The 72,089-nt window shown below is 45.5% G+C and overlaps 3 protein-coding genes across 3 annotated transcripts; 2 read left to right on the top strand and 1 right to left on the bottom strand.

Annotated features, from left to right (window-relative positions):
- Nucleotides 1–43,055: 43,055 nt before the first annotated feature.
- On the bottom strand, nt 43,056–44,422 carry LOC125547162 (sal-like protein 3). Its single transcript, XM_048711153.1, has one exon. It carries the CDS (start codon nt 44,420–44,422, stop codon nt 43,889–43,891), a length of 534 nt encoding a protein of 177 aa, XP_048567110.1. The 3' UTR covers nt 43,056–43,888.
- A 4,409-nt stretch (nt 44,423–48,831) lies between these two features.
- LOC125549124 (F-box/FBD/LRR-repeat protein At1g13570-like) lies at nt 48,832–51,149 on the top strand. Its single transcript, XM_048712609.1, has 3 exons — nt 48,832–49,979; nt 50,158–50,292; nt 50,455–51,149. The coding sequence occupies exons 1-3, from the start codon at nt 48,930–48,932 to the stop codon at nt 50,845–50,847; spliced, it is 1,578 nt and encodes a 525-aa protein (XP_048568566.1). The 5' UTR covers nt 48,832–48,929; the 3' UTR covers nt 50,848–51,149.
- A 10,102-nt stretch (nt 51,150–61,251) lies between these two features.
- On the top strand, nt 61,252–63,576 carry LOC125547161 (F-box/LRR-repeat protein 13-like). Its single transcript, XM_048711152.1, has 3 exons — nt 61,252–62,378; nt 62,499–62,633; nt 63,078–63,576. Exons 1-3 carry the CDS (start codon nt 61,326–61,328, stop codon nt 63,501–63,503), a joined length of 1,614 nt encoding a protein of 537 aa, XP_048567109.1. The 5' UTR covers nt 61,252–61,325; the 3' UTR covers nt 63,504–63,576.
- Nucleotides 63,577–72,089: the final 8,513 nt, after the last annotated feature.

Raw genomic sequence — 72,089 nt, 5'->3', positions numbered from 1 at the left:
GCCGCCCCCTAGGGGAAACCCTAGGGCGCCTCCCCCTTCTCCCCTTGCCCCTATATATAGTGGAGGGGTGGGAGGGCAGCCGCACCTCTTCCCTGGCGCAGCCCTCTCCCTCCTCCAACACCTCTCCTCCTCCATAGTGCTTGGCGAAGCCCTGCCGGAGAACCACGAGCTCCATCACCACCATGCCGTCGTGCTGTCGGAGTTTTCCCTCAACTTCTCCTCTCCCCTTGCTGGATCAAGAAGGAGGAGACGTCCGGGCTGTACGTGTGTTGAACGCGGAGGTGCCGTCCGTTCGGCACTAGGATCATCGGTGATTTGGATCACGACGAGTACGACTCCATCAACCCCGTTCACTTGAACGCTTCCGCTTAGCGATCTACAAGGGTATGTAGATGCACTCTCCTTCCCTCGTTGCTAGATTACTCCATAGATTGATCTTGGTGATGCGTAGAAAATTTTGAATTTCTGCTACGTTCCCCAACAGTGGCATCATGAGCTAGGTCTATGCGTAGTTTCTATGCACGAGTAGAACACAAAGTAGTCGTGGGCGTTGATTTTGTTCAATATGCTTACCGTTACTAGTCCAATCTTGATTCGGCGGCATTGTGGTATGAAGCGGCCCGGACCGACCTTACACGTACTCTTACGTGAGACTGGTTCCACCGACTGACATGCACTAGTTGCATAAGGTGGCTAGCGGGTGTCTGTCTCTCCCACTTTAGTCGGATCGGATTCGATGAAAAGGGTCCTTATGAAGGGTAAATAGCAATTGGCATATCACGTTGTGGTTTTTGCGTAGGTAAGAAACGTTCTTGCTAGAAACCCATAGCAGCCACGTAAAACATGCAAACAACAATTAGAGGACGTCTAACTTGTTTTTGCAGGGTATGCTATGTGATGTGATATGGCCAAGAAGAATGTGATGAATGATATGTGATGTATGAGATTAATCATGTTCTTGTAATAGGAATCACGACTTGCATGTCGATGAGTATGACAACCGGCAGGAGCCATAGGAGTTGTCTTTATTTATTTATGACCTGCGTGTCAACATAAACATCATGTAATTACTTTACTTTATTGCTAAAGCGTTAGCCATAGTAGTAGAAGTAATAGATGACGTGACAACTTCAAGAAGACACGATGATGGAGATCATGGTGTCATGCCGGTGACAACGATGATCATGGAGCCCCGAAGATGGAGATCAAAAGGAGCAAAATGATATTGGCCATATCATCTCACTATTTGATTGCATGTGATGTTTATCATGTTTTACATCTTATTTGCTTAGAACGACGGTAGCTTAAATAAGATGATCTCTCGCTAAAATTTCAAGAAAGTGTTCCCCCTAACTGTGCACCGTTGCGAAGGTTCGTTGTTTCGAAGCACCACGTGATGATCGGGTGTGATAGATTCTAACGTTCGAATACAACGGGTGTAAGCCAGATTTACAGAGCAAAAACACTTAGGTTGACTTGACGAGCCTAGCATGTACAGACATGGCCTCGGAACATGGAAGACCGAAAGGTCGAGCATGAGTCATATAGAAGATACGATCAACATGAAGATGTTCACCGATGTTGACTAGTCCGTCTCATGTGATGATCGGACATGGCCTAGTTGACTCGGATCATGTAATCACTTAGATGACTAGAGGGATGTCTATCTGAGTGGGAGTTCATAAGATGAACTTAATTATCCTGAACATAGTCAAAAGGTCTTCACAAATTATGTCGTAGCTCGCGCTTCAGTTCTACTGTTTAGATATGTTCCTAGAGAAAATTTAGTTAAAAGTTGATAGTAGCAATTATGCGGACTAGGTACGTAAACTTAGGATTGTCCTCATTGCTTCATAGAAGGCTTATGTCCTTAATGCACCGCTCAGTGTGCTGAACCTCGAACGTCGTCTGTGGATGTTGCGAACATCTGACATACACATTTTGATAACTACGTGATAGTTCAATTAAACGGTTTAGAGTTGAGGCACCGAAGACGGTTTTGAAACGTTGCAAAACATATGAGATGTTTCGAGGGCTGAAATTGGGATTTCAGGCTCGTGCCCACGTCAAGAGGTATAAGACCTCCAACGATTTTCTTAGTCTGCAAACTAAGGGAGAAAAGCTCAATTGTTGAGCTTGTGCTCAGATTGTCTGAGTACAACAATCATTTGAATCGAGTGGGAGTTGATCTTCCAGATGAGATAGTGATTTTTCTCCGAAGTCATTACCACCAAGCTGCTAGAGCTTCGTGATGAACTATAATATATCGGGGACATATATGATGATCCTTGAGATATTCGCGATGTTTGACACCACAAAAGTAGAAATCAAGAAGGAGCATCAATTGTTGATGGTTGGTGAAACCACTAGTTTCAAGAAGGGCAAGGGCAAGAAGGGATACTTCATGAAACGGCAAATCAGCTGCTGCTCTAGTGAAGAAACCCAAAGTTGAACCCAAACCCGAGACTAAGTGCTTCTGTAATAAGGGGAACAGCCACTGGAGCAGAATTACCCTAGATACTTGGTAGATAAGAAGGCTGGCAAGGTCGATAGAAGTATATTGGATATACATTGTGTTAATGTGTACTTTACTAGTACTCCTAGTAGCACCATGGTATTAGATACCGGTTCGGTAGCTAAGTGTTAGTAAACTCGAAATAAAAGGCTACGGAGTAAACGGAGACTAGCTAAAGGTGAGCTGGCGATATGTGTTGGAAGTTTTTCCCAAGCTTGATGTGATCAAGCATCGCACGCTCCCTCTACCATCGAGATTGGTGTTTGCGTTGAGCATAGACATGATTGGATTATGTCTATCGCAATACAGTTATTCATTTAAGGAGAATAATGGTTACTCTGTTTATTTGAATAATACCTTCAATGGTCTTGCACCTAAAATGAATGGTTTATTGAATCTCGATCGTAGTGATACACATGTTCATGCCAAAAGATATAAGATAGTAATGATAGTACCACCTACTTGTGGCACTGCCACGTAAGTCATATCGGTATAAAACGCATGAAGAAGCTCCATGTTGATGGATCTTTGGGCTCACTCGTTTTTGAAAGTTTGAGACATGCGAACCATGTCTATTGGTGTATATGCATGAAGAAACTCCATGCAAATGGACCGTTTGGACTCACTTGATTTTGAATCACTTGAGACATGCAAATCATACCACATGGGCAAGATGACTGAAAGCCTCGTTTTCAGTAAAATGGAACTAGAAAGCAACTTGTTGGAAGTAATACATTTTGATGTGTGCAGTCCAATGAGTGCTGAGGCGTGTAGTGGATATCGTTATGTTCTTACTTCACAGATGATTTGAGTAGATGTTGAGTATATTTACTTGATGAATCACGAGTCTGAATTATTGAAAGGTTCAAGTAATTTCAGGGTGAAGTTGAAAGATCGTCGTGACAAGAGGATAAAATATCTATGATATGATCATAGAGATGAATATCTGAATTACGAGTTTGGCACAGAATTAAGACATTGTGGAAATTGTTTCACAACTAATACAGCCTGGAACACCATAGTGTGATGGTGTGTCCGAACATCATAACTGCACCCTATTGGATATGATGCATACCATGATGTCTCTTATCGAATTACCACGATAGTTTATGGGTTAGGCATTAGAGACAACCACATTCACTTTAAAAAGGGCACCCACGTAATTCCGATGAGATGACACCGTATGAACTATGGTTTAGAGAAACCTAAGCTGTCATTTCTTAAAAGTTTGGGGCTGCAACGCTTATGTGAAAAAGTTTCAAGCTGATAAGCTCGAACCCAAAGCGGATAAATGCATCTTCATAGGACACCCAAAAATAGTTGGGTATACCTCCTGTCTCAGATCCGAAAGCAATAAGGGATTGTTTCTAGAATCAGGTCCTTTCTCGAGGAAAAGTTTCTCTCGAAAGAATTGAGTGGGAGGATGGTGGAGACTTGATGAGGTTATTGAACCGTCTCTTCAACTAGTGTGTGGCAGGGCACAGGGAGTTGTTCCTATGGCACCTACACCAATTGAAGTAGAAGCTTATGATAGTGATCATGAAACTTCAGATCAAGTCACTACCAAACCTCGTGGGATGACAAGGATGCGTACTACTTCAGAGTGGTACGTAATCCTGTCTTGGAAGTCATGTTGCTAGACAACAATGAACCTACGAGCTATGGAGAAGCGATGGTGGGCCTAGATTCCAAAATGGCTCGAGGCCATATAATCCGAGAGAGGATCCATATATGAAAACAAAGTGTTGACTTTGGAAGAACTACTTGATGGTCATAAGGCTGTTAGGTACATATGGATTTTAAAAGGAAGACGGACAATGATGGTAAGTATCACCATTAAGAAAGCTCGACTTGTCGTTAACATGTTTTCCAACAAGTTTAAGGAGTTGACTACGATGAGACTTTCTCGCTCATAGCGATGCTAAGAGTCTGTTGGAATTGTATTAGCGATTACTGCATTATTTATGAAATCTTGCAGATAGGATGTCAAAACATTGTTTCCTCGATGATTTTCTTGAGGAAAGGTTGTATGTGATACAACCGGAAGGTTTTGTCAATCCTGAAAGATGCTAACAAGTATGCAAAGCTCCAGCAATCCTTCTAAGGACTGGAGTAAGCATCTCGGAGTTGGAATGTATGGTTTGATGAGATGATCAAAGTTTTGGGTGTATACAAAGTTTATGAGAAACTTGTATTTCCAAAGAAGTGAGTGGGAGCACTATAGAATTTCTGATGAGTATATGTAGTTGATCAAAAATGATGTAGAATTTCTGGAAAGCATATAGGGTTATTTGGAATGTGTTTTTCAATGGAAATCCTGGATTAAGCTACTTGAACATTGAGCATCAAGATCTATAAGGATAGATCAAAACGCTTAATGGTACTTTCAAATGAGCACATACCTTGACATGATCTTGAAGGTGTTCAAGATGGATCAGTCAAAGAAGGAGTTCTTGCCTGAGTTGTAAGGTATGAAGTTAAGACTTAAAGCTCGACGACGGCAGAAGAAAGAGGAAGGACGAAGGTCGTCCCCTATGCTTTTGTCATAGGCTCTATACGGTATGCCAGGCTGAGTACCGCACCTGATGTGTGCCTTGCCACATATCTGGCAAGAGGGTACAAAGGTAATCTAGGAGTAGATCACCAGATAGCAGTCTAAATTATCCTTAGAGGAATAAGGATATGTTTCTCGGTTATGGAGGTGATAAAGAGTTCGACATAAAGAGTTACGTCGATGCAAGCTTAACACCTATCCGGATAGCTCTGAGTAGAGATACCAGATACGTATAATGGAGCAACAATTTAGAATAGCTCCAAGTAGAACAGTTATTGGAATGGCTCCAAATGTAGCATAGTAGTTGCATCTACAAGATGACATAGAAATTTGTGAAGTACATACGGATCTAAATGCTGCAGACCCGTTGACTGAAACCTCTCTCACAAGCATAACATGATCAAACCCAGAACTCTTGGGTGTTAGTCACATGGGGATGTGACCTTGAGTGTTAATCACATATCGAAGTGAACTGGATTATTGACTCTAGTGCAAGTGGGAGGCTGTTGGAAATATGCCCTAGAGGCAATAATAAATTGGTTATTATTATATTTCCTTGTTCATGATAATCGTTTATTATCCATGCTAGAATTGTATTGATAGGAAACTCAGATACATGTGTGGATACATAGACAACACCATGTCCCTAGTAAGCCTCTAGTTGACTAGCTCGTTGATCAATAGATGGTTACGGTTTCCTGACCATGGACATTGGATGTCGTTGATAACGGGATCACATCATTAGGAGAATCATGTGATGGATAGGACCCAATCCTAAGCCTAGCACAAGATCATGTAGTTCGTATGCTAAAGCTTTTCTAATGTCAAGTATCATTTCCTTAGACCATGAGATTGTGGAACTCCCGGATACCGTAGGAGTGCTTTGGGTGTGCCAAATGTCACAACGTAACTGGGTGGCTATAAAGGTACACTACAGGTATCTCCGAAAGTGTCTGTTGGGTTGGCACGAATCGAGACTGGGATTTGTCACTCCGTGTAAACGGAGAGGTATCTCTGGGCCCACTCGGTAGGACATCATCATAATGTGCACAATGTGACCAAGGAGTTGATCATGGGATGATGTGTTACGGAACGAGTAAAGAGACTTGCCGGTAACGAGATTGAACAAGGTATCGGGATACCGACGATCGAATCTCGGGCAAGTACAATACCGCTGGACAAAGGGAATTGTATACGGGATTGATTGAATCCTCGACATCGTGGTTCATCCGATGAGATCGTCGTGGAACATGTGGGAGCCAACATGGGTATCCAGATCCCGCTGTTGGTTATTGGATGGAGAGTTGTCTCGGTCATGTCTGCATGGTTCCCGAACCCGTAGGGTCTACACACTTAAGGTTCGGTGACGCTAGAGTTGTTATGGGAAATAGTATGTGGTTACCGAAGGTATTTCGGAGTCCCGGATGAGATTCCGGATGTCACGAGGAGTTCTGGAATGGTCCGGCGGTGAAGATCGATATATTGGACGAAGGGTATTGGAGTCCGGAAGTGTTCCGGGGGTACCAGGCTATGGCCAGCATGACCGAAAGGTGTTTCGGGAGCCCCGGCAAGTGTTGGAGGGCCTCATGGGCCAAAGGGGAAGGGGCAAACCAGCCCACTAAGGGATGGTGCGCCCCCCACACCCTTTCCCACGTTACTTGGGGAGGTGGGGCGCCTCCACCTGGCTTGGGAGGCAAGCCTCCACCTGCTTGGCTTGGCGGCAAATCTCCCTAGGATTTTCCCTAGGGAGATCCAATCTTCCTGGCCGCCGCCCCTAGGGGAAACCCTAGGGCGCCTCCCCCTCTCCCCTTGACCCTATATATAGTGGAGGGGTGGGAGGGCAGCCGCACCTCTTCCCTGGCGCAGCCCTCCCTCCTCCTACACCTCCTCCTCCTCCATGGTGCTTGGCGAAGCCCTGCTGGAGAACCACGAGCTCTATCACCACCATGCCGTCGTGTTGTCGGAGTTTTCCCTCAACTTCTCCTCTTCCCTTGCTGGATCAAGAAGGAGGAGACGTCCCCGGGCTGTACGTGTGTTGAACGCGGAGGTGCCGTCCGTTCGGCACTAGGATCATCGGTGATTTGGATCACGACGAGTACGACTCCATCAACCCCGTTCACTTGAACGCTTCCGCTTAGCGATCTACAAGGGTATGTAGATGCACTCTCCTTCCCCTCGTTGCTAGATTACTCCATAGATTGATCTTGGTGATGCGTAGAAAATTTTGAATTTCTGCTACGTTCTCCATCAACTTAACCATAGGATTCTATAATTTTAAATTTCGGCGAAGCCCCTAGTGTTCGGAAAACCGAGTTCGGAGCGCTATCCACGCCTTGGCCGGACAAAGCCGACTCCTCGCTCTAAGCGGCATAAGTCTTTAGGGACTCAAAAAACCTCTCGAACAGCGACCAGTCTCTCGCTTCATCATGACAGTCAGTTTTAGCTTTCTCTACTGAGGTGCTTAGCCCAGCTCAACTGGGGCACAGTCGCAGTAGTTCTCCTAGTTCTACCTTAGCCGATAATACAGAATGTAAGGCACCAAAACATAGGAGCCGGGCAAACCCAACTATTGACCCAAGACATGATTCGGAGCCGATGCATATAATGCTATAAGTTCGGGGTGCCGCACATGTGAAAGTGTTCGGACTTCTCACACCATATTGAGGGGTACTTAAGCCCCTGGCGTATTGGCCGTACCAAAGTGTACGGGTGCAACATGTCATTAATGAACATATATTCGTAAAAAGATTAACGCAAAAAATAGACAAAGCTATGCCTTGTTTTTTAAAAAGGCTGCGATCAAAGCAGAACGATACAAATAGCGCAATAAGAAAAAGGTGGGACTATTTAACATGTCCTTTCCAAGGGCAGGCTGCGGAATAGTATGCGAAATAGGTATACTGCTCGTGATAGAGACCACCTAGGAGTTCCATAATGCAGCGTAGCTTTTCTGCTTCCCTGGTTCTTGCATCGTTTGTGCGGCAATCGTACTACCGGACAGGCCTTCCGAAGAATGTAGTCCTGAAAGAAAGAGAAAAATTAAAAATCGGAAGCCCCTAGTGCGGTTTAAACCGTGTTTTGGGCGTGTCGTGATAGTGCCCCTCTCTCTGGGCCCATGGTATTTCCAGAGCGTAGTTATGTATACGAAGTACTGGTTTTGCAGTGTCGCGAGGGCTGGGGTTGGGGCCGCATTGCTACGCCTGCTCGGAACGTGCCAGACGGTCTTGCTGTAGGTTACTCCGGGCGCGCTTGAAGGTGTCCGGACGTTTAGTAGCCGGACTGGAGAATTTCCTTGAAAGGCTGCTTTGCATTTCTGCTGCGAGAGCCGCCGTATGCTCCTCCATTCGGAGAGAGCGTTCGGTGTTTCCATTGACCGTAATGACGCCTTGAGGGCCTGGCATCTTGAGCTTAAGGTATGCGTAGTGCGGTACCGCATTGAACTTGGCAAATGCGGTTCGCCCGAGCAGTGTGTGATAGCCACTGCGGAACGGGACTATGTCGAAGATTGACTCCTCGCTTCGGAAATTACCCGGAGATCCGAAGACCACTTCAAGTGTAACTGAGCCTGTGCAGTTGGCCTCTACACCTGATATGACGCCTTTAAAGGTCGTTTTAGTGGGTTTAATCCTTGAAGGATCGATGCCCATTTTTCGCACTGTATCCTGATAAAGCAGGTTCAGGCAGCTGCCGCCGTCCATAAGGACTCTAGTGAGGTGAAATCCGTCAATAATTGGGTCTAGGACCAATGCGGCGAATCGCCATGACGGATGCTAGTGGGGTGGTCCCTTCGATTAAAGGTCATCGGGCAGGAGGACCATGGGTTGAACTTTGGGGCGACTGGCTCCATCACGTATACGTCCCTTAACGCGCGCTTCCGCTCCCTCTTGGGGATGTGGGTTGCGTATATCTGTAAGTGCATCTAGTGCCCCTTAGTGATTTTGGTGTATTGAAGACTTATAGGTTAAGGATCTAATGTGTTTATGAGTGTACACAGGTCTATAAGTCTATGAGGAGTTTGATATTTACAGAGAAAATTGACCACTAAAAATGAAGTTCTTCGACTCAAGACTTTGGTATTCTGAAGGCTTTCTGAAGACTTTGAAAGTGAAGAAATTGGTGTAACCTTGAAGACTTGGTATTCATTCGAGGAACATGAAGCGTGAAGACTTTTGTTTTCGTAGTTTCATTTTCTCTTTCTTGAGTCATAGGAAACACCGTACTGTTAAAGGGGGTCGAGGAAATACTAAGGAAAAATTTCCATGTGATGCTCAACTCAAAACCCTACACCTACCAATCCCTTCGAGTGAAGCCATTGGAAATCTCATACAGTTCAGTCAATTTGTTCAGTGACAGAGACACAGTTCTTCTGGTCACTGATGACTTTGTTCTGACTGAGGAGTTAGGAATTCGCCAGTGCGGATTGCCTACACAGTGAGGAACATGATAGCCCTGAGGAACTTGTACCTCAAATTTCCGACTGTTGCTGTGCTACGCGCCAGCTATTCCAAAATATCTTATCCATCCAACGGTCATATCATTGAAGGGCATTTATGTCTTATCATGTCGAGCTGCTCCCTAGGCTATAAATAGCCGCCCCCTACAACCACTAGTTGGTTGGCTGCTCCGCGAGAAACTGACACTTGTCATTTGAGAGCATCCCATCCTCCGAGGACTTTGAGCGAAAATCATCAAGTGAGGAAAATCCAAACCCAAACCCAAACACCTACAAACCCAAAGTGATTGAGCATCACTGAAGAGATTGATCCTGCGTGGATCCGACGCTTGTTACCTTTGAAGACTGTGCTACTTCCAGACGGTTAGGCATCATGGTCTAGAGCATCCAAGAGGAATTGTGGATCACCGAGTGACCGAGTTTGTGAAGGTTCGGATGTCACCTGAAGACTTACCACGAGTGATTGGGCGAGGATTATGTGTCCTTAGCTCAAGGAGAATACGATGAGGACTGTGTGTCCTCAGGTTTAAATACCTAGCCGCTCCAACCAGATGTACAACTGAGACAGCAGTTGGAACTGGTCTACCAAATCATTGTCTTCACCAAGCCAACTGGTTCTATTTCCTCAACACTCTCATTTCCTCATTACTATGTTGTGTGGTTGTTCATATCTGTGTTTGAAGACTTTGACTGAAGACTTTCTCAATTTCCTCAGTTCAATTTCTTCAGTCTGTTTGTCTTCATCCTGTGCTATCTTGTGTTTACGCTTTCTGTACTCTGTGTTTGTCTTCATTTCATCATGATGACCATGCTTGTATTCTGTTATGTTTACTTCTGAGTACTCATTCCGCTGCAAGTAGTTCTTCGCTAAGGAATTTCCTCACTAGCAAATTCCTCAATGAAGAATTTCATAAAAATCGCCTATTCCCCCCCCCCCCTAGTCGATATAACGCACTTTCAATTGGTATCAGAGCAAGGTACTCCCTTGTTCTGTGTGATTTTGGTTTAACCTCCTGGAGTTTTAGTTATGTCGACCGCAGGTATGATCAAGGTCTCTGTTGGGTGTCCTACCTTCGATGGGACGGACTACCCCTACTGGAAGAACAAAATGCGAATGCATCTTGAGGCAATTGATAACGATCTCTGGTACGTTGTGGAAAATGGTGTTCCCTCCATCTCACCCTCACTGAACGCTACCGATGTGAAGAGATTCAAGCAACTCGATTCCCAAGCGAAGAATATCATATGTGGCCATCTGAGTAAAGGACAGTATGGTAGAGTGAGTGCTTTGGAAACTGCTAAGCTTATCTGGGATAGGCTGTCCAAAGTCAATGAAGGAGTTTCAACTCAGCGTGACTCTCGAGTTGATGTTCTTCGAAATCTCTTCAACCGCTTCAAAAGACTCGACAATGAAAATGTTCAGCAAACGTTCGATCGCCTCACTGACATCTCAAATGAGCTTCAAGCACTTGGTGCCACTGACATCACCGACCATGAGGTGGTGAAGAAATTGCTGAGATCGCTTGATTCCTCATTTGATACTCTGGCATTGATGATACAAGAGCGTGCTAATTACAAGTCACTTGATCCCGCTGATATCCTCGAGAGGCTAAATACTCATGAGTTCCAGCTTGCTGAAAAGAGAGATCTCTATGGTTCGAGCTACGGCAGATCACGTGCACTGAAGGCCAAGGCAGTATCACAATCCGAAGATGAAGACTCTGGTAGTAGCCTTGGTGACCCTGAAGAACTGAGTCATGATCTAGCACTGCTTGTGAAGAAATTCCAGAAGTTCTCAAGACATGGTCGCTTTGGAAAACCCTCAAGGAGCAATGATTCCTCATCCAGTGACTACAAGAAGAGGTTTTGTCACAAGTGCAAGAAACCAGGACATTACATTCAAGATTGTCCTCAGTGGGAAAAGGAATCAAAGAAGAAGAAATACAAGGATTACAGTTCTGATGATGCGAAGAAAAAGAAGAAGTCATCAAAATCTTCATCGTCAAAATCCTCAAAGTCTTCATCTCACAAGAAGAGCAACTCTAAGAAGGCTCGGGCATTCATTGGCAAGGAAATGGACTCTGAAGCTAAATCTGAGGAACAAGAGGAAGAGGAGGCTTCTGAGGACTCTGAATCTGGTGCGGCGAGCCTAGCCCTCGCTACTGCATTCGTCAGCAAGTCTATCTTCAACTCTGAAGAAAATGACCTCACCAACAAGGCTGATGAAGGCAATGATGACTATGCTCCCACCTATTGCTTCATGGCAAAGGGTGCCAAGGTACCTAGATATACCTCCTCTGAGTCCAGTGAAGATGAATCAGATGACAATCTTAAGCCTAGCTACTCTAAACTTGCTAAGATTGCTGTAAAACAACAAAAGGCTTTTGAAAAGGTTCAAAACATGCTAGACAAAAGTGATGATATGTTGGGTGAAGAAATGGATCGCACTAAAGCCTTGACTGAAAATCTTCAGAGACTTCAGACCAGGTTTGACAACCTTCAAGGTCATCATAACACTCTCTTGTCTGATCATGAGAAGCTTTCTTATGAATTTCTTCAAAGAAAGCAAGATCTTGAGAAGCTAAGAGTGAGTTATGAAGATCTTCAGAAGGAGCGTGATTCATTACTTGCTCAACAAATCAGCGCTGCTCAGGAAGAATTTGTTCCTCCATGTTTGAAATGCATTGAACGAGAATCTGCTAATTCTTCACCTGAATGTTCAAATGCTTCTAATGTTACAAATTCTTCACCTGCCTCTGCTATCACTAATTCCTCATCTGAGGACATTGCTAGTATCACTGACGATGCAGGGCTGAAGGAATTGTACATGACAGGCATGTACAAAAGCCTCAAAGGGTATCAGACCCTTTGTGATGTGCTTAAAAGGCAGATCCTCAACAGGAACCCTAGGAAAGAGGGTATTGCCTTTGAGAGGAAACTCAATGCTGATGGTACATATTGGAAGCCTGAGCAGTACCCCAAAACCTCATGGGTTGCTGCAAAGGGACCTCCAGTTGATCCATCTAATTTATCTGGCTATACATGTGAATCTTCTCATTCTTCTGATGAGTCGTTTGACTCCAACTATAAACTGTTCAAAAATCAGGATGGTGAAGTATTTGCTAGATATGTTGGCACTGACTGCAGGAACGATTCCCCTATGAAGAAAATCTGGGTTCCCAAAAGGTGCCTTGAAAGTCTTCAGGTGAATGTCCTCATGACACCACCTGTGAAGAATAGGAACCCCAGATCAAATTCTTCATATGGACCAAATTCTTCATATGGATCCAAGTCCTCATACGGACCAAATTCCTCACATGGATCAAATTCCTTAAAAGGATCAAAGTCCTCATATGAACATCATTGTGCTAAAAACTCTGTTTGCAGGGAAGAGCCAAGGGCTGTGAATATGAGCATTATTCTTCTAATCATTATGTTCATAAGTCCTCGAAGAATTTCTCTGCTTATTCATATGCTTACTCTAACCCCTCTTATGTGAGACAAAATGGTTTGGCTACTATGCCACCATTCTCATATGGAGCTCACAGAGTGATGAACTCTTTGCCACCCCTTCAGATGTGGGTGGTGAAGAAAAAGAACTAATCTCTTCTGCAGGGTCAGGTCTCCAGACGTACTATAGCGTCTGAAGAATTTGCTGGGGACCTGACATATTGCCTGAATGGACGCAAGCTAATCATGAAGAAACGAATTTTCATTTCTCACGTCCTCACACTGCTTTATCTGTCTTATTGCTTGATGAAATTGATCTGATGAATTGTGATATCATATTCTTCACTGCTGAAGTATATGAGGTTCATAAGTTGCACTAATTCATCTGCAGGATGTTCACCCCAAAGCCACTGAGTGGGTCCTCGATAGTGGATGCACAAATCACATGACTGGTGACAAGAATCTATTGATTGAAGCTCCCTTATCGTCATCACATCTGAAGCATATCATCTTCGCTGACAAAAGCAAAAGTCGGGTATTGGGTCTAGGTAAGGTTGCTATCACAAAGGATCGACACATGGACAAAGTCATGCTTGTTGAGTCCTTAGGATACAACCTTATGTCTGTCTCAATGCTTTGTGATCTTGATATGGTTGTTGTCTTTGGCAAGTATCGTTGTGTTGTGTTTATGGAAGCTGACAAGTCCAAAGTCTTCGAAGGCTTTAGGAGAGGAGACTTGTATATTGTTGATTTCTCTGCAGATTCACAACCAGCCGTGTGCCTACTTGCAAAAGCTTCAGAAGGATGGATATGGCATCGACGACTGGGTCATGCAGGCATGAGGAATTTGCACACGCTTGCAAAGAAGAAGCATGTCATTGGCATTGAGAATGTCAAATTCCTCAAGGATCACTTATGCGGTGCCTGTGAAGCTGGAAAGATGACCAAGGCCAGGCATCCAGCGAAGACCATCATGACCACTACTCGTCCATTCGAATTGCTTCACATGGATCTCTTCGGTCCTAATCACTATTCCTCTGTTTCAAATGAAGCATCTCAATATGGCTTTGTTATTGTTGATGATTACTCTCGTTACACATGGGTACACCTTGTTTCTTAAAAACATGAAGTGCAGGAAGTCTTCAAACGATTTTCCTCGAGGGCTTCAACCAACTTTGGTGTGAAGATCAAGCACATCAGAAGTGACAATGGCACTGAGTTCAAGAATTCGGGTCTCGATGATTATCTTGATGAACTTGGTATTACTCATGAGTTATCTGCTCCTTATACTCCTCAATAGAATGGTGTCGTGGAGCGCAAGAACAGGACTCTTGTTGAGATGGCTCGCACTATGCTCGATGAGTACAAAACCCCTCGTCGTTTTTGGGTTGATGCAATTGATACTGCGTGCCACATCATCAACAGAGTATATCTTCACAAATTCTTAAAGAAGACTGCCTATGAACTCCTCACTGACAAGAAACCCAATGTGAGTTATTTCAAAGTCTTTGGTTATAAATGCTGGATTAGAGATCCTCACCATAACTCAAAATTTGCACCGAAAGCACATGAAGGTTTTATGCTTGGTTATGGAAAGGACTCGCACACCTACAGAGTCTTCAACAATGTTCTTCACAAGATTGTTGAAACTATAGATGTGCGGTTCAATGAAACTAATGGCTCGCAAAGAGAGCACCTACCTTCTATGTTAGATGAACCAGCACCTGAGGACTCTATCAAGCACAAGGCTATTGAAGATGTCATTCCTACTGAAGAATCAGCTGAAGAATTCATTCCAGAACATGAAGAACGTCTAGCTGATGCAGCTGAAGAAAATGCTGAGAAAATTGATACTGAAGAAAATGCTGATCAAATTCCTCAACGACAACCAGCTCATCCTCGCGTTGCAAAAGAAGTGCAAGTGGAGAAGATCATCGATGACATTAGAGCACCAGGTCCTCTCACACTCTCAAAAGCTTCAGATCTATCTAACTTTTGTGGGCACTTTGCTTTTGTCTCTATCATAGATCCCACTAAGGTAGATGAAGCATTTCTGGAGCCTGAGTGGATTCAGGCCATGCAATAAGAATTACATCAGTTCAAGCTCAACAACGTCTGGGAACTGGTCAATCGTCCAGATCCTCGCTAGCATAATATCATTGGCACAAAATGGATCTACCGCAACAAGCAAGATGAAAACGGTGTTGTGGTGAGGAATAAGGCATGTTTAGTAGCTCAAGGCTACACACAGGTTGAAGGAATTGATTTTGATGAAACTTTTTCACCTGTTGCTAGACTTGAGGCTATTCGCATATTACTTGCTTATGCTAACCATCATGATATCATCCTATATCAAATGGATGTGAAAAGTGCATTCCTCAATGGTAAGCTTGAGGAAGAAGTATATGTTGCTCAACCCCCAGGTTTTGAAGATCCAAAGCATCCTGACAAAGTCTTCAGACTCAATAAGCCCCTCTATGGCCTCAAGCAGGCCCCACGGGCATGGTATGATACTTTGAAGGAATTCTTCATGAAGAAAGGCTTCACACCCGGTTCACTCGATCCCACTCTCTTTACTAAATCTTATGATGGTGAACTGTTTGTGTGCCAAATATATGTTGATGATATCATCTTTGGCTGTACTGACCAACATTATAGTGATGAATTTGCCTATATGATGAGTGAAGAATATCAAATGTCTATGATGGGAGAGTTGAAATTCTTCTTAGGTCTTCAAATTCGTCAACAGCGCAATGGCATATTCATATCTCAGGAGAAATACCTCAAGGATGTCCTGAAGAAATTCGGCCTGCAAGATTGCAAAGGCATCAAAATTCCTATGCCCACAAATGGTCATCTATGCACTGATGAAAATGGTATTGACTTCGATCATAAGGTATACCGCTCCATGATTGGCTCTTTATTGTACTTATGTGCATCTAGGCCAGATATAATGCTTAGTGTTTGCATGTGTGCCCGATTTCAAGCTGCACCGAAGGAATCACACCATAAGGCTGTGAAGCATATTCTTCGATATCTAGCTCACACACCAACACTAGGATTATTGTATCCCAAGGGCTCGGATTTTGATCTCATTGGATATTTTGACTCTGACTATGCTGGTGATCGTGTGGACTGCGAGTCAACATCTGGTACATGTCATTTCCTCGGATGATCCTTGGTCTGTTGGTCCTCGAAGAAACAGAACTGCGTATCACTATCTACTGCTGAAGCTGAGTACATTGCTGCTGGTTCTTGTTGTGCTCAACTGCTATGGATGAAGCAAACACTCAAGGACTATGGCGTCAATGTGAAGAATGTGCCTCTCCTCTGTGACAATGAGAGTGCCATCAAAATTGCTCACAACCCAGTTCATCACTCGAAGACAAAGCACATTCAGATTCGTCATTATTTTCTTCGTGATCATGTGTTGAAGGGCGATATTTCTATTGAGCATGTGAAGACTGAAGAATAGCTAGCCGATATCTTCACAAAGCCCTTGGATGAGAAGAGATTTAGTAAGTTGCGGTGTGAGCTAAATATCTTAGAGTCTTCGAATGTACTTTGAAAAGGCACTCATCCTAACACTTATGCAAAATTGATGACTTAGATGTGCAACACATGAAGAAACGTTTTTCTTCAATCAATGAAGAATAACACTCTAAGTGTGAAGAAATTAATGAAGAATTTGATTCTCAGAACCCTACGACAATTGTACGCGGTGTCTGAAATCATCATTCTTATACGGTGGGTCACGCCACCACAAAAGTTGAAAATCTTCAATTTGAGTTTTTCCTCAGTTTCTGAAATTCCTCAGTTGTTCAAATTCTTTAACTTTGCAAAATCTTCACTTGTTCCGTTGTTTTTCTTCATTGGCTATATATATATATATATGAGTTTAAGTCCTCTACAACATTCACTTATGGCTATTTCTTCAAGTTGGTTTTTCTGCTAAGTGAATGTGATCGGACCCTTCCCCCTCTATGCTATAATCAATCCAATCTATTCACAAATTCTTCATGTGCGTTCTATTTGAAACTCGTTCAAAATCTTCATTGTGTCCTTGTCGGCTGAAGAAATTGTGAACGGAACGTTAAAACTAATCTTATCCAAATTTTCGATTTTGCCGCTCAAACCGTTCTGCATCCCACGATGCATTTATCTATTCACCCACGATCTTACACGATCTCCACCTCTCAGTACGTGGGTGACACATGTCGTGCGAAGGAGAAGGGTTAGGGGCACGTTCGTCCCAAATCTTCGGGCGAACAGTTTTTCACTGCCACTATAAATACCCCCTCATCCCTTCCTCACTTCCTTTACTCCACTCGATCTCACTCTCCCGCTCGAGCTTCCCAAACCCTTGCGCCGCCGCTACTCCATCGTCGCCGGTGAGGAAGAGCTTCACTGCCTCGACCTCGTCGCCGTCATACTCACGTCGACCGCGGAAATCTTCACCTCCGCCGCCGCCGTAGATGTCTTCCTCCGCCAAGTTAGGGCGTGGAAGATCTACACCGACGAGCTTCACTGTTTCACCTCGCTGTTCGTCGTGTTCTTCATTCAGGGTAATTAAAAGTTACTTTTACTTCCCTCTTTGATTCGAAATTTCTCTACAAAATCTTCAAAGGTGTTTTATTCTTCAAATCTTCACACACAAAACACCTCTCAAATCTTCTGTTCTTGATTCATTTCTCTAAGCATCATTTTTCTTCAAGATTCCTCAATTGTGTGGATCCTCGATCTATACAACTTTGGAACCTAAGACAAAGCACGCTTAGTGAAATTCTTCAAGACGCATCTGGTCAAATTCCTCAAACTTTTTTAAAAAAAACAACCTTCTGAGAACGCATGTGACCTCTCCAAATTCCTCGCAACTATACTCTGTTCACAAGTACACATGTCCGCTGCTGAATCACTAGGTTCTCATCAACTTAACTCATTTGCAGTGTTCCTCGAAGAAAAACTGCATACTTCTTCAGAGAATTCAATTGTTCGAATTCCTCAGCTGAAGAATATGGCAGATGGTAAGAAGCCACAGAAAGGAGGAAAGAAACCTGAGGTTATGACTGTGTTTGAAATCCCTGAGGACATTTACAAAGAGTACTGCACACCTGATGAAGCCAAGTTTGGCAAATAAAACAAAAATCAGTGCAAGGTGCGCATTCAGAGGATAGAACGGAGATGGGCACACGAATGGAGGGAATATAGATATGTGACCCCAAAGTACATGAAGAAATTCGCACTTAATCCTCCATGCCCAAGAGCCCCATTGGCACCTGGCCAAGTGGCTGATCCCACTAGCGTGAAACGCGGTGAGGACTTCCCTGAAGAATGGGCCAGGCGCCAAGCTAAGTTGGCAAGGCAAGCCAGAGAAGCAGTGAGGAAATTCAATGAAGATTCTGCTGCTGCTGCTGCTGCCACTAAGGCCTCCGTCAAGCCGAGGAAATCAATGGCAAAGAAGCCTGCTCGTAAGCCAAGTGCTTCACCAACAATGCCCTCACGACCAAGTTCCTCAGATGCGCCCTCACGGCCAGGAACTTCAAAATCTTCAAAACCAGTTCCTCAAGCTGCTCCTGCTCCTCCGAAATCCTCAGCACCTCCTCCAAAGTCCTCAGCTGCTCCGGCAATGTCCTCAGCACCTGCGCATCTAGCCTCGTGCCAAAGGACTGCAGGCATCTCTATTGCCTCTGGTGTCTCAGCAAGTTCCTCAGTTGCACCAAATTCTTCATCTGGCCCCACTCTGCAGAAGACCAAGACAACTGCTGGACGAGGTCCTCGGCCAAGTCCCAAGAAGAAGTAGGTCGCCTTCCAAGAGCCACCTGAAGATGATGAGGCTGATGATGATGAACTTGCAGAAATCATCAGAGATAGACAAGAAAGGGCCTCTAGAGCCAAAGGCACACCTGTGCCACTGCTTTTGGATCCTAGGGCGATCCTCGATTATATTGATCTTTGGCATAAGGACCCAAATACACCTATTCCTGACTTCAAGTTGACCCCTGGTCAAAATCATATGCTGACTCACTTCATTCAAGAGGAGAAGTGGAAGTATGACCAGGCTAGGCAGATCAAGAAGGCCCGCTACAAGAAAGAGAAGTTTCTGAAGACCAACATGGTCAAAATGTCAACTGATGAACTCATCAAAATCCAGTCTGACATCAAATCCCTCAGTGAAAAATTCAATTCATACTATGCTGACTGGAAAGGAGCCAAAGTCAGGTTTGTGAAACTGACTGAGAAGTTCACCAATGTTGCAGCCCTATCGCAACAAGAAGTTCCTCAAGCTGAAGCTTCTGCTCAGCCCACTAAAGAACATGCCAGCACCGCTGATGACTTTCAGGCTGCTAAAGAACATGCTAGTTCCAGGGCTGATGACTCCATTCCAGCCGCTAAAGAAATTGCCAAGGCATCCACTAGTGATGCGCCTGAAGAAACTGAAGAAATCAGGGCAACTGCATCAGTTGCGCCTGAGGGAATTCAAACAAATTCCTCAGCTCCACCTGCGCCTACACCAACTCCTATCCTTCCATCTGCATCAGATGTGAAGAAGACCAAGGCTGCAGAGCGAGCTATAGTGAAGAAAAGGAAAGCATCAAGTGCTTCAGAATCTTCAGCTCCAAAGAAGATGAAGCCCATGACCAGCTCTTTTGAAAATCCAATAGATGCTTTTCCGATTTCTACCATGCCATCAAAGGACCTTGTTCCTTTTGATGAAGAATATGAGATCCCAAGCGGATCTGATGAAGAAACTCAATTTGCTGCTTCGTCAGAGCAGATTGATGAGGAAATTGAAGTGGATGCGATCCCTTCGACCCCAGTGGTATCATCACCAATGCCTCAGTTTACTACTGAAGAGGCTGGTGTTGAAGAAATTGATGATGAAGATGTGGACATCAGAAGCACAACGCCAGTGATGAATGATGACTTTTGGGAAAGTCAGCATCCCAACTCTCCACTCTTCACCCCACTACAGCAAATCCCTCACTCCCCGACACCAACAGTTCAAATGGGCTCTGAAGAAACTCATCCCACCTCATCTGTCCGTGAAGACATTCCAGCCACTAGTGCTGAAGAAACTGCTGCTGCTGACAATGTGACTGCACCTGAGGAGGACCCAGACATTCCTCAGCCAGATGAACCTGAGATCGTGATTCCTGAGGTAGTGATGCAACTCACTAACACTCCTCTGCCCAAGCCAAAGGATCCGTTCTCAAGGAAGCAAAAGTTCAAGGCTGAAGACTTCTTTGGCAAGCACGTATTCTTCACAGATTACAATCCACATGACTCTGCTCGCATAAGGAAGAGGCATTTCTGGACTGCTAGTCAAGCCAACTTCTATTCCTCAATGCTATTCAACAAAGACAAAGTCTTCGATCATGCACATATTCCTCACGTGGACATGGAATCTCTGCCATGCTTCGAGCTAGTCCTCAGTGTTCTTCACGACGCTGGGTTGTTAAACTTCTGTACTGATATCTGTGATTGGAATGAAGAACTCATTCTTCAGTTCTACGCAACGCTGCACATCACAGGAGATTCTGAAGATGTGAATTCATGGGTGCTGGACTGGATGACAGAGAACACTCATTACAAGGCACCAGCGTCTGAATTGCTTCGTGCCCTACCACTCAGTCCTCCCCTTGAAGATGCACGTTGTATCTACAATGAACCTGAGCTCTCAAATCACTACATGCAAGTGCTGATGAAGCCTTTGAAGCCAGGGCAGGCCCCACGAACCAAATTTCTCGTCAAGGAATTAATGTATGTGCCTCGGAGCGTCTATCGCATTCTGTCGAAGACAATGAGTCCTATCAAAGGTCATGACTCAAATGATGAAGAAGTCGTTGGCATCATGAAGAATATGCTTTTCAACATCATTCATGGCGTTCCCGTCAACTTCCATGATTTCTTCATGAGGGCTCTGGCCAATATTGCAATGTCACCATTTGAGCTGAAACCTTATGCGCCCTAGATTATGAGATTCCTCAGGACAAGGTCTTCACTCAACTACAAAGCTGACACTCTGAACCACTGCAGCTACTTGCCTCCAATTGAAGTCCTCAAAAGGCCATTTTCCTCAGCTGAAGAAAAGGGCAAGGCAACTGCTGTGATAGATGAAGGCATTCGTCCATTGGATGGTCAATTTCGCAAGGTTGCATCCTATTCCACCAATGATGACTCTGCCACACATGACTCTGCCGCCAACAACAATGCCAAGCAAAATCCTCAAGCCACAGCACCTAGGGTGATGACTAATCGTGATTTACTCCTCAGTCTTCATCAGAAGGTTGATCGAAATCACAAATGGGTTAAGCGTCAGTTTGGTTCAATTATTCACAACATGACTTCAACACAGAATGCAGTGAAGAAAAACCACTACTACCTCCATGAAACCCTCAACCGCACCTGGGCTGTTCTGTCTCAAGTTTACAGCGCTGAAGATCTGAAGAAATGGGTCTCAAAGAAGAGTTTGACTGGTCTACACCTCCTCCGAAGAAATACAAGAAGGTCAAGGTTCCTTCTTTGGTGGCCAGCTCCTATTCTTCATCTCATGACACTGATGAACATGAAGACTTGGACGACACTGCGGCAGGCCCTACTTCAACAACCAACCCCGACCACGCTGGCGCTCCTTCATCAACTTGATTATCTTCAGGGGCGTTAGTCCTCAGTTTCGATCCTTTTGGTCATTCGATGACAAAGGGGGAGAAATCTGAGTTAGTCTTCAAGCGGGTCTACTATATGGGTGTTTTTTTGCTAAGTTGCAACTCTCGTTCTTCCGAAACTTTTATTGGATCGAGTTGTAAACTTAAACCCGATGGTGGTCTGATACTTCTGCTACGTTATTCTGCATGCTTATTCCTCGTTAATATTATTGCACGCATGCTGAATTACTTCAGTCACCATATTTCATCATGCATTTCAAATTCTTCATATTATATGTCAAATGCTTGTATGAATTACAAGATATAGGGGGAGATCTCCATGATTCAACTCTTCAAGTGTGCATTGCTTCAAAAGCAAATTCCTCACTATGCACATCTTCAGGGGGAGTTCTTCTCTATCTTGCAATCAAATTCCTCAATATCAGTATTTACACTTCATATATTTATCCTCGTTGAAAGCTTAACCTATATTGTCATCAATCACCAAAAGGGGGAGATTGTAAGTGCATCTAGTGCCCCTTAGTGATTTTGGTGTATTGAAGACTTCTAGGTTAAGGATCTAATGTGTTTATGAGTGTACACAGGTCTATAAGTCTATGAGGAGTTTGATATTTACAGAGAAAGTCGACCCCTAAAAATGAAGTTCTTTGACTGAAGACTTTGGTATTCTGAAGACTTTCTAAAGACTTTGAAAGTGAAGAAATTGGTGTAACCTTGAAGACTTGGTATTCATTCGAGGAACATGAAGCGTGAAGACTTTTGTTTTCGTAGTTTCATTTTCTCTTTCTTGAGTCATAGGAAACACCGTACTGTTAAAGGGGGTCGAGGAAATACTAAGGAAAAATTTCCATGTGATGCTCAACTCAAAACCCTACACCTACCAATCCCTTCGAGTGAAGCCATTGGAAATCTCATATAGTTTAGTCAATTTGTTCAGTGACAGAGATGCAGTTCTTCTGGTCACTGAGGACTTTGTTCTGACTGAGGAGTTAGGAATTCGCCAGTGCGGATTGCCTACACAGTGAGGAACATGATAGCCCTGAGGAACTTGTACCTCAAATTTCTGACCGTTGTTGTGCTACGCGCCAGCTATTCCAAAATATCTTATCCATCCAACGGTCATATCATTGAAGGGCATTTATGTCTTATCATGTCGGGCTGCTCCCTAGGCTATAAATAGCCGCCCCTACAACCACTAGCTGGTTGGCTGCTCCGCGAGAAACTGACACTTGTCATTTGAGAGCATCCCATCCTCCGAGGACTTTGAGTGAAAATCATCAAGTGAGGAAAATCCAAACCCAAACCCAAACTCCTACAAACCCAAAGTGATTGAGCATCACTGAAGAGATTGATCCTGCGTGGATCCGACGCTTGTTACCTTTGAAGACTGTGCTTCTTCCAGACGGTTTGGCGTCATGGTCTAGAGCATCCAAGAGGAATTGTGGATCGCCGAGTGACCGAGTTTGTGAAGGTTCGGAAGTCACCTGAAGACTTACCACGAGTGATTGGGTGTGGACTGTGTGTCCTTAGCTCAAGGAGAATACGGTGAGGACTATGTGTCCGGGACTGTGTGTCCTCAGGTTTAAATCCCTAGCCGCTCCAACCAGATGTACAACTGAGATAGCAGTTGGAACTGGTCTACCAAATCATTTTCTTCACCAAGCCAACTGGTTCTATTTCCTCAACACTCTCATTTCCTCATTACTGTGTTGTGTGGTTGTTCATATCTGTGTTTGAAGACTTTGACTGAAGGCTTTCTCAATTTCCTCAGTTCAATTTCTTCAGTCTCTTTGTCTTCATCCTGTGCTATCCTGTGTTTACGCTTTCTGTACTCTGTGTTTGTCTTCATTTCATCATGATGACCATGCTTGTATTCTGTTATGTTTACTTCTGAGTACTTATTCCGCTGCAAGTAGTTCTTCGCTAAGAAATTTCCTCGCTAGCAAATTCCTCAGTGAAGAATTTCATAAAAATCGCCTATTCACCCCCCCTAGTCGATATAACGCACTTTCAATATCATGTTTGCCGTCCGCACTTGTGGGGGAAAACCCTTCTGTCAGTGTTGTTCGGCGGCCGGGGCTCCTCCTCGTCATCGCTATGCAGCCCCTTGTCTCTATTTTCGGTATTTAACTTGCCTGCCTGCTTGAACACCCAACAATCCCTGTTGGTGTGATTGGCTGGCTTTTCGGGGGTGCCATGTATCTAGCACAAGCGGTCGAGTATTCGGTCCAAACTGGACGGGCCCTGAGTATTTCTTTAAATGGCTTTTTCCGCTGACCGGATTTATAGCCTCTGAATCCGGCATTAACTGCCGTATCCGCATTACTGTCGCTGTTAATGCGGCGCTTTTCCTTGTTGCGACGCGACCTGCCACTGTTGTCCTTGGTATCCGAATTACCAGGGTTTTTGGTCAAGTTATTGCTATGAGCCAGCCAGTTGTCTTCTCCTGCGCAAAAACGGGTCATAAGCGTCGTGAGTGCTGCCATAGATTTCGGCTTTTCCTGTCCAAGGTGCAGGGCAAGCCACTCGTCACGGATGTTGTGCTTGAAGGCTGCGAGGGCCTCTACGTCAGGACAGTCGACTATTTGATTTTTCTTTGTTAGGAACCGTGTCCAGAATTGCCTGGCCGATTCCTCTGGCTGCTGAATTATGTGGCTTAGGTCATCGGCGTCTGGTGGTCGCACATAAGTGCCCTGGAAATTGTCGAGGAATGCGGCTTCCAGGTCCTCCCAACAACCAATTGATTCTGCTGGCAAGCTGTTAAGCCAATGCCGAGCTGGTCCTTTAAGTTTGAGTGGGAGGTATTTAATGGCGTGTAGATCATCGCCGCGGGCCATGTGGATATGAAGGAGATAATCCTTGATCCATACCGCGGGATCTGTTGTGCCATCGTATGATTCAATGTTCACGGGTTTGAAACCCTCAGGGATTTGATGATCCATTACCTCATCTGTGAAGCATAGTGGGTGTGCGGCGCCTTTGTATTGGGCTATATCATGACGCAGCTCAAACGAGCTTTGTCTATTGTGTTCGGCCCGGCCGGATTTGTTATATCCGGAGTGATGATTGCCGTCACATGCCGTGGGGCGCCCGCGCGATCCGTAGATCGATCTTGTTTGCCTTGCCTTGTCCTCCAGTATATCTCACAGGTCTGGCGCATTTTCCCGTGCCTTGGTAGTTTTTGAGCGGCGCCGGGGTGTGGCTTGAGTGGAGGGCCGAGAGGCCTCTCTGTCGCGGCCACGAGGTGGTCGGTCGGCCGTATCATGCGCTGGTGATGTAGGTTTAGGTTCTTCCTCCTCTAATCGGGGTAGCAACCTACGCTTTGGGTAGCTCTTGGAGGGGCATTCGAGTTCATACTCTTCGGCCGCAAGGACTTCAGTCCATCTGTCTGCTAGCAAATCTTGATTAGCTCTAAGCTGTTGCTATTTTTTCTTGAGGCTGCTTGCCGTGGCCATAAGCCTGCGTTTGAAACGCTCTTGTTCGACGGGATCCTCCGGCACGTCAAATTCGTCGTCGTCGAGGCTTGCCTCGTCTTCGGAGGGAGGCATGTAATTATCGTCCTCGACCTCCCTATCTGCCGCTCTCTCATGAGGGCTGGCTTCCCCATCCTCCTGTGCTGAATCTTGCTGGAGGAGGTTTTCTTCGGCACTGTCCGGAGTGTTATTATCTCCTATGCCGGAATCACCATTTTTGCTGTGGCGGGATTTATAGCGGCGCCGCTGACGCTGGCGCTTAGGCTGTTTCTTGGAGGGGTCATCCTCCGCTGTTCCATCGCCATCTCCTTCTTTTGGGGTGTCCACCATGTATATGTCATACGACGAGGTGGCTTTCCAGTGCCCTGTAGGTGCTGGTTCTTCATCGTCTCCTGCATCGGCGTCCATATACCGTCGATATCTTCGGAGTCGAAGTTGAGCATGTCGGTTAAATCATCGACAGTGGCTACAAAGTGGGTGGTGGGTGGGCTTTGAATTTCTTCGTCATCCGTATCCCAACCTTGCTAACCGTAATACGTCCAGGGCTCTCCTGATAGAGAGAGAGAGACTTTAGTGACTTCAGAATATCGCCAAAGGGTGAGTGCTGAAAGATGTCCGCAGCGGTGAACTCCATGATCGGCGCCCACTCGGATCCGATCGGCCGAGGCGCGGAGAGCTCGGAGTCCGGAGAGGAGTCCGTCTCCTTGGAGTCACGAGCCTTGCAGAGGACAGGGCTGGTGTTCGGCTCAATCACCGTAGAGATTGCAGCCCCCGAGGCGGTGTCCAACCATCCATCCTCGATCGGCGCAATTGGCTCCGAATTAAGGATCGGAGCTGAAGCGGGTGCGGCCTCCAGGGCACTGTTCGGCGGCAGAGCTAGATCATGCCCATTGTGACAGTGCGGCGCGCTCGGCTGTGGCTCGAATCCGTCGAAGATCAAGTCCCCGCGGATGTCAGCCGTGTAGTTTAAACTTCCAAATCTGACCAGATGGCCAAGCAAATTAGCCCGCAGTGCGAAGCCGCCGAAGATGAAGATCTGTCCGGGGAGAAAAGCCTCATCCTGGACTGCATCGCCGTTGATGATCGGAGGAGCCATCGGGCCTAAAAGTGACGACACGGAGGAACTCTCAATGAAAGCACCAATGTCGGTGTCAAAACCGGCGGATCTCGGGTAGGGGGTCCCGAACTGTGCGTCTAGGCGGATGGTAACAGGAGACAAGGGACATGATGTTTTTACCCAGGTTCGGGCCCTCTCGATGGATGTAAATACCTACTCCTGCTTGATTAATATTGATGATATGGGTAGTACAAGAGTAGATCTACCACGAGATCAAGGAGGCTAAACCCTAGAAGCTAGCCTATGGTATGATTGTTGTGTTGGTCCTACGGACTAAACCCTCCGGTTTATATAGACACCGAAGGGGGCTAGGGTTACACAGAGTCGGTTACAATGGTAGGAGATCTACATATCCGTATCGCCAAGCTTGCCTTCCACGCCAAGGAAAGTCCCTTCCGGACACGGGACGAAGTCTTCAATCTTGTATCTTCATAGTCCACGAGTCCGGCTGAAGGTATAGTCCGGCCATCCGGACACCCCATAATCCGGGACTCCCTCACCCTTCGTCTCTCTGGTCCACCTGGTCACACTGGCTGCCATGCGCTTCGCCGACAAGCACCTCACGCCCTTCATGGCACGCAGCGCCGCGGACGATCTCCTCGGCCGGTACGAGCTCCTGACCTCGCGCGGTGGCCTCATCGTGCTCCTCCGCCGCCGCCTGCTACCTCTTGAGCTTGCGTTGGATTTCCCTGAAGAGGAAAGGATGATACAGCAGAGTAGCGTAAGTATTCCCCTCAGTTTTTGAGAACCAAGGTATCAATCCACTAGGAGGCCACACGCAAGTCCCTCATACCTACACAACACAAAGAGCTCAACGCAACCAACGCGATTAAGGGTTGTCAATCCCTTCACGGTCACTTACGAAAGTGAGATCTGATAGATAATATGTTTGGTATTTTTGATATAGAGATGCAAAGTAAAAAGTAAAAGGCAAAGTAAAAAAGCAAAGCAAGATTAAAGTAATGGAGATTGATATGATGAGAATAGACCCGGGGCCATAGGTTTCACTAGTGGCTTCTCTCAAGAGCATAAGTATTCTACGGTGGGTGAACAAATTACTGTTGAGCAATTGACAGAATTGAGCATCGTTATGAGAATATCTAGGCATGATCATGTATATAGGCATCACGTCCGTGACAAGTAGATCGAAACGATTCTGCATCTACTACTATTACTCCACTCATCGACCGCTATCCAGCATGCATCTAGAGTATTAAGTTAAAAACAGAGTAACGCTTTAAGCAAGATGACATGATGTAGAGAGATAAATTCCTGCAATATGAAATAAACCCCATCTTGTTATCCTCGATGGCAACAATACAATATGTGCCTTGCTGCCCCTTCTGTCACTGGGAAAGGACACCGCAAGATCGAACCCAAAGCTAAGCACTTCTCCCATGTCAAGAACTATCAATCTAGTTGGCCAAACCAAACGGATAATTCGAAGAGACTTGCAAAGATAACCAATCATACATAAAAGAATTCAGAGAAGATTCAAATATTGTTCATAGATAGACTTGATCATAAACCCACAATTCATCGGTCTCAACAAACACACCGCAAAAAGAAGAAGATTACATCGAATAGATCTCCACAAGAGAGGGGGAGAACATTGTATTGAGATCCAAAAAGAGAGAAGAAGCCATCTAGCTAATAACTATGGACCCGAAGGTCTGAGGTAAACTACTCACACTTCATCGGAGAGGCTATGATGTTGTAGAAGCCCTCCGTGATGACGGCCCTCTCCGGCGGAGCTCCGGAACATGCCCCAAGATGGGATCTCGTGGATACAAAAAGTTGCGGCGGTGGAATTAAGTTTTTGGCTCCTCATCTGTTCGTTTGGGGGTACGTGGATATATATAGGAGGAAGAAGTACGTCGGTGGAGCTTCGAGGGGCCCACGAGGCAGGGGGGCGCGCCCTAGGGGGCGGGGCGCGCCCCCCACCCTCGTGACCGCCTCTTCGATGCCTTGGCGTAGGGTCCAAGTCTCCTGGGTCTTATCCGGTGAGAAAATCACGTTCCAAAAAGGATTTTTCTATTTGGACTCCGTTTGATATTCCGTTTCTTCGAAACACTAAAATAGGCAAAAACACAGCAATTCTGGGCTGGGCCTTCGGTTAATAGGTTAGTCCCAAAAATAATATAAAAGTGGAAAATAAAGCCCAATATAGTCCAAAACAGTAGATAATATAGCATGGAGCAATCAAAAATTATAGATACGTTGGAGACGTATCACCGCCATGTCCACGAGCACAGAGACTCCAATCTGTGCGTGTACAACCCTATGACCGGCGACCGCGCCTTCCTCTCCGCACCGCCAAGTATCTCCTTTGACAGGGCTTGTATTGGAGGCTGGTGCTACCCGTGCGCCCTACTCACTGCCGCAGATGGCATAAGCTGCTCCTCTTTCTTGTTGTTACTCAGCAACCAGGGATGGTCATCCTGGCACAAAGGAAGATACTATCTGAGAGTCCAGACCGCTGCACCGTCCGATGCCGACGCCGGCAACGTCACCTGGGGGCCTGTCACTGAATACTTTGGCGCCCCGTTAGGGAATCACCACGACGAGCTCCATGACTCAGTTGTGCTCCCTGGCGGCTGTAAGAATATTGGGAAGCATTAAAACCTTTGCTCGGGCCGCACTTATATTTATATGGGCAATGCCATGGCTTACAAGAAGAAAACGATCGATAGATCGATCGGTAAAGAGTTGAAACGAGTTGGAACAGAAGAAGAGATAGAGAGGAGATACAAGTTTAAACAGGAGAAGTTCTTTCTCTATACAAGTCTATCTGTATACAAATATTCCAACACTCCCCCTCAATCTAAACCTATGCAATTCCAAGGTTGAGATTGAACTTGAACTCATCCAGCCTCCTCATAGTGAGAGGTTTTGTAAAGCCATCAGCCAGTTGATCACCAGTGGGTATAAACTTTATGTCAAGAAGTTTGCGAGCTACTCTTTCTCTGACGAAGTGGAAATCAACCTCAATATGTTTAGTGCATGCATGAAAAACAGGATTAGCTGAAAGATAGGTTGCACCAATATTATCACACCATAATCTTGCAGCTTGTGGAGTCTTAATTCCAAGCTCATAAAGCAAAGTTTGAATCCACATGACTTCAGCCGTGGCATTTGCTAGAGCCTTATACTCTGCTTCAGTACTTGACCTTGAAACTGTAGTATGTTTCCTTGCACTCCATGATATAAGATTTGTTCCCAGAAAAATAGCAAATCCACCTGTAGACCTCCTATCATCAGGACATCCTGCCCAATCTGCATCTGAGTAAGCAGTCACAAGCATAGATGAAGACTTGACAATTCTAAGTCCAAATCCTTCTGAGAACTTTAGATACCTCACAATTCTTTTAACTGCAGTCCAATGAGTAGTAGTAGGTGCATGCAAATATTGACACACTTTGTTTACAAAGTAAGAAATATCAGGACGTGTAAGAGTCAAATATTGTAATGCACCCACAACACTTCTGTAGTTTGTTGCATCCTCGGGTCCAAGTGCTTCTCCACTATCAACTATGAGTTTCTCTGAAGTTGAGATTGGTGTACTTACAGGTTTGCAGTTTTCCAACCCTACTCTCCTGAGTATGTCACGAGCATATTTCTCCTGTGAAAGAAGTATACCATCTTTTATCTGTTTGACCTCTATGCCAAGGAAATAATGAAGATCTCCTAGATCCTTAAGAGCAAACTCCATCTTTAAATCCTTAAGCAAACAAGTGGTAGCATTTGAACTTGAACTAGCAACAATAATGTCATCAACATATACTAGAATATAGATAATGACATTTCCTTTTTGATAGAAAAACAATGAGGTATCTTCCTTAGATGGTGTAAACCCAAGTTGTTGTAACTGAGTGCTCAATCTTGAGTACCAGGCTCTTGGGGCCTGTTTCAAACCATATAAAGCCTTATCTAACTTGCAAACAAAATGAGGTGAGCTTTTGTTCTCATAACCTGGTGGTTGCCGCATAAAAACCTCTTCTTCCAGAACACCATGAAGAAACGTGTTCTGAACATCTAGCTGCCTCAAGCTCCAACCCTTGGAAACCGCAATAGATAGCACAAGTCAGATAGTAGCTGCTTTAACAACAGGACTAAAAGTATCATCATAATCAATACCAAATCTCTTCTTGAAACCTTTCGCAACTAACCTTGCCTTATATCTGTCTATGCTTCCATCCGATTTTCTCTTGATTTTGTATACCCACTTGCAATCTATGACATTTATGCCCTTTGTTGGTGGTACTAGATGCTAAGTTTTGTTTTTCATAAGTGCTTCATATTCAACATCCATGGCTTTTTTCCATTCCTTACTAGCAAGCGCATCATGCAAATGAGTTGGTTCACCCATACTAGTGAGAAAGGCACGTTTAATTTATCATACCTTATAGTGCCATCAGTGTATTCCTTCTTCTTAACAATACCGGACCGAGATCTCGTGTGTCGAAGTGGAATACCTGGCGCATTAGAATCCTCAGCAGAATTCGCAACCACAGAAGATCCGGCCGGATCTGCCGTACCAGACCGATCTGGATCTGCTGCGCCAGATCGCTCCAGATCCGAGGCGACACGGATCTCCCTCGCGACCAGTGCTCCAGTGGAACCGCGCCGCGTGTCGCCCTCGCTGGTTGTCTCCTCGGACGCGTGGGGCGAGACGTTGGTGCTGGGCCCCGCGCCTACCGCCTGGTCGGCAGCCAGCCCATCAGCCGCGCGCGTGGCGCTCGGGGAGCCGCACTGGCCCATGCTGGCTCGGCTAGAAGGGCCCACGCTGCCTAGGTTGTCACCGGCTGGCGCATGCGACACGGAGGGAATCGCCTAGGATCACGCGCCCAGTCTGATGCGAGAATTTTCCTCGGATCCTGTTCTGCTGCTGCCCAAATCCTCCTGGGATCCCGTGACAACTTTGGCTGCATCCCTTTGCATGAAATCACGCCCTGAAGCTGCACTTTTATCATCAAAAATCATATTTTCTTTAGGATTAGTCACATGATCAGCACTATTTAACTCACCCCCGTGATCTGGACTAGACATATACTCCGGAAGAAGTGCAATTTCTGCACGAAGTAGAGCTCCAGCATTTGGATGAAGTTTTTCAAAAGGGAATATTCTTTCATCAAATATAACATCACGAGAAATATAGATTCGTCCATTAGAAATTTCAAGACACGTGTATCCTTTGTGAAGGTTACTATAACCGAGAAACACACATCGAGTAGAACGAAACTCAAGTTTGTGATGATTATATGGACGAAGATTAGGGTAACAAGCACACCCGAAAATTCTCAAAGAGTTATAGTCTGGTTTTGATGAAACAATTTTTCCAAAGGAGTAATATGTCCAATCACTTTGCTAGGAAGACGATTTACAAGATAAGTGGCAGCAATAAAGGCTTCATCCCAATATTTTAAGGGCATGGATGCATGAGCTAGAAGGGATAGACCTACTTCGACAATGTGGCGATGTTTACGCTCGGCGGAGCCATTCTGCTGATGAGCATGAGGGCAAGAGACATGATGACTAATACCAATGTCACGAAAGAAAGAGTTGAGTTTCTCATACTCTCCTCCCTAGTCATTTTGGACTGCAATAATCTTTCTGTTAAATTGACGCTAAACAAGTTTCTGAAATTCTTGGAAGATGGAAAGAACTTCAAATTTAAACTTAAGCAAATATATATCCAAGTGAACTTGCTAAAGTCATCAATAAAACTAACATAATATTTTTTTTCTTCCAAAAGAATCTCTTGCATGACCCCATACATCACTAAAAATAAGTTCCAATGGAGCACGAGACACACTATTTGACTTAGGATAATGAAGTTGGTGACTCTTTGCACACTGACAAGCATCACAAACAGACACAATACTTTGACTAGATGACAATGGAAGATTGCCTTTATTCACTACGTGCTTGACTATGACGGAAGAAGGATGTCCTAATCTTTGATGCCATCTTGCCAAGGAGGGCTTGATGATGGAGTAGACTTGATGACGACGCTTTCGACTAAGTGCTCCGGATGTGATGGGATACAAGCCTCCAATGCATCTACCATGGTGAACGAGCTCCCTCGTTGCCCGATCCTTGACGAAATGTGACACCCCAAAATTTTTCCCTTGTTTTATTGATTAAAAATTTTGCCAGGAAATTTAAAAAAAAAGATTATTTTCTGGCTTTTCCTTTGATTTCAGAGCCATTATTTCCTTCATTATTATGGAGTTTTTACCTCAAGTGAAAAACTTTCCAAATAGATTATTGGGCTTGTTTACCTTTTCAAGAAAAATATTTCTATTATCAGTGGGATTTACTTGCATAATTATTTCTCTCTGAGCTTTATTCCTGAAAATGATTTTTCATTTTGTTTAGGAGCTCTTTTTGAACTACAACCACTTGATAAATTTATTTAAAATTTTCACCAAAAATTGGAGATGTCATGTGATGTTTTTAAATCACTTTTATGCAAAAATATATTTCATTCATTCAATATTTTGAGCTCTACACCAAGTTTTCAAATCTGGTCCAGTGGGAAATTTTGCACTACAACCTAATTAATTATTTCTTTAAAGCTTCCACCAAAATTATGGGATGTTCATAGGAGTATATTGTGCAACTTTATGCAAAAACCCTTTTATGTTATTTGAAAATTTTGAGTGAATCAACCTCTTTTACTTTCTGGTCCAGTTTGACTTTTTCTACTGCATCCCTATTAAATTTTTGCTCTAGTGACCATGATCTTTCTCCTGCTTATAGCCCATCTTACAAGACCCTTAAGTCCAGAAGAGTGGACCCATTGGAAGATTTTTGGTTCATGAAACAATGCCATTTACCTTCTGCCCAAAACTGAAGTTTTGCAAAAACTTGCACTAACAAGTTTCTGCTTTTGGCAAACTAACCTCACCTCCCTCTTCTTCATCCAAAGAGGCATTGATCTGGAGATTTTGGCCACTCCAAATATTGCCTAGATGCCATTGGCATTCTGTCAAACACCTCGGGTGCATGGACAGCTTTGCCATGATTTTGTCTTTGCACTGTGACCTTGCACCTCTGGGCAAACCAACATGTCTACTAAGTTCCTAGCTAACCCTAACCGAGGCCTGCTAATCCCCAGCCTCTCCTATGCCCTCTAGCACACGCTGGCATTTCAGCAAACACATAGTGTGCGTGCACTGGGCGCGCCCAGGGCGTGCGTTTTGCACGCGCGTGCGCCCGAGCCGCCGCGTCGCGCCCCTGGCCCTTGCTCGCCCGCAGAGCCGCGCCTGACCTCATCCGCTCGCTAGAACCATCCAAGCCCCACCTGGCGCCCTACACCGCCGCCGTCAGGTCGGCCACGGCGGCTAGCGGCCGGCCACAGTGCGCCTCTGCCACGGACGGCGCCGCCCGAGCCACCCCGGCTCGCCAGCTGCCCCTGGAGCCGCTCAAGCTTATCCGCAAGCTTGTCCGCAAGCACTCGTCGCCGCCACGTCCCTCTACTACTATAGAAAGGCGGTCGCCGGCGATCTTATCAACGGCCACCGTCGGGATCGACCACGATCGCCTATTTAAGGACCCCCGAGCTCGTCCAGGCCTCAAGCAACCTCTCTCACTCCCTCACTGATCCTTCCGTAGTAGTAGAAAGGCCAGAGAGGTCGTCTTCCTCATCTCCGGCAACCACAGCCGCCGCCACTCTCCCGACCATTCCGGCGCCACCAGAGCCTCCCCCTCTCCACTCTCTTCACCAGAAGCCCTCTCTTCCTCCCGTGAACCCATCCCCCTACTCGACTTTGATCGGGAGCCACCGAAGACAAAAACCCACTCTGCCCGACGGCCACCGTCGGTTGCGGAGCTCGCCGCCGACGACTCCGGCCACCCCAGAGACCATAGCGACCACCAAAAGGACCGCCTCGAGCCCCTGAGCCCGCGGATGACTTTGGTTTCTCGAACGGTGCCGCCGTTCGCCGGCGAGCATCACCGGAGTCCCGCCTTCGCTCGGGCAGAGGAAGAGGAGGGAGAGGCGACTGGTCAAACCTGACCAGTGGGCCCCCTGGACCCACTGTCAGTGACCCACGCGCCCGTCCATGCTGGATAAGTGAAGGCGTAAAATCCCCGAGTACGTCTCCCCGGCTTCGAAAGCGTATTCCTCTTCGAAACGTTTTCATTTCTGTTTCATTTTTAAAAAACAGATATTTGACTAAACTTTGACTGGCTATAACTTTTTAAATATAAATCCAAATGACTTGATTCTTTTTCTATTGTTTCCCAAATATTGTCTAGTTTATTTTCATATTTATTTCAAAATTTTCCAAACAACTTTTTGTACTGTTTTTAAAGTATGTGTTAATTCAAATTTATTTAAAAATAGGATTTGTTGGAGAGAGGAGAAAACTTTCAAAAGTTTTGGAGAGCACCTCACCTCTCCACACCTTGAAGGCAAGCATTCTGACCCCGGGCATAATATTGTCGTGTGTTGTTTAATACGGTTACAACACCCCTCATTTCGAAGCTTTCGTTATTTTGTGTGATGATATGAACATACTCATAAGTGCATATTGATGATTCCGTACTATTTGAAATGGACACGTGGTGATAGTAATCACCATCGTATGCCTTTCATGCATACCGGAAGGAAACCGGGAAAGCCTCTGTCTTGGATAGACACGATGCTTGTCTCCAGTTCCTCGCCGATGCGGTTGCGTCCGGTATGGCATGATGAGGTATGATGAGCGGTGATTCTGTCTGTTGGATTGAAATATATTTGCTATACTAATCATGCAGGGAATGCCTAAACCTCCCGAGTCGACCATAGATCGAGTCTTGTTCCGATAACCCCCGATACTTGTTTCGTACTACCACTTGTCCCTACCATGGGTAGGGTACGGTTCAGTAAGTTGTCAACCCCTTTCCTAGCACACACCGTACAGAGAGGCCATGGTGGAAGATACCGGCTGCATCCGGTAGGCATGCCACCTGATCCGGGGGCATGGGTGTTTCGGTTGTAGCCGAAGGGGTAGCTCCCCTAGTTTGCGCGCGGTATAAATTTTGTGATCCCATGCTAGTCGAGGTTGTAGCCTCCCCACTTAGAGTTTTGCTTAATAGGTGTCAAGGGTGATTCCAGACACCGGTAAGTTAGGCTGGTGTGTGCGGTTAGGTGTGTTTTCGAACGAAAGACCGTGGACGGAATTAGTCCCGATGGACTAAAGGAAATCCGTTGCTAGTGGGTAAAGAGTACACCCTCTGCAGAGATTAAATCTATTCGAATAGTCATGTCCATGGTTAAGGACTACAGTCTGGGATGGGTCAAGTGTCGGTCTAGTGTCGGTCTTCGGAGGAGAAACTACTAAACCAGAACATTGATTATGACTTGTGATATATGATGGTTATGATTATTATTATTGTGGACTAACCATTTGCATTAATTGGAATTAATGAATATCCCTGGGACGGTTCTACCTCCTGGATATTCACTGTGATTATGTTTATATATATAAGCCCTTTATGTGGTGTCGCTCAGACGCCCGACTGTGGCATGCTTGTTATTCCAATTACTTATAAGCCATTTATGTGGTGTCGCTCAGACGCCCGACTGTGGCATGCTTGTTATTTCAATTACTTATAAGCCCTTTATGTGGTGTCGCTTAGACGCCCGACTGTGGCATGCTAGTTATTTCAATTACTTATAAGCCCTTTATGTGGTGTCGCTCAGACGCCCGACCGTGGCATGCTTGTTATTTCAATTATTTATAAGACCTTTATGTGGTGTCGCTCAGACGCCCGACCGAGGCATTCTATTTCTACTCTCTAATTGCATTATTCATGTGTATTGTGAATAACTTGCTTGCGTGCATCATGGATTTTATTTTTGTGACTGACGTTGTGATCATAGAATATTTTGGGCATGTTATGCCTGTGTTCATAATGTTTGCGAGTACATTCAAAGTACTCACTGGCTTGTCCCTGGCTATTGTCTTGGCCAGATTTCTTGCGTGGAAAGGAGCGTTGCGATGACAGCCCCGGAACCTATGCAATGGTGATAGCAGCCTCGCGAAGATAGGAGTTATCCTGGTCAGCTGTTCCTGTGGGAAATGGAGTCCCATAGACACTGATGACCCGCAAACCGCTTCCGCCATCAACCACTAGAAACCAATTGTTGTACCCATAGGCCAGAATGGTCCTGTACTGCATATTTTGTATTTTGCTTGGAGTTTCTGTAACAAGTTGGTGCCTCATCAGCTAACAGTAATCCTGGGGCTGGTGAGCACAAGGGCCGCTTTTGGGAAATTAATATCCCAAAAACCCGGTCCTGACATGAAAAAATATGTTGGATGAGTTTCAAAAAAGACATTATTATCGGCAGATAAACGAGACATAGATGCTAGGTTTTTGTCGGCTTGTGGAACATGAAGGACATCTTTTAGAACAAGATCACGTTTAAGAGTAGGGGAATTAATATATGCTTGACCAATGTGACAAATATCCATACCTCCACCGCTTGCGGTGTGAATTTGATCGTTGCCGAAGTATCTCTCCCTCATGGAGAGTTTTTCAAGCTCGTTGGTGACATGATCAGTGGCCCCCGAGTCGGCGTACCAGACAGTGCCATCTCCTCCTTGCTCTTTGATTGCAGCGGCGACATGACGAGCGTCACGAACAAAGTCTTCATCGTAACGATGCCAACAGTCCATGACCTCATGGCCCGGTTTCTTGCACAATTGGCACCGAACACGGTTGCTTGAGGAAGGACCAGAGGAGGTGTGATTGTTGTGGAAGCCACCCCGTCCAGAACGGGCAGGAGCGTTGGTGTTGGTGTAGCCGCTCCCGCCTGGTCGTGCACCTAATCTGCTGCCGCGGCCGCGCCCGCCACCACCGCTGCTGTTGCTGCGGTTCCTCCCCTGATGATCATGCCCACGGCCAGTACCACGGCCACGCAAGGCGGCATTAGCTGAAGACTGGCGCACGTTCATCCCATGGAGAACATTGAGGCGTGCGTCAAAACTGAGAAGCTGGGTTTACAGCTCCTAGACGAACACGGGTTCAACCCGCGCAGCAAGAGCCGACACGACCGGGTTGTAGTCGAGGTCGAGGCCGGCCAGAACTTGGGAGACGATCTCGCCTCTGGACATGGTGGCTCCAGTGCAGGCGATCTCATCCGTGAGCATCTTGATCTTGGCTAAATACTCTATCATGGACATGTTGCCCTTCTTGAGATTTGTGAGTTCCATCCAAGTATTGATCGCTTGTGCTTCGGTTTGAGCAGCAAACATAGCTTCGATCGCCGCCCACACCTCCGTCGGTGTATGAAGAGTAACCACCTGTGCAAGAATCTCGCGAGACAGAGAACCCATCAAAAAGCCCTGAACCTGTTGCTGCTGTGCATACCAGAGAACTCAGGCGAAGTTGGCGATCTGCTCCTCCTTCTCATCCTTGGTGATGGTGAGGGTTTCCGGTGGCGCCTGGCTTGCCGGATCAAGGTGGAGGCCCATCTGTGCGCCTTTAATTTGAGTCAGCACGATGGCCTTCCACATGAGGTAGTTGTTCCTCATAAGCTTCTCCTGGGGGGTGATCCAAGGGACGTGGTAAAGGATGCGGTGGAGGAGGAGGAAGGGGCGAAGGTGGAGGTGGACGCAAGGGACGTGGCGAGAGCACCCATGGTGCTGGAGGTGGTGGAGGCAGTAGTCATGGCGATAGGTTGAAGAACGGCTTGTCTAGATGCGATCTCCTTTTGATCTTAGGAAGAAGTCGCTCTGATTACCATGTAAGAATATTGGGAAAGCGTTAAACCCTTTGCTCGGGCCGCACTTATATTTATATGGGCAATGTCGTGGCTTACAAGAAGAAAACGATCGATAGATCGATCGGTAAAGAGTTGAAACGAGTTGGAACAGAAGAAGAGATAGAGAGGAGATACAAGTTTAAATAAGAGAAGTTCTCTCTCTATACAACTCTATCTTTATACAAATATTCCAACAGCGGCGTCATCCACTGGCTCCGAAATGGCCGCCGGGTCCTCACGTATGACGTCCCCATGGGGAAGCTAGGCATGGTGGAGCTCCCAGCCATGCCCGCCAGTAACAACAAACCACTCCAGCGTCACCTGAGGATGTCACCGGACCGGAGGCTACGGTACCTCATGACTGAGGTGTTCATGATCACCATGTGGATACAATTACCTGGTGGCCATGGTTGGGAGCGGGAGGCTGTGATCGACATGGATGAGAAGCTGCGGTTGTTCGAACCCAACGTCCCTCTTGGCGGTGCCATGATTCAGTTCGAGCGCTCGGGGGAGAGGAACAATGCGGTGATGTTGTCGATACATCACCAACGCCAGGTGCTCATAGTCCTTGACTTAGAGACCAAGGAAATACGTAGGCAAGGCCTGAATCCCTCCTTGCTATTCGAGGTTGACTTGTCCCAGAGGTTAAAAGCCATGAAAATCTTTTCCTAGGCAGAATTATCAAGGCAAGAGAAGAGGCAAATGCATTGTAAACGATGGATTGACTCTTTCCCCAATAAATAAATCATCAAGCTTTGGGTGGTATATGTCTACCCAATATTTGAAATGTTCTTCTTCTTTTTTGCAATTCGTGTATTTGATTATATGGCCCTACCAATTAAATTTGTACTGATTACTGAACCATCATATTATTTGTGTTTCTTGAAAGTTGCAAATTAAATTATCAAATTGCGAAGGTATGGTGGCACTTTTCTTGTCATTGGTTCTAAAATCTTAACTTATATGTTCCTCACATGGACTTGACCACAAACCTTGGAAGTAAAAGGCGTGAAGAAATTAAAAAAAGTCTATTAGTCATTATTAGTAGTTGCATAATTACGAATGCTACTACCAAAATGGATAGGTTGAGCAGTTGTTCGGACCTTTATACCTAAAAAGGAAGCAACAACCACTACAGGAAAATCCTGGTTTCCCGTGTGTTATCCTATAAGCCGAGTGCTTTTTTTCGGGCACCCGGCTTATGCTCCTCTAAGCCGAGTATCAAGAGAAAAACACCCGGTAACTACGACGAACTCGGCTTATGCTGCCATCATGTTACTTTAGTAAACTGAGAGCCTCGTATAAACACACGGCTTATACATAAACCGAGTGTTTTCTCACTGGCACTCGGCTTATAGCATATAAGCCAATCGAGTGTAAACCGTGTCATATAAGCCAGGAGTTTGACTCGGCTTATATATAAACCGAGTTTTGGGTACACGGCTTTAAATAATTTTTCCTGTAGTGAGCTATGATGTTACAAATTTGATGAGTTAAAAAAAATAGGGTAAGGGCTAGAGATGCTCTTACCCATTGAGGTGGGGGATAATAGTTGAAGTGTAGTTCATAATTATTTAATGCTTACAGTTTATAAGGTCACCTAGGGCCCACATTTTCATAACCGTTCAAAGGCTACCATTTCATGATCGTTCCAATACCAATAATTATATAGCTGATCCAAGGCTAGTCATTCGAGTTGAAGTTCTGTAATATTCTTAGAACAGTTTGGTTAGAGATTGAAGGCTTCCAGTCCCCTGGTAAAACTGAGAACAACTTTGTACACATGGGGAAAATGTTGGCATGTTGGTCTTCCGATAAATCGTACACTCTACTCACCGCTGAACTAAGTAAATCTATGTTGCTGCCAATTACAAAAAAAGGTAGGTTACTATAGTAAGCACTTCTATACTCTGATTCTGGATATTGTTGCCATGCGTGGTACCATTCGAAGATCCTAGTAACTGTATTGAACTCACATGGCTATGCTCGGTACCATTTACACAGCTACACTGAACCCTAAACATTGGGCCGTCCTTCTGGATGTTGAACTGGACTGAACCAGAGTACTCTTTGTTTTCAGCGAGCATATATAGGATGAACTGTATGTAGAAGACTTTCAGTTATTAGATCAAAGTGACCACCTCTAAAGTTTTAGATAGATCATTATTTTACAAAGTTCAGAGAAAGATATACAACATAAACAGAGGTTCAGTTAGTATGATGGCAATACATGCCACAAATCGAAATACAAAAAGTTGCCTATCATGGAGCCTCCTCACTGGTTCTTTGATCAAATTGCATATTTACATGAGATGTCTAAACTATTTGCCATTAACTGGTAAGAGATCATAAATTCAAGAGCAGAAAATGTGAGAAAGAAAAACCTTTAGTAAACAGTATACATCAACAAAGCACAGAAGCGGTGTTTGAGTAATATTATGCGAAAGATGCAGATATTAACTCTGGTTCATAAAATTGCTGGATTAGTCACAGCCGATCGGCTGATAACCTGAGCGTTGGCCAAGTTCGCCCGGCATAGACTTGAAGGAGATTCCGAGCAGACATCAATCCTGTTAACTGTGTTGATTAGTATGCAACCAAGCAGATCATACTACTACAAATAAAACTGATCGTTATTAATAATAAGATTAAGGTGGCTGATGTAGCACAATACTTGTAATCAATACTGCTGTTGGAACTGCTAGCTGTCGATGTTGCAGCTGACCTGAGACGTCCTGGAACTTGGAGTGAGCTAGAGTTGCAGTGATCTACTACGACAAGTGAGTTGGACACTCCAGTCCAGGGGACAAGCAAAAGAGATGCTAATGCTAACTCTAGAGAAAGAGAAAAAAGATTATTACTGAGATATAAAAGATAGTACCAAGCAGTACATCTATACTTTTAGAAAACTGAATTCAAATGCACCATTGTGCATCAGCACTACTGAAGCTGCGGTGTGGAGTGGAGGAGGCATGCAGGCAGGCAGGCAGGCAGGCAGGCAGGCAGGCAGGCAGGCTACACTCAAGATTCATCAATCCTGCTGCCCCAGTTACATCAATAGCAGCACACCGATCGATCTCACTAATTTCAGATAGATACAGAGGGGGAAGCGCTTTTCTGAAATTGCGCAATGAACCAATACAATGATAACACGCATCGGAATACAGCAGAGGCCCCATCAAATACCCACAACAGCAGGCCCAAGCACAGCACAGATCACAACAGCGATCCCACTGTCATGCTCAGGCTATGAGGAAAAAATCAACTGAAACTTTCAAGTAATATCTCAGCGGACTGCGGAATAGCAAGACTGTTTAGCCAGAACAGGCCAGGCCCATGGCCGCTGTGTAATTTTATGAGTGAGCTTGTGTTCAGTAAGAAAATTTGGTTGAATATGAAGCAAGTTTGGAGTACGTTTCTTCGATGTTGTTCCTGTTTTCTTAAGCTTACCCACATATCTGTCCAGTTGCAGTAATCTGTAATACTACTATACAAAAGGAACATGTAAAAAGTTTGTGAAAATCAAAACTGATGACTATAATTGTGGTAATTAATTAATACTATTTTGAGCTGAACCCAATCTAATGCATAGCAAATTATTTCATGCTAACAACTGCACAATATAATGAAATTGCAGTTGCCAGTTGGACAAACCAGAAAGACCATACTAGCTAGTCACTGACAGGATTTCTAGATAGCCCTGTTCACAATTGACTTGCAAGATAAACCGAAAAACAAGCTGAATACTATAAAACATACCTTCAACTGAACACATCGACTTAGAAAGTTAAAAACTCGGTACTAACTAATTCTGTTACTCCCACCAGCATCCAGCCGCGTAAGAATTCCAGAATTTGGTACAAACAACCTCATCGTGCAGAAAACACGCCACAGCTTGCCATGAGAAATTCATGTCCAAGTAGTCTTGCAACACAAAGTCAAGCTAGTTACCAGTACTCTTGCAACACAAGAGGCTCATCATTGTGCTACTAATTAACTTATAGAGATCCTTTCTGCTTTGTCGTAGTACTCGAGGTCAAAAGGGTCAGCACATCCAAAATCAGAAGCTAGCGGGTGGCTGTAAGCAGGACCTCCCCCGGCAGTGAGCGTGGTCTTGAAGAGCTGTAGTTTGCAAGTCTTGCTCTTCCATTTCGCACTGGCCAGAGGCTTCAGCTTGGCATTCACATTATCCCCCGAGGAGAAACACTCAATGGCCACCACAACCACCATCTGCTCCAGCACGCGACCTCTCTCCACGATAAACTTGAGGAAAGCAACCTCGCTTTTTGACCCTCGGAACTCGTAGAAGAACACCTTCTTCATGCCCTCCACGACACATTTGATGGGGCCGCCCTCCTGCCAGAACTTGAGATTGACCTTGCCGGTGGACTTTTCAGACACGCGGACGGACTGCAGATGAAATCAATCAGCGCGTACATAACACATATAGTCGAGGTATCTTATCTATGAGGACAAATCATGCAGCAGCAGGAGGCAGTTATAACTTATATCATTGATTTGATTCACAGTTCTGACCATACTAGATATAACATGGCCACTATTATTGCAAATCCAGCAAGTGTACTTAAGCTAACCAATTTTACCTGGACATGGAGCGTCTCCAGGTTAGGGAAGCCTCTGAGAAAACCAGATACTTTCTTGACAGCATCACGGACACCAAAGTGCAACTCTATGGCCAAAATTTGGACACTAGGGACGATGTTCTTGCTCCCAGCCTGCAATGCACCCAAGGATTGAGAATTTGAGATCATACATTGGCAATATTAATCAACGTTTTTGATCGCGGGCTATTTGATTTAGCGGCAGCGTTTTCCAGCAGCTACAGCCGCTATAGCGGGCTATAGCGGCAGCTAAGCCATTTAGCGGCAGGTAGTACATGTGCATATTTAGTAGAATTATAGTGCATATTCAGCAGTAAAACAGAGTATTTTCATCAGGATTTTCAGCAGGAAAACAGAGTACATAACTATATATTCAGTTATTTACTAGTTCACAAACATGGGAAATTAAATCAAACATGCATCAATTCATCGGTCCACAACACATTGGAATCAAACAAGCATCAGAATTCAGTAGTCACAACAAAGTATCACCAATTCACCAGTCACTTGAATTCAAATTCTTAGGTTCATAACAAACAATAAAGGTCAAGGTCTGCACCTGGCCAGCAATCCATGATACTACGTCCACTACATGCATCATGAAATGTTCACCATTCAATAGTTTTTCAAAAGAACATGTAGCAGAATGGACAGCATAAAGAAGTTCATGGACAAATTGACAGTCTCACAAGTCAGAACCAGAGCTCATGTCATTGTTGTCGTTGTCGTCGTCACTTTCTGAAGCAGAGGATTAATTGACACAGCACAGCTACAAAGCAAATTAAATTAGTAGGATGTACTACCACGATGACGGTGTTGGTAATCCCCAACTCTTGCTCTCCTGGCAGAAGGTATCCCAGCATACGCAGGTTAGGTGTACGTCCAATCTTGATCCTGGAAGAGTGCTTCTTGACGCAGAGGCTGGGGGTAGTGATCTCCCACTGGAAGATCCTCTCTAGGCGAGGTGCATCCACCACGTCGATGTACTCCAAGTAGGTGAAGCCCAGCTGAACGCACCGCAGGCTCTGGCTGACGAGGCGGAGGCGCACTCCGCTCTGGCTTGCCATCAGGACGAGGATCTCCAGGACAGGGCTTCTTTCAAGCATGAATGCGAGATCACGGTCCTCCATGGCATACAAGCACAGGCCGAGCTCCCTGAGATTGGGGAAGCTGGCGCCGCGCGGCACGGCGGCGGTCTCCGGGAGCCTCCACACGCCGAGGTAGAGGCGGGTGAGGGGGGCGCAGCTGAAGAGCGTGGCGGGGAGGCGCAGGTCTATCTATCGGCCAGGGGCGGTTGACAAAGACGAGGTCTTGGACCCCCTTGGCGGCGAGGATGTCGAGCCAGCGCACAATCTCGCCCCGGTGCTCGTCCATGGTGGTGCGGGTGAGGTGGACGCAGCGGAAGGGCCCCCGGTGCTCCGCAAGGACGCGGGACACCGTGGCGGTGACGGCGCGGGGAGAGGGGGCGCCGATGACGAGCTGCCCGCGCGCGCCGCCGCCCGGGAGCAGGTGGCTGTCGACGAGAGCGAGCGCGACGCGAGGGCGGCGGTGCGCGCGGCGTCCTTGGCGGGGACGCGGGAGAGGATTTCGCCGAGGACCGCGTCGGGGAGGCGGCTGATGCGGTCGACGCCGTCGGGGGCCCAGGACGCGGCGGCGAGCGCGCGGGCGGCGGCGGGGGAGACGGACGGGGCTGGGAGGAAATCGTAGAAGGTGTAGAGCGGCGGATTTGAGCCAACATCGAGCGTCTCGGGGTCTTCGCCGGCGGCGAGAATATCACTCCTCCTAGTGTTGAGGGTCACTTGCGGGTCCATGGCCGCCGGTGGACGGGAACAGGGGTGACGGCGAGGGTTTTGATTTGGGCAAATTTGATAATTTGCCACCCCTTTACCTTCCCCTTTCATAATTTGCCCCTCCCCAAAATGACAGGTGAGGCCCGGGCCCGCCCGTCACTGAGACAATGGATGGTAAATTGTGAAAGGGGGAAGTAAGGGGTGGCAAATTATCAAATCGCCCTTTGATTTGGGGAGGAGAGGAGTGAGGAACCGAATGATTGGGGAACGGAGGCGTCCATTTTTCCCCTCTGTTGTGGTGGTGTCCGCTTGGGCCAAATGTCTCCTGGGCCATGAAACAGCATTTTTCACTTTGAACGACTTATCTTCTAAAAATAAAGGATTCTTAAAAAAAATCTTCTAAAAATAAAAATGGTGATCCAATCTCTAAGGCTTATTGTGCAGTTCCCCACGGTCAGTCACCGTCTCACCTATTGGTGTGCTCCCTAATAGCATCTACAACCCGACATACCATATCCGCTCCAAACATATCCGGGCAGTCTGCCCGGACAAAAAACCGCTATCCGATCGGATCGGGCAAGTCCAGCCCAAACATCTCGGCTGACCGGCAACCCCCATACCTAGTTTACATGTTGGGTGGATATAAAGGCGTGTGGCTTCCGTACACGGACTACTTCACACTGGACCCAACATACCGTGAATGTTTCTTTCGGCGTCGCTTTCCAGATGAGCACATGTTTGTTCTTGCGTGTACTGACTCTCGTGGAGAAGGTTGATGACAACTTCAAGTTGATGAAGAATTGTTGCGGCCAACTTTTCTTCTATCCTCTGCAGAAATGCACAATAATTCTTAGGATGCTTGCTTATAAGAAGGTCGTAGATGTCATTGATACATAAATCATAATGGGAGAGACCACATGCTTGAACACCACGGTGCAATTTGCAAGCACCATGGTGAAGGTGTTTGGACCAGAGTTCCTGACAGAACCAACTATGGAGGACACAGAAAAATTGTTGGCAACTGGAGCATCAAGAGGATTCCCAGGTATGCTCGGTCAGTTGATTGCATGCACTAGAGATGGAAGAACTGCCCCAAAGGTTTGTGTGGGCAGTAATAAGGTCACACAAAAAGACCACCATCATACTTAAAGTTGTGGCACTGAAGGACTTATGAATTTGACATGCTTTCATTCGCATGTCGGGTTCTAACAATAACATCAATGTACTTCAATGATCTTCTTTGTGTTTGCCTTCGTTTGCGATGAACTTTTCCCTAGACTTTTTTTTTCTGTGATCGGTTCTTTGAAACTGCTATGTATTTACCTATGTGTTGATTGCCATGATAGCAACAGATTTATCTCTTGTATGCTTGTATGCTCACCTGTTTAGTTTTGTCTCTACTTAGTTGTTCCTCTATCATATATCATGTTAGATTTATCTCTATTGAGTCGCTAGTTGTTTCTCTAAGTCATTTACTTTTGCAGTTATATTCCTGTCTAGTTTCTGCCTTAGAGATAATTTCACTGCGCTTCTTCAAGAAAATTGCTTTTATCCAAGAAACTTTTTAAAATCTCCTATTCACACACCCCCTAGTCATTTTTTTTATCCTTCAATCACCTATTCTAAACACAACCTTATTCGCATCATCAGATGTAAAGGGAGTCGACAACATATTATTCATATCTTTTGCATACCCTTTGGAGAAATTTTATCTAACACCTTTTGATATGTTTGATTAACTTTAGAGGAGAATAAATTAGCAAAGTAATCAAGAATCATAGGATTCATGAGGTATGTACCTTCCATCCAATCACCATCAACATTTTTAACCTCATAACAGGATTTCGTTTACTGCAAGCCGACACGAATGCATGAAAAAAGAGGTATGTCGTCCAGCCATTTGCCCTGACCCTCTGTGTCTAATGAAACTCCTCCTGGCACCAATATTTGCTCAATGATATAGGAAGGATTCTTCCTCTGCTCATTACTGTCATCGGTCATTGGTCTTGACATAATGTGGTCCAATTCCCGCTACGCCCGCATTAGCCTCTTTTTTAGGTTTCTTTAAATTTTGTTGTCCCCCTCATGCAACTTTTGCATTCATATGAACTAGGCGGTTGTCCACGTCTGTTGCTAGTGCATGTGCCATGACATCCTGTCAAGCCTCATGTACAACATCATTTAATTTCTCCTCTTGCAACCAATGGACTTCAAACCTCTTAACTGGTTTGAGTATTCGGTTTAGTTAATTTTCTTGATCAGTAACTTAAAGCAAATGTTTGTAGTCTAACTCAATGGAAAATTAGCTAGAACAACATCATTCATCACTTGTCTCCACTGCACAGTCCGTTCACGTATATTTCCTCGTTCCAATGTAAATGGTTCACCCTCATACCCAAGATCGTGTAGATCAGATACATCCATTGCATATCTAAAAGCATTCATATACCTTATGGGTATGGGTTTTCCTCCTTCCTTCTCATGATTATAAAAGGATTTCACTGGAATCACCAATAAGGACTCCAAGTTAGGTTATATTGGTAATGCAAAGCTCGTATTGGCCCCATATTTTGTATAGTCAGCCTCCACACTTGTTTATTCCCTTCTTCAATCTTCACATCAATGTAGTTTGGGTGTGAGAACAACTGACTTTTTTTACTTGTTTCCTCTAGAGCACTAAAACTCCCACTCTCCTTTCATCACTAGGGTTCGTCGAATTCAGGACCATCTCTAGATGCTTACTAACAATCAACCAGATAATCATTGAGGTGAGTCTCCAACAAAAGTAACAAATCGGGGTACGCTTATGGAGGTCTAGGAGCGCGTGAAATACCAGTTCATTACCCACGACACAATAGTTCCAGGCTATGATCGTCATTGCTCCTGTAGTCCTCCTCGAAGGAGGTTGTCATTCACTTTCCATGTTTAGATAATTCTGAGATATCAACTGCTCCTTCATCAACTCCCTTGTGCCTCTTTTGTTCATATTCTTTTTGGGCGTTAACGAAGGGTTGAAAGCACTTATATGCTCCCATAGAACCGGTCAAAAAAATTCCCACTCTTGATGTTCCGTAAACTATGACTAAGCACCTTCTAAGTTTTGAGTATGTTCAGAACCATAACCGAAGTTTAAAGGCAAATGCTCCCTTGCTGATGGTGGGATATTTTGCATAATTATATCATTTGACATACTACTGCTATTTCTTGTTTGTTTATTTCACCATACTAGAATTCCATGTTGTGTGCTTTAGGTATTAGTTCATTCAGGTTTGGAGGTTCCCTTTGGTTAGACATGGCATTCCAATGCCAGATGCCCGGTGTGCTGCCACCCCTTCCTTCTTTGTTCTCTCCATAACCATCATTCTTTGTGTAGGGATCTTCTACAAAAACCTCTTCTGAAAGGAGATGAAATCGCCCCACAAATTTCAACATGTCATGCTCTCATGCTCAACTGTCTTCATACCAATGACCTAACAATCCACAGTTGGCACAGAAACTCGGGAGTTCCTCATATTTGAGTTGGTACAAATCCTTCTTACCAGCCCCAGTAATCGACACAAATCTTTCCAACTTTTTATGCACATAAAGTCTAGCTTTTACTTGAACAAAGCCCCCAACATATCCAGCCGAGAGTTGGATATGGACTTCTAGGATCTTACACATCTTCCGGCACATACCCTTGATCGCCACCTTGTTGAACTAAATACCTGGTAGCTTCAAGGCCCTTGCCCACACTTCAATCTTATCAGAGCTAGTGTTTAGGATTTGTGAAACCATCTTACTCCTCTATTATCACAGCCTGATTTCAGAATAGCCAGGGGCCATTAAGCATCGCCGTGTTCGAGTCCCCCAAGCACCTGAATTGTATGGTGAACAAATTTTCCTCGATCACACGCCAAAGAACCTCTTTTGCGGGATTCATGTCTGAGTATGGAGCAGATGGACTAAAAACCTTACTTTTGTGGACTTTAACTAAATCTTCCAAGACAATTCATCTCCATCATCCTCATGGAGATTGAGGTGTTTCAAGAGGTCATCAACATTCTCCTTATGTCGACGTAGACCGCTTGGGTCTCATGATTCCGCGATGATCTTCACATTGCAGATATGCGCGAGGAATCCTACTGCGAACCCAAGGACAGTCACATGAGAGGGGTGGACGAGATCATGGTCGGGAGAAGGTCAGCACTTTCAGCGGCTACCGCCGCCGGAGGAAGGCAAAATTGTAGGTTTTTCGCTAGAGGATGTCTATTTAGGTAAATTCAATTTAAATAGACTCGAGAATGGATTGACCACTTATTTAAGAGGAAGTCGTTCGAACTGAAAAGAAGTTATTTGATGGGCCCAAGAGATACGTGCTTCCTTCCGACATTTGGCCCAACATCTCGCCAGCGACAGACATGCCCAAACCTAGCTAACCAGCTCACCACTCCAGTCCTCATACAGAGAGCGCCGCCTCTGTTCCCCACTACTCCCCTAACCCAAACCCTCGCCGTCACCTCCATCCGCTCCCCTTCCACCGGCGGCCATGGACGACCCCCAGGTGCTCATCGGCGTCTACAGGAGCGTCTCCATGAGCGAAATGTGCGATAGCATGAAGCACAAGGGCGACGACCCTGAGACGCTGGATCTCGGCACAAACATGCCGCTTCTCGTGTACGGCTCCCTCCCGCTTCCCGCCGCCGTGTTGGTCCACGACGGCGTCGACCGCATCAGCCGCCTCCCCGACGTCGTCCTCGTCAACATCCTCTCCCGCCTCCCCGCCAAGGACACCGCGCGCACCGCCGCCCTCGCCTCGCGCTGGCGCCCCCTCTGGCGCACGGCGCCCCTCGCTCTTGTCGACAGCCACCTGCTTCCGGACGGCGGCGCGTCCGGGCCGTTCACCATCCGCGACCCCTCTCCCCGCGCCGTCACTGCCGCGGTGTCCCACATCCTCGCGGCGCACCTGGGGCCTTTCCGCTGCGTTCACCTCACCCGAACCATAATGCAGGAGCACCGGGCCGAGATGGCGCGCTGGCTCGACATCCTCGTCGCCAAGGGGGTCCAAGAACTCGTCTTTGTCAACCGCCCTTGGCCGATTGACCTGCGCCTCCCCGCCACGCTCTTCGGCTGCGCCTCCCTCACCCGCCTCTATCTTGGCCTTTGGAGACTCCCGGACACGGCCGCCGTACCGCGCGGCGCCAGATTCCCCAACCTCCGTGAGCTCGGCCTCTGCATGACTGTCATGGAGGACCGTGATCTGGCATTCATGCTTGAAAGAAGCCCCGTCCTGGAGTTCCTCGTCCTCATGGGAAGCCAGACCGGAGTGCGCCTCCGCCTCGTCGGCCAGAGACTGCGGTGCGTTCAGCTGGGCCATGCCTTATTGGAGTACATCGACGTGGTGGATGCCCCTAGCCTGGAGAGGCTCTTCTTTTGGGAAATTGGCAAGCTCAAGTCCTTCAGGAAGAGGAACGACGACAACCACTCCACCATGAACGGCTCTTCCGGGATCAAGATTGGGCGTGCACCTAACCTGCGTGTGCTGGGATACCTTCAGCCAGGAGAGCAAGAGTTGGGGATTAGCAACACCATCGTCGTGGTATGTAGCTCGCTTGTGTATACATACCTGCTATGTCAATATATGATCTGAATTAGTTTCTCTATAGTATGTCGGTCCTTGGGCTAATTTAATTGGCCGTGCACCTAATCTCGGTGTGCTGTGTCTATTTGTAATGCCAATATATGATGGTATGACTTGGTTTCTCTGTCCATTTCAGGCTGGTAGCAAGGAGAACATTCTCCCTAGTGTCCAGATTTTGTCGATGGAGGTGCAGTTTGGTGTCCGCAATGCTGTCAAGAAAGTGCCCGGCTTTCTCCGCTGTTTCCCCAACCTAGAGATGCTCCATGTTTATGTAAAATTGGTTAACTTACCTACTTAGAGTTGTTGCATTGGCAATTTTGCAATACTATCTTGTACTAGCATGGTCGGAACTATGAATCAGATTAATCATATGACTATTGGCCTGCTTATAGATAAGATACCTGAACTATGTATGCTACCATTTCATCTGCAGTCCCCTCCCATATCTGAAGAGTCCACTGGCAAGGTCAATCTCAAGTTCTGGCAGGAGGGCGGTCCCATCAAATGCATCGTGCAGAGCATGAAGAAGGTGTTCTTCTACGAGTTCCATGGGTTGAGAAGCGAGCTTGCTTTCCTCAAGTTCATCGCAGAGACCGGTCGGGTGCTGGAGCATATGGTGGTTCTGGTGGCCAAAGAATGCTTCTCCTCTGGAGATGATAATGTGAGGGCCAAGCTGAAGCCTCTAGCAAGCGTGAAATGGAACAACAAGGCTTGCCAAGTACAGCTCTTCAAGAGCGGGCGCACTAACCCGGGAGGTCCTGTTTACAGCAACAAGATAGCTCCCGACTTTGGGTTTGCTGACCCTTTTGACCTCCTCGGGCACTAGTAGAAAGCAGAAAGGATCTCTGTAAGTTAGTTAACATCACCTTGCTTACAGCCTAGTTTTTTCCTAGCTAGACTTGGTGTTGTTGGATCTGGCAGCAACCAAAAAACCGCATTTCTCTTGGCAAGCTGTGGTATGCTTTCTCAATGTGGTTGATTTCTGGGGTCTTCAACTAAAAAACCAGCATTACTATTGGCATGCTTTCTGTATGTGGTGTTACATGATGAGGTTGTTAGTGCCAAGTCAAGTATTATGTGGCTGGATTGCTGGTGGGAGAAACCTATTGAATTGGATAGAATGTTTGTACCAATAATTTTTCATTTTACCTTGCAGTCATTTTGTGTACCCTGCAGTCAAATGCGTGCAGGGCTTCTAGTACTCTAGTACTCCCTCCATTCCAAAAGAAGTGTCGTGGTTTTAGTTCAGAATGGAGGGAGTAGTATATATGGTCTTTCTGGTTTGTCCAACTGCAACTTTAAATTCTGCTGTGAAGTTGTTGTAGTTGGCATGAATTACCTTGGTAATGCATCAGCCATTTGGGGGAATGCGTCGTTGCACAGGCTCGCAATGCGGCAGTGAGTTAGGACTATCTGTGGTATGCTTTCTGGATGTGGTATGGCATGATGAGGTTGTTTGTGCCCAAGTCAAGTGAGTCTTATGTGGCTGGATTGCTGGCGGGAGTAACGGATCGAATTGGATAAGATGTTTGTACCAATTATTTCCGTCTACTCTGTTCCGTCTTCAACTTAATTTTTCTTTTTTACATTGCAGTCAATTGTGTGCAGGGCTATCTAGTACTCTAGTAGTAGCATATATGGTCTTGCTGGTTTGTCCAACTGCAACTTTCACTTGTGCTGTGAAGTTGTTGTAGTTAGCATGAATTACCTTGGTCTGCATCAGCCGTTGGGGGAATGCGTCGTTGCACAGGCTTGCAGCGCGGAGGTGAGTTAGGAGTGCTCTGGAGGACGTTATCGCGCACGGTTTGTTTGTTAAGACTGTTTAGGTATGCATAGTGAAAGATGAGCTCAGCTGTGCTGGCAGAGAGGATCAGAGGGGGCAGGAGTTGCTGCTTGCAAATGCTTTTTTCCTCGTCAAACAATTGTTGCAAGTGATTTTTGCTGTAATAGCTTCGTGGTGGAATCAAAATGGTTTAGGTAAGAGCGCGATGCAACTCTTTGCTGTGAATGTACTTCAAAGTTCAAATTACAATTGAGGCTTTGTTCTGCGTTTGTGTTTTGATCTGATATGCTTCAGCGTGATCACCTCCATGGCGTCCTTCCAAGCTGCTACCCTAAACTCTTATAAGGGGTTGCTGCTTATAAGTGATTATATTTACTGAATAGCAGGCATTTTCGGCATGCACTGAACACAGCAAGAGCGGAGCATGAGTTCACTGTTGAGACTTTTTACGGTGCATCGTACTACTCAACATATTGGGTAGTATTTAGTTGATCCAACGGCCAGTATGGATTAATCAAATTTTCGTTCAAGGATATATTGGTAATTCCCAACCCGAGGTAGATCTGTTATTTCCTAATTTAGTCCGAAATATTAATCTAACTAATTAAGTTAATCTCATCTCATCCGACGCAGCACCGTTCGTCTGCTACTCGCGACACCACGCCGCCGTAAAATCTAAATGCATGCATGCGCCGGCGTGAGGACCTCCGCTATACCTACGCCGCTGCAGCCACTACATAAACACAAAATAACTATTTGGTGTGGCTCACGGCGCGCTAGCCACTATGATTTTCATTTGATGAGCAGCAACGGCAAAGCGGCGGACGGTGCGATGGCGAGCGAGGCGGCACGGGCGTGCGACGGCCGCTTGCGGCGGTGGGCGCCTCGCGTGCGTACGTGCATTAAGAGAGCAAACAGTGATCTGATTGTTGGGTACGTGCGTGACGCGATTGTGTAATCTGGCCGGCGGCGAGTCTACTAGTGATGTTAGCTTTTCTACGTCGCTGTGTCCTGTGTACGTGGGTTACATGCCAGCTTGGGGCACGAACCTAGGCCGTCAGCTTCGCTCCGTCGTCGCCCGAAGCATATCGCAGAAAAATACATGGCGGCGTGGACGGGCCAAGAGATGATGGGAGGAAAGGTTGGTCATGGCGGGGAAGAAACCTGCCTGCGTGATTGATATATAGTTCCAAAAATGCCCCCAACGAGTAAATATACTACCAAAAACTGGTGTAGTATAGGCTAATCTGGGCCCTAGAAGCCAAAGAAATGAACGGCCCAGGTTGATTTGATGAACCGTAAAATGTCTTTAAAGGAAAGGCATACCTCATTGCCCATTACATGGAAGAACACGCATGTTTTCAGAAGAATAATACGGGCATGGGGACGACCCGTCAGGTGTTCCACCCGGGACGAAATCACTCTCTTCAAACGCCTCCATTGCCGAGATTGTGCACTAGGCTTGGGCGCTGCCGCCGCGGCCTCCTCTCCGAATCAGCCAAGCCAGTTCCAGATTTACGCTGATCAAGCCTAAGGGCAATCCGCAACCTTCAACAAGGTTTACTACTCTCTCTTTTCATTTTTATAAAACCTTGAAGACATTTCAGACAATGTACAAAACAACCCATTTTGAGTTGTCTGAAATGACTTACAAAAGTGAATGGAGGGAGTAGCACGATCAAGAAGGATAGGGAAGCATGAACGCATCGTACCTAGCTCTGCCAACTATGATAGCGGGGGATCCAGGATTCATGGAAGCCGGTCGAGGATGGAGTAGGTGCAGAAAGAGACTCATATGCCATTTTGATGAATGATAACAGCCATTAAAATTCTATTTAGGTTCGAACAAGAACTAAAGCTTTCTTTTAAGTATGGAGTTTTATAGAATTTCTTTATATAAATTATTTAACTCCATTTAAAATGTGTATATTAGCCTGTGTATATTAGCCTTGGTTTTATTCCATCATCACCATATGTCATGTTTGTACCAAGGCTAATATACACATTTTAAATGGAGTTAAACATGACTAAAGCTTGTCCTAGCATCATGTTGGCCCTACACTCTTGTCGTAGCTATTCTTCTAGAGATAATTATGTTAAACATGGCTAAAGGCAAAAGGTGGAAGGCCATGTCAGAGAACATTGTGGGTTGTTCCACTTAAGACATTACTAGGACCCGAGTTCTTGTTATCTTGATTGAAGACTGTCCGCGCTAAGAACGCATGAGGTCACTGGTAGAAAAAGGGTCAAATGTGAAGCACATTAGTGCCGGTTTGAATTTAAGCCGGCACTAATGTGACCATTAGTACCGGTTCCAACGGCTAGGTGGGCGGGCATCATTAGTACCGGTTCGTGGGTAACCTTTAGTACCGGTTCATGCCACGAACCGGTACTAATGAGGCTATGTCAGGCTATGTCAGTCTGGGGTCCCCACGAAGACCTTTAGTACCGGTTCATGCCATGAACCGGTACTAGAGTTTCTTTGTAAACTGATTTTTAGTCCCACCTCGCCAAGAGAGAGGCAGTATGAGCGGTTTATAAGCCGTGAGTGCACAGACAATGACGAAGAGTTGCAATGCTCAGCTACATGTTGATTAGCTTCAAGCCTTGCGGAATAGCATAGATTGCACTGAGCTATGTGCAGTCTACACTATTCCGAATGGCTTGAAGCAAATTAACCAGCATTGCACCTCTTTTTTATTTTTAATAACTTATTTGAACTACGGACTTCTTTTGTGTTCAGTATGCAGCATTCAAAGCAACATCATCAATTTCCAACATGTTCTGACATCATTTTTTGTTTTTCGGTCATTTACCTAATTGTTTAGAGAGCTAAATGATCATGAAATTGAAAATCACTACAAAATGAATCCTGAAAATGTTGAAACTTGGTATCATCATATCACCCGCATAGCATGCGCGAAAGATAGAGAGGGTCACGGCAAAAACTGGACGCACTTCGTGTACAAACTGGACAAACTCTTCAGAGTATCAGGGTTTCGGACGAGAACTCATCTGTTACATGGGCACTTCAATGTTTTTTAAACTTATTTGAACTCCGGACTTCTTTTGAGTTTAGTATGCAGCATTCAAAGCGACGTCATCAATTTTCAACATGTTCTGACATCATTTTTTGTTTTTCGCCTAATTGTTTAGAGAGCTAAATGACCGTGAAATTTAAAATCACTACAAAATGAATCCTGAAAATGTTGAAACTTGGCATGGTATCATCATTCACCCGCATAGCATGCGCGAAAGAGTAGAGAGGGTCACGGCAAAAACTGGACGCACTTCGTGTACAAACTGGACAAACTCTTCGAGTATCAGGGTTTCGGACGAGAACTCATCTGTTACACGGCCACTTCAATGTTTTTTAAACTTATTTGAACTCCGGACTTCTTTTATGTTCAGTATACAGCATTCAAAGCGACGTCATCAATTTCCAACATGTTCTGACATCTGTTCTGACATCATTTGTTGTTTTTCGGTCATTTACCTAATTGTTCAGTATGCAGCATTCAATTTCCAAAAAAAATAAATAGAAGAAAAGAAATAATGCAGAAAATAAAAAAACTATACAAAAAAATACTCAAAAATAAATAGAAGAAAATAAATAATGCAGAAAAGAAAAAACTATATAAAAAACTACTCAAAAATAAATAGAAGAAAATAAATAATGCAGAAAAGAAAAAACTATATAAAAAATTTGTTGGCGCGCTGCCCAGTGGGCCTGCCAGACCTAGGGTGTGCAAATGCAGGCCCAGAAGGGCCAGCAGGCTCACAGGGCAGCGCGTCCTAATTAATTAGGCCCAGAAGCCTGCTATATAGAGGAGTTCGAAGAGGTAGCCGCGGCTGGATTTATAAACCAGTGCGGCTGCCCTTCGCCCGGCGAGGTGAGACTAAACTTTGGGGTGGCAGCGCGAGGCCTTTAGTACCGGTTGGTGGCTCCAACCGGTACTAAAGACCACCCTTTAGTACCGGTTGGAACCACCAACCGGTACTAAAGGCCTGCTATTCCCGCCTCTTGGCCTGGCCAAAGTTGGCCTTTAGTACCAGTTGGTGGCTCCAACCGGTACTAAAGGCCTCTCCTATATATACAACACTTACGAAAATTCAGTTAGATCTCCCACTTCTTTCGTCTCCAACCTCTCGCGCGCCGCTCGAACCCGTCCTCGCCGCCCGTCGCCCGTCGTCCGTCGTCGTCGTCGTTGTCCCCGCCGCCGCCCGTCGTCGTCGCCGTCTCGCGTCGCCGTGCCGAACGCCGCGCGCCGCCGTCCGTCGTCGTACCGACGCGGTCCCGTACGTCTCTCGCTCTCGCGTATACCCGCCGCGCCGTCGTCTGTCATCGTCGCACCCGGCTCGTATGCTGGCGCCCCCGCCCGTACGTACGCCGCCGCCCCCGCCCCGTACGCCGGCGCCCCTGCTCGTACGTACGGGGCCGCACACATACACACATACACACACATGCATATATACGTACACACTACACACACACATACACACATACACATACACACATTTTTTTACTTATTTTTTGTTTTTTAGAAAAGTTAATTAGATGATCGAATGTTTGATTAATGTCGAATGTTAGATGAATTAGCTAGATAGAAAATTGTCGAACTAGAGATTTGAACTAGTTGAATAATTAATATAACTAGTTTATTTTTAGTAACAAAATTATCGAACTACTTTATTTAGGTATATGAGATTTGAACTAGTTCAATAATTAATATAACTAGTTTATTTTTAGTAAGAAAATTGTCGAACTAGTTTATTTAGGTATATGAGATTTGAACTAGTTCAATAATTAATATAACTAGTTTATTTAGGTATATGAGATTTGAACTATAGTTCAATAATTAATATAACTAGTTTATTTTTAGTAAGAAAATTTAGGTATCTGAGATTTGATGATCTAATTAAAATATTATTTATTAATGAGTTTTTCTGTTTATTTAATTTTTTTATATATTTTGAGTTTATATAAATGTTAGATTAATGTCGAATGTTAGATGAATTAGATAGAAAAGTTAAATATATAGTAATGTCAATTGTTAGAGATGAATATAGTTAGATATATTAATGTCAAATGTTAGATGAATATATATTTGGCTAGATATTAATTAATGTTAGATAGTAATAGGTGTTTAATATTTCACCTATATGAACATAGAAAATGTCATCCGACGACGAAAAAGATTTCATTATGTGCGAACACTGTGAAGACCAGCGCGGCCTGTGCGACAGAAATTTCCTTGTTGATGGTAGGTGCTTCAGCATCAAGCTGGATGAGACATTCGAAGTTGATACAGTAAGTCACTTTGTCAATTATTATTTGAATGCAAAACTTATGCTTCATTTGCTTCAACTTATAATTTTAAATTTTCACTATTCTACTAGCGCATCCTCTGCCATGCAAGAATTTTTGTCTTGGATAAGATAGATTTTAGTGCTATAGATAATATGGAGGTAAAGAGAGTTTACTTGAAGACGGAGCATGGGTATACTTTCAACGTCAAATTATATAATGGAGACACATACACCCATTTTGAATGCAAAACTTGGCAAGCACTATGCAAGGCTTATGCATTTGAGCCTGGTATGGTTGTCACCTTTGATATTCGTCCGGAAGATGATATTGAAGGTAATATAGACATCTGGGTCGATGTGCAAACGCCTTCAGTTCTACCATTATGTGAGTTTTTCTCAACCATGCATGCATATGTTTATGTCTTTGATACAATTTATTCAAAAATAGTTGACAACTAATTTGTATTGTCAGCTTATTTCGGTTCAAGCAAACATGTCGGGCGCTTGGTAGACAGGACCTACTACTGCCCCGGGGCTCAATTAAACTGCGAGGAGATAAATCATTATGTTTCATGGCTTGAGGATCTTAATACTGTCAAGACAAATTTTTTTCCTGAACTTAGAAATGTTAGTACTCAAAACGTGCGACCAATGGTGATCGTATTGAACTACGGTCACATCTATAATCGAAAGATGGTAAGATTTTAACTATTTGTCTTTAATTAGTGCATCTTTTGCATACATTATTTTTGAAGCTAAACTTTTATTGCTTAGTATATTAATTACTAAACGATGTTCTTCAACAGGGACTTCCGATGATAGTCGTGCCTCAGTGGATCGAGACTAAAGGTGACATGTCAATGGTTAGCTTACGGCCAAGATATCCTACATTGCACATGAGTGCATTCAGGATTTCTGAAAGCGAAGAATGCTTAATAGTGAAAGATTGGAGCAAAATTGTTAACGATCGCAGAGAAGTACTAGGGGGCAGCAAGGAGAAGCGCAACCCAAGATTAGGAGACAGATTCATCTGCATGCTCCAGTATGATGAATCAGGAGAGCTATACATGTTCTATGCTATTCTACCCGAGAGGGAGCAGCACTAGTTCATGCTCTTAATTAGTGTCTCATGTCCGTGTCCTGAACTTCGATGTTGGTGATGATTATGTTGAACTCGATGATATCTTTGCTTCTGTTACAAAGTGAATGTTTCCTCTTTAAGCTAGCCAGTGTTGGTGATGAGTAGATAGCTAGCGGTAATGACTATGATGGTTAAATAGTGGTAATTAGACGACTACGATGATTTTTAGCTAGATAGAGTTTATTTATTTATTAATATGCGATGATGATGATGATGATGATGACGACTACAACTCATTATAACGTAAAACAATCCTAAATTAAATTGATAACACAAATTTAATTGAAAAATACAAAATAAAATAAAAACCCACAAACATTTAGTACCTGTTGGTGTTACCAACCGGTACTAAAGGGCTCCCGGCCCCCGGAGCTGGCTCGTGCCACGTGGTTTCCCTTTAGCACCGGTTCATGCTGAACCGGTACTAAAGGGGGGGGGGGATTTAGTGACCACACTTTATTGCCGGTTATGGAACCAGCACTAAAAGGCCTTACGAACCGGTGCTATTGCCCGGTTCTGCACTAGTGGGTGTATGGGACTCCCTCGTCCTAGTACTTTTACCATAGTCGTGTCCAGGAGTCACACTGTTTGGGCTTTCCATTTTGTAGCGCGAGTTGGTAAAAAAATGTGATGGGATGTGATGGTCATGTGGTCTTACCTAGGAGTGGCCTAGTAAGTGATTATCTCGCGGGATAGGCTTGCCGTGTCACACAATAGTTATCTCTGTTTTGGAGTTTCGGTCAGGTTTGGTACAACTCAGGCGGTTGACTCTCCCAGGACTTCTCTGCAGCGTAGGGAAGTATCATGTCTCTCACCCTCTGCCATCATATCTCGTGAAGTGTGATAATTGTACAAACATTAAGAGGCTTTCACTTGTACTCCCTTCTTTTCGGTTTATAGGGCTCAATTCAAAAATTTCACCAACCAAGGTAGATGGTGAGTGGTGGAATCCTTTTTGTAATTTGCAAAAGCACCTAATTAATGCTCTTGTTTTCTTCAAAAATGTATGTTTACCAATGTATTAATTGTAATGCATGCATGCATAAAGTACATGCATTGGTCAATTTTCTCTTAATACCTGCATGCGAGTATTTAATGCACCTTGAAATCTGAACTTGTGATGGGGAACAATCAAATTGAGCCTTATAAAATGAAAAAAACTAAGATTTTGAGATAAGCCCTATAAACCGGAAAGGAAGGAGTATGTGGGTAACTTGGTACATCCCTGTAGGGTTAAATCTATTTGAATAGACGTGTCCGCGGTTATGGATGACTCAGAGATTGTTGGTTGATCGTAGAAAAACTTAAATAGTAACTTAATAAAAGTTGCCGAGTTAAGCGTGAGTGCCATGGATTACTTCCTCGCAGGTGAGTCGAGGGACGATTCAGGATGGTGTATTGTTGTGGTGTTTAGCTAGATGGACTCTATGTGTGCTCCCTTACCCCATGTCACAAACTCTGGTAGACGTAGCTTAATATGGTAGTTGTCTTTATAGTATGCTAGCTTTTGTTGCAATCAAACCCACATATCATTTTCTTTCATACCGATGCAATGATACATACATGTAGTTAGTTCTGATGTAAGCCTTGTGAATACAGTTGGGTACTAACCTTGCTTTATTTATTCTTTTGATCAGGATGCTGCAAATCAGATTGTGGCATTTGGAATAGGTGATCTCTAGTGGTGAAGGACGACATTAAGGTAGTGGTCTAAGAAGGGTTATGGACGCCATATGCTTTTCCTAAGCCATCTTCAGGCATTTGGTATGTTTACATGTCTAAGGTATATTTTCGTTTTCATTGTATGAGCTGCAACATGGTCATGAGACCCTTGTTTGTATTGTTAAATTTTCTCATTTTCAGGGTGGTTGTACATATGTTAGCAGTTCTATTGTATAGTTGTGTTGTGTCATCACCTTCTATGGAGGGGCTTGTAATCATTGATAAGCACTTGCTAGTTAAATGACTAGATTTGAATATCTCCGATGTCGGTCCTGACATTCATTCATGATACCTAATTACAACGATCGACTATCGGATATAACACCTTGATAAGCCTCCAACCCACTTAGGCACTCTATGGCCCACGAAGTCTCAACCCAAAATGTAATACATCCATGGCCCACTCTTCTCGCCCCTTACTTGTCTTGGGCCTACTCAAGTTTTGGTGCTGCTAAATAAGGGTCAAATTTCATGACTGGTGAAGAGGAGGCTGAGTTTCTTTGATCTTGAAGAGTCGGGCCTCCAACTGCTTGTTCCTGCCCAACAGAGTCTTAGTCACACCATAACACGTCTAGAGTTAACACTTTTCTTGCTCATAGACCACCCTCTACTTCTCCTTAACCTTCCTCTTCCCTAACGATGCACTTGATAGTAACAAAGTACTGCTACTGACATAGATCATCATCCATGATCGACCAAAAGCGCTTAAAACATAGCGTGCAACTCATCAGGGCCCTAGCCTTCAAAACTCCTATGTTGAAAAAGAGCCTCGCATGCCTCCTCCGGGATAAGTGAGCCACTAAGTTTGTTTTCACGACACGGGTAACCATAGACTTCATCTAGTCAGATGCTCTAGGATTCGGTTCCAGTACCTTAGACTGAACAATGCGAGAAATAATTCATCACCAAATTATTTAAATCATATGTTTCTATCAAACTCCTGTGCCATCAAGTAGCTTCTGGGTATCACCACATATCGTGCGGATCGTCGTGGAATGGTGGAAACAAGACGTGTTACCCGTGCCACAGTCAATTGGCATGTATGTGTTGAAGCCAAAAAAAATCTTCACTTGCTCCACAATATTTTCTATGGTGAGTTGCAAAGTTAGTATTGAGTATTTTCCACAGCAAACAAAAAAAAAGTTAGTATTGAGTATTTGATTTTTTTTTTCTCTAGAAGATTGAAACTCTTTGTTGAGTCGAAGCTGTATAATGGGCCCAGGGATACCTGATCCTAACTTTTGGCCCAACATCTCTGCCCACCACCACTCAGTCACACCGCCACCATTCTGCTCCTCCCCCAAACCGAAACCCTCGCCGTCGCCCTTTTCCCCCTCCTCCGGCGGCCATGGACGACCAGCAGGTGCTCCTTGGCATCTCCAGGAGCGATATGCTCGCCAGAATAGAGCGTTGCGGCCGGGATCCTGCGATGCTGGACCTCGGCTCAAACATGCTGCTCCACTTCGCGTACGAGTACCTCCCGGACCCGCCCGTCTCCCCCACCGCGCCCCTCTCGCTCGCCGGCGCGTCGTGGGTCCCCGACGGCGTCGACCGCATCAGCCGCCTCCCCGACGAGCTCCTCCGCGACATCATATCCCGCCTCCCCGCCAAGGACGCCGCGCGCACCGCCGCTCTCGCCTCGCGCTGGCGCCCACTCTGGCGCTCGGCGCCCCTTGCTCTTGTCGACAGCCATCTGCTCCCGGACGGCGGCGCCTCTGGCCCGTTGATCATCGGCGCTCCCTCTCCCCGCGCCGTCACCGGCGCAGTGTCCAGCGCCCTCGCGGCGCACCCGGGGCCTTTCAGCTGCGTCCACCTCACCTGCAGCACCATGGACGAGCACCGAGGCGAGATAGCGCGCTGGGTCGACACCCTCGTCGCCAAGGGGGTCCAAGATCTCGTCTTTGTCAACCGCCCTTGGCCGATTGACCTGCGTCTCCCCGCCACGCTCTTCAGCTGCGCCTCCCTCACCCGCCTCTATCTCGGCGTCTGGACACTTCCAGGCACTGCCGCCGTGCCGCGCGGCGCCAGCTTCCCAAATCTCCGGGAGCTCGGCCTCTGCATGACTGTCATGGAGGACCGTGCTCTGGCCTTCTTGCTCGAAAGAAGCCCCGTCCTGGAGTTCCTCCTCATCATGTGGAGCCAGACTGGAGCGCGCCTCCGACTCGTCAGCCACAGCCTGCGGTGTCTTCAGCTGGGCTATACCCACTTGAAGGACATCGAAGTGGTGGATGCCCCTCGCCTGGAGAGGCTCTTCCTGAGAAATGTATCCTTGCCTGGAACCGGCAAGTTCACCATAAACAGCCCTTCCAGGATCAAGATTGGCGGTGCACCCAACCTGCGTGTGCTGGGGTACATTCAGCCAGGACAGACAGAGCTGGGGATTAGCAACACCGTCATCGTGGTCGTTTATCCTACTAATTTAATTTGCATATGTAACTGACTAACTGTGCTGTGTTAATTAATATTGCCAATGTATGATCTGACTTAGTTTCTCTGTTCTTGGTGCTGGGATGCATTGCAGGCTGGGAGCAAGGAGAACATTGTCCCTAGTGTCCAGATTTTGGCCATAGACGTGCAGTTCGGTATCCGCAATGCTGTGAAGAAAGTGCCCGGCTTTCTCCGCTGTTTCCCCAAGCTGGAGACGCTCCATGTCTATGTATAATTGGTTAACTTAACTAGATACAGTTGTTGCATTGGCAATTTTAGAATACGAGTCCTGAAATAAGCGTCTTTGATTTAGTACTCCCTCCGTTTTTATTTACTCTGCATATTAGAGTTGACTGAAGTCAAACTTTGTAAAGTTTGACCAAGTTTATAGAAAACAATATAGGCATTTATCATAATAAATCTATACGATGTGAAAGTACATTTAATAATAAATCTAATGTTGTTGATTTGTTATTATATATCTTAATATTTTTGTATATAAATTTGGTCAAAGTTTGTAAAGCTTGACTTTGACCAAAGCTAATATGCGAACTAAATAAAAACGGAGCGAGTACAACTTTGCACTGTCAGAACTGTGAAATTAATCATATAACTGTTGGCATGCTCATAGATAAGATATCTGAACTATGTATGCTACCATTTTCATGTGCAGTCCCCTCCCATACCTGAAAAGTCCACCGGCAAGGTCAATCTGAAGTTCTGGGAGGAGGGCGGTCCCATGAAATGCATGGTGCAGAGCATGAAGAAGGTGTTCTTCTACGAGTTCCAAGGGTCGAGAAGCGAGGTTGCTTTCCTCAAGTTCATTGCGGAGAGAGGTCGGGTGCTGGAGCTGATGGTGGTCGTGGTGGCCAAGGCATGTTTCTCCTCGGTGGATGATGATGTGAATGTGAAGCTGAAGCCTCTGACGGGTGCGAAATGGAGCAGCAAAGCTTGCAAACTACAGATCATCGAGAGCCCACGCACTGATGTCGCAGGTCCACTCTGCAGGCACAATATAGTTTCTGATTTTGGGTGGGCTGACCCTTTCGACCTCAGGTACTACTACAAAGCAGAAAGGATCTCTGTAAGTTACAGTTAATAGCACCACGCCGTGCCTCTTGTGCTGCAAGACTGCTGGTTCTTCAGCTAAAAAACCTGCATTTCTCTTGGCATTCTTTCTGGATGTGGTGTTACATGATGAGGTTGTTTGTGCCAAGAAGTCTTGCGTGGCTGGATTGCTGGTGGGAGTAACGGATTGAATCGGATAAATTGTTTTTACCTATAATTTCTTCATCTTGTTTTTCGTTTTACCTTGCAGTCATTTGTGTGCAGGCTATCTAGTACTCCCTCTGTAAACTAATATAAGAGTGTTTAGATCACTATTTTAGTATTCTAAACGCTCTTATATTAGTATACGGAGGGAGTACTCTAGTAGTCTAATGTGGTCTTTCTGGTTTGTCCAAGTACAATTTTCATTTGTGCTGTGAAGTTGTTCTTGTTAGCATGAATCGACTTGGTATGCATTAAGCTGTCGGCGGCGTGCATGGTTGCACAGGCGGTGAGTTAAGAGTGCCCTTGAGGGCGGGCGTCATTGCGCACCGTTTGTTTGTTAGACTGTCAGCTAAGTGCGCATGCTGATAGATGAGTTCAGCTGTGCTGCCAGAGAGGAGGCAAGAAGGTGTATATTTTCTTTTTCGGGTTAAACACTTATTGCAAATGGATTGCTGATGCCGGAGAGCATGCAAGTTGCTCACAGTGAACACCAGGGATCTGGACACTGTTCAAGTTGTAACAAGCAACAAGCAGGGCATCTTTACATTGTTCAGTTGGCAGTTGGAAATGTATCTCCAGTAAATTGAAATCAGAGTTTTTGGTATCCTTTACCCATCTACCCATCTACAGAGTTAACGTAATTCTACAGACCAGCATGGACTCCGAGGAAAAATTGGAAGGTGCGCGAAGCTCTCAGCAACGATGCGTGGGTCTCGAGAATACGCATCCCAGACTCTTTTTCGCTGAATCACTTACGTCAGTTTGTCACCCTCTGGACAACGCTTCGTGGCTTCCATCTCGAGGAGGATGCCAAAGATGATATTGTATGAAAGCACACCGCTAGCGGGCAATACACGGCCGAGTCAGCATACAAAGCGCAATTCCTTGACACAATCAAATCCCCTATGGAGCACACTGTGTGGAGGGCTTGGGCTCCCCCAAAGTCAAGTTCTTCGCTTGGTTGGCTATTCAAAACAGAATTTGGACGGCAGACAGATTGGAGAAGCGTGGATGGCCAAACTGTGGCCTTTGTACACTTTGCAAGCAGAAGCAAGAGTCTGTTGACCACCTTTTCTACAAATGCCGCTTCTCTATCCGCCTATGGGGATTAGTCAAGGAGTGGCTGCAACTGGTGAGCATTGATACTTCCTCATGGCACCTCTCAGGCAACATCGAAGAGTGGTGGGTGGGCCTCTCCGACACATCTATCCCCAACAGGAAGGCGATGGCCTCGCTCACCATGCTAGTCGCCTGGACCATTTGGAACGAGAGGAATGCGCGAGTGTTCCGTCAGAAGAGTGCTCCGCCGACGGTTCTACTCGCCAACATTAAGAAGGAGGCCACGCTTTGGGTATCAGCGGGTGCAAGCAAGTTGGGATACTTGATGACGCGAGAGTAGTTGATCACCTTTATTTCGGGTGTTGCGGCGCTGTCAGTGTTGTAACACGAACATAAACTCTATTCCTCTTATTTAATGAATGAGGCAAATCTTTTGCCTCTCTTCAAAAAAACAGACCAGCATGGACTCTGGAATTTACATCCATGTCGAGGTCTGAATACAAGTACAGTTTTTGCTTAGTTTGAATAGTACATGGCCCCTGGTTTTTCTGACCTTATTTAGGTTCCCACTCAGCTGCTGGCTCAGCAAAGTGATAAAACATGACCTCCGTGCGTGGCAGAATATATATTAATGTTCCTAACTGGACTCAAAATCACCCATTGCGAGAAACATCCGCAAGTTTCTGTGGCGGGCTGACCTTGCGGACTCAGGCCAGGTTCAGGTTTAGTGCCTAAAGTGGCCGACGGCGGTGAACAGGAAGGAGACACCGTACTCGTTGCAGCAGTCGACGGCGTCCTTGTCCGTCATACTGCGCCGGGCTGAGCGGCGCGGTCATGTCGTGCCGATGCCATTCTCGCACGGCGCCTCCACAGCGTACGTCCTTCCAAGCGTCATCGGAAGTGCTAGATTCCTGCACATTTTTTGGTGCGGAGTTTAGGCCAACTCCAACGTGCTGACTCTGCGCCCTTTTTTTGTTCCGTTTGGGCCGGCTGTAAACATTGCCGTGCGCCCAACCATTAAAAGAGAAGGAGCTGATACGTTTATTGGTTTCTCACATGGGTCCACATATGCATAATCAAATCATTTTAAAGCTGAATGCGAGTTGTTCAGTCATGCATTTTTTGATGAAATTAGATGAACTATGCAAACATTTGTCGCTCCATTCTCAGGCTCAATATTTTCGCCCTAAAAATCACACTTTTGGTCGTAACTGCTGCCACCATGTGATACGTCTCTGACGTATTTATAACTTTTGATTGTTTTATGCCATTATCTTACTACTTCGACATACTTTTGATAACAATTTGTATGATTTTCTTGGACTAACATATTAATCTAGTGTCTAGTGTTAATTCCTGTTTTTGCATTTTTTTATTTCGCAAAAACTTCATATCAAACTAAGTCCAAATGCGATAAAAATTTACGGAAATTTTTTATTAAATATATGCGAATTTTTGGCGCAAGAATCAACGCCAAGGGCCCCATAGGCTTCACAAGTCAAGCCCCCTCCCCCCTGTTGGGGAACACAGTATTTCAGAAAAATCCCTATGATCACGCAAGATCTATCTAGGAGATGCATAGCAACGAGAGGGGAGAGTGTGTCTACGTACCCTTGTAGACCGAAAGCGGAAGCGTTTAGTAACGCGGTTGATGTAGTCGAATGTCTTCGCGATCCAACCGATCCAAGCACCGAACGTATGGCACCTTCGCGTTCAGCACACGTTTAGCTCGATGACGTCCCTTGTTCTCTTGATCCAGTTGAGGCCGAGGGAGAGTTCCTTCAGCACAACGGCATGGCGACGGTGATGATGAAGTTTACCGCCACAGGGCTTCGTCTAAGCACTACGGCGATATGACCGAGGTGTGTAACTGTGGAGGGGGGCACTGCACACGGCTAAGAGAAACTTTGGTGTGCCTTTGGGGTGCCCCCCTCCCACGTATATAAAGGAGAGGGAGGAGGAGGCCGGCCAAGGTGTGGCGCGCCAAGGTGGGGAGTCCTACTTGGACTCCCGGTCCAAGTAGGATTCGCTCCCCCCTTTCCTATTCCAAGAAGGAGAAGGGGGAAAGAGAGGGAGGCGAAGAAGGAAAGGCCCCCCAACCCTACACTACTAGGGAAAACCCTAGTAGTAGCGTGGGTTTAATGCCCACTAGTAGCGCGGGCAGCCGCGCTACCAATAAGGCGCTACAGCTATTACTTAGCAGTAGCACGTGCGACAAGCGCTACTGCTAAGACACATAGCGGCAACGCTTGTTCTATCCCGTGCTGCTGCTAATTTAGTTAGTTTTAGCGTATTTACTACCCATCGCTACTAGTACTTTTTTTCATTTTTAGTGTATTTATACGCCGTTATACAAATTTTGGTACAATACCAATTATGAGGTTTATATCATTATATCCATAACAGTGTGTCAAAAGAATGTGGATTAGGTTCAAGTGGAGGCAATATGTGGTGCATGTCAAAAGTATACTACTAATCCAAATTTGATCTAGTTTGGACTAGTAGTACTTTCGATATGCACCACATGTTGCCTCCACTTGAATCTAATCCGCCAGCACAAGCTATTTAATCATCATCATAGTCATTACCACCAACAGTATTTATTTAATCACCATAGTCATAATGTAGCACATCATCATCTTCAAACTCATTCTAGCTAGCTAATCACCACCAACACTAGATGCGGTAGCTATCTAATCACCACCAACACTAGCTAATAATAATCATCATAGTCATTACCACTAACACTAGCTATTTAATCATCATATATAGTCATAGTGTAGCACATCATCATCTTCAAACTCATTTCTAGCTAGCTAATCACTCCTGCTGCTCTCTCTCAGGTAATAACATAAAACATGTGTACCTCTCCTCCTTCATCAAGTTGGAGCATGCAGATGAACCTGTCTCCTAATCGTGGGATGCGCTTCTGATTGCTGCCCCCTAGTACTTCTCTGCGCTCCTCCCTCACAAATTTGGTCCAGCCTTTCACTATTAAGACTTCCTCACTCTTAGAAATCCTGAATGCACTAAAGTGCATTGTAGGATATCTTGGCCGTAAACTAACAATACTCATGGTACCATTAGTCTCGATCCCATGAGGCACAACATTCATTGGGAGTCCCTCTTGAAGAACATCATATAGTAACATACTTAGCAATGAAGTTTAGTTTAAAAAATAATGTATGCAAAAGATGTACTGAGGACAAATAGTAAAAATCTTACCATCTTTCCTAAATAGATGTGACCGTAGTTCATTACAAACACTATTGGTCGCACGTTTTCAGTACTAACATTTCTAAGTGCAAGAAGAAAATTTGTCTTGACAGTATTAAGATCCTCAAGCCATGAAACATAATGACTTAGCTCCTCGCAGTTTAGTTCAGCCCCGTGACAGTAGTAGGTCGTGTGTACCAAGCACTGGACATGTTTTCTTCAACCGAAATAAGCTAACAATAGAAATTAGTTGTCAACTATTTTTGAATAAACAATATCAAAGACATAAATATGGTTGAGAAACTCACATAATGGTATAACTGTAGGCGTTTGCACATCGACCCAGATGTCGGTATTACCTTCAATATCATCTTCCAGACGAATATCAAAGGTGATAACCATATCAAGCTCAAATGCATAAGTCTTGCATAGTGCTCGCCAAGTTTTGCATCCAAAATAGGTGTAGTCGTCTGTGTTGTATAATTTTGCATGGAAAATATAACCATGCTCGGTCTTCAAGTAAACTTTCTTTACCTTCATAGTACGACTGAAACCTATCTTATCCAAGACCAAAACTCTTGCATGGCAGGGGATACGCTAGTAGAATAGTAAAAATAAATAAATTATAAGTTAAAGCAAATGAAGCAGATGTCATGCTTAATTATGAAAAAAGACTTGTCGTTGTGACTTACTGTATCCACTTCGAAGTTCACGTCCAGCTTGATGCTGAAGCGCCTATCATCATCTAGGAAGATTCCGTCGCACAAGCCGCACTCGTCTTCGCAGTATTTGCAAATACCGAAATCCTTTTCGTTGTCAGACATTTCCTATGTTCATAGTTGAAACATTAATTGAAAATCGATTGAAGACAACACCAGGATACTCAAAATATCTTATAGGACTCATATTGACATGAGCATTCAATAAGCAAAACCAAATCGTAAAATAAATAAGTATTCAAATTAGCATGCATTCAATAAGCAAAAGTAAATCATCTCATGCGTCCATACATCGTCGAATATTATCACTAATACATCCCGAATAGTATCATACATATAACATCACTAATACAACTAAAACCCTAGCGCACGACCGGTATCGGCGCGGGCGGTGGACACCCAAAGAGAAGGAACCATCACAGGATCATAGCTCCAGTGAGATCCCTGGAGAACCTGCCAGGTATTGGAGAACCTGTGCTCCAACGCAAACAAGTAACGACGGACGTGCGCGTCCTCCTCACTGACACGGTGACGCACCACCTTCGCGGGGTCCACGAGCTTCTGGACCGTCACTGGCCCATGCGGCCGCCACCAAAGAAGGTTCGGGTCAACGACAGGCTAGCTCCTCACCAACCTGCGCCCCCGATAGGTAGCGCCTCCCAGTACTACCCCGGCGGAGCCCAGTCCCAGACATGGCCCATATGGTGACGCAGGTGTCCTCCGCCGACTCGACGATGAGGATGCGGGATAGGCATCGTCGACGTCGATGCGCGAAAAATTGCTTTAACTAAAAAAATAACAACAAATGTGACATGTTCAACTAGTTCTATTAATTCAACTAGTTCTTACGACTAAATCTAGTCAATTAATTCTATACCTAATAAAATGAATAATGACATAAAAAAGGCCTATGCTTTGCAGGAACGTTGACTCCTTTCCGGTGCGGCAAATCCTGGGCACTCGATATGTCCTAGTTTGTAGCACAAGTCATGCCGAAATTCACGAAAAATTTCGGCATGACTTTTGCTAAAAAGTGGACAAATCGAGAACCTGAAATTTGCCGGAACCGAAATGAATCAAGATTCCGGCAAAACAGAGGCCACTCGGCTTCATTTCCTGGAAACAACAAAGCCACATGGGCATAATCGAACCACTTCAATAATGGAATATGCAAATGATCATCAATGACATATATCATATAACAACAATATGCAAATGAAATTACTGTTTAGGCATTTTCATAAAAAAAATTCCCTAGCTAATTTCCTAAAACAATTGCTAATAATTTTTCCTAAATGCTAAAAAATGCCTACTGCCCTAAACAAATCTAGGGTTCATATGAACACCTAGGTTTCATATGAACAACTACGGTTCATATGAACATCAACACAGCATCAATACATATATAATTTCCCTAGCAGAGAGAGAGAGAGAGGAGGGTAGGGGAGAGGAGAGGCAGAGCCTTACGGTGACTGCGGCGAGGGAGGGGCAGGCGGCGTCGAGGTCGGGGTCGGGGGCGGCGTCGAATCCGGGGTCGGGGGCGGCGTTGAGGCGGGAGAGCGATGAGAGAGCGCGCGGCGGCCGACGAGCGACGGCGGTGGCGACAGCGAAGGAGTTGTGATTTGGGGGAAGTGGCCGTTGGGAAGAACAAATCGAGCGGTTTAGTCAAAAGTAGCAGCAGCGCGTTCCGGGAAGTGCGCTACTGCTAACATGGCTACAGCGCGTTCCTGGATACGCGCTACTGCTATACCATTCTCTTTTCCACTTTTTCATTTATTTTTCTTTACATTTTATTTTTTTCCTTTCACCTTTTTGTATTTCTTGCATTTTCATTTACTTTTCTATTTGCTTTCCATTTAATTTTATTTACTTTAGTAGTAGCGCCTCTCAGCGTAAACGCGCTGCTACAAAGCAAATAGCGGTAGCGCAGTTCGGCGAAGATCTCTACTACTATGTGCAGCCTATCGGCTAAGCCGTGGGAATTTTAGTAGTAGCGCTTTTGTACTCGGGCGCGCTACTGCTATAACTGTATCTGTAGCGCGGTTTAAAACACCGTGCTGCTGCTAATTAGCACCAGCGTGCATTTTTAGCCCGCGCTACTGCCAATGTTCTGTGTATAAGGTTTTCCCTAGTAGTGCTAGTCCAATTCGGATTGGGCTGGGGGGGGGGGGGGGGGGGCGCACGCCTCCACCTGGCCGCCGCCTCCTCTCTTCACTAGGGCCCATGAAGGCCCATTAACCCCCCGAGGGGTTCCTTGTTACGCCCCCGATCTAATCGTACACTAATCATACACGCAAACATGTACGATCAAGATCAGGGACTCACGGGAAGATATCACAACCCAACTCTACAAATAAAATAAGTCATACAAGCATCATATTACAAGCCAGGGGCCTTGAGGGCTCGAATACAAGAGCTCGATCATAGACGAGTCAGCGGAAGCAACAATATCTGAGTACAGACATAAGTTAAACAAGTTGCCATAAGATGGCTAGCACAAACTAGGATACAGATCGAAAGAGGCGCAGGCCTCCTGCCTGGGATCCTCCTCACTACTCCTGGTCGTCGTCAGCGGGCATCACGTAGTAGCAGGCACCTCCGGTGTAGTAGGAGTCGTCGCCGACGGTGGCGTCTGGATCCTGGGCTCCAACATCTGGTTGCGACAAACAGGTAGAAGGGATAGGGGAAAAAGAGGGAGAAACCAACCGTGAGTACTCATCCAAAGTACTCGCAAGCAAGGAGCTACACTACATATGCATGGGTAAATGTGTAAAGGGCCATATCGGTGGACTGAACTGCAGAAAGCCAGAATAAGAGGGGGATAGCTAATCCTGTCGAAGACTACGCTTCTGGCCACCTCCATCTTGCCGCATGTAGAAGAGAGTAGACTGAAGTCCTCCAAGTAGCATCGCATAGCATAACCCTAACCGATGATCCTCCCCTCGTCGCCCTGTGAGAGAGCGATCACCGGTTGTATCTGGCACTTGGAAGGGTGTGTTTTATTAAGTATCCGGTTCTAGTTGTCATAAGGTCAAGGTACAACTCCAAGTCGTCCTGTTACCGAAGATCACGGCTATTCGAATAGATTAACTTCCCTGCAGGGGTGCACCACATAACCCAACACGCTCGATCCCATTTGGCCGGACACACTTTCCTGGGTCATGCCCGGCCTCGGAAGATCAACACGTCACAGCCCTACCTAGGCCCAACAGAGAGGTCAGCACGCCGGTCTAAATCCTATGGCGCAGGGGTCTGGGCCCATCGCCCTTTGCACACCTGCACGTTGCGAACGCGGCCGGTGAGCAGACCTAGCAACCTCCATTACAAAGGAAGTTGCGTTACGCGGTCCAACCCGGCGCGCGCCGCTCAGTCGCTGACGTCACAAAGGCTTCGGCTGATACCACGACGTCGAGTGCCCA

This window comes from Triticum urartu, chromosome 3 (genome assembly GCF_003073215.2).
Source record: "Triticum urartu cultivar G1812 chromosome 3, Tu2.1, whole genome shotgun sequence".
Taxonomy (NCBI): Eukaryota; Viridiplantae; Streptophyta; class Magnoliopsida; order Poales; family Poaceae; genus Triticum; species Triticum urartu.
Note: the sequence above shows the minus strand (reverse complement) of the source record. Positions and strands in the feature narration are given on the sequence as shown.

What these genes read in the sequence shown, in the direction of transcription:
- LOC125547162 (XM_048711153.1), bottom strand. Translation starts at nt 44,422, where the DNA reads ATGGACCCGCAAGTGACCCTCAACACTAGGAGGAGTGATATTCTCGCC.
- LOC125547161 (XM_048711152.1), top strand. Translation starts at nt 61,326, where the DNA reads ATGGACGACCAGCAGGTGCTCCTTGGCATCTCCAGGAGCGATATGCTC. An exon ending in TTAGCAACACCGTCATCGTG is followed by an intron (nt 62,379 to 62,498) that starts GTCGTTTATCCT and finishes GATGCATTGCAG; the next exon opens with GCTGGGAGCAAGGAGAACAT. An exon ending in TGGAGACGCTCCATGTCTAT is followed by an intron (nt 62,634 to 63,077) that starts GTATAATTGGTT and finishes TTTCATGTGCAG; the next exon opens with TCCCCTCCCATACCTGAAAA.
- LOC125549124 (XM_048712609.1), top strand. Translation starts at nt 48,930, where the DNA reads ATGGACGACCCCCAGGTGCTCATCGGCGTCTACAGGAGCGTCTCCATG. An exon ending in TTAGCAACACCATCGTCGTG is followed by an intron (nt 49,980 to 50,157) that starts GTATGTAGCTCG and finishes TGTCCATTTCAG; the next exon opens with GCTGGTAGCAAGGAGAACAT. An exon ending in TAGAGATGCTCCATGTTTAT is followed by an intron (nt 50,293 to 50,454) that starts GTAAAATTGGTT and finishes TTTCATCTGCAG; the next exon opens with TCCCCTCCCATATCTGAAGA.